The sequence below is a fragment of the Hordeum vulgare genome, chromosome 4H, assembly GCF_904849725.1.
Source record: "Hordeum vulgare subsp. vulgare chromosome 4H, MorexV3_pseudomolecules_assembly, whole genome shotgun sequence".
Classification (NCBI taxonomy): domain Eukaryota; kingdom Viridiplantae; phylum Streptophyta; class Magnoliopsida; order Poales; family Poaceae; genus Hordeum; species Hordeum vulgare.
Window position 1 is genome coordinate 330,590,993 of NC_058521.1, and position 72,089 is coordinate 330,663,081.

Genomic DNA, 72,089 nt, shown 5'->3' on the forward strand with positions numbered 1-72,089 from the left:
TGCCGTCTGCCAAAGCGGACGGCAAAGGGTGCAACCACGGACGGCAAAGGCTTTGCCGTCGGTCAACTGACGGCAAAAAAATCCGGTGAAGAGGTTCTTTGCCGTCTGCTTTCCCAAAGCGGACGGCAAAGAATCTTTGCCATGAGGGGGCAGACGGCAAAATAAATGGGACGGCACATATTGCAACGTCCCCGTTAAGTGTTAACGGCAGGCCTCATCCCTTTGCCGTCTGCCTTCCCCCCTTTGCCATGTGGGGGCAGACGGCAAAGAGGGGAGAAAGAGGGGGCAGATTCCCCCTTTGTCGTCTGCCTTCCCCCCTTTGCCATGTGGGGGTAGACGGCAAAGAGGGGAGAAAGAGGGGGCAGATTCCCCCCTTTGCCGTCTGCCTTCCCCCCTTTGCCATGTGGGGGCAGACGGCAAAGAGGGGAGAGAGAGGGGGCAGATTCCCCCCTTTGTCGTCTGCCTTCCCCCCTTTGCCATGTGGGGGCAAACGGCAAAGAGGGGAGAGAGAGGGGGCAGATTCCCCCTTTGCCGTCTGCCTTCCCCCCCTTTGCCATGTGGGGGCAGACGGCAAAGAGGGGAACCAGCCCCTTTTTTATTTATTTTTTGTTATATCCAGCATTTTTAACAATAATCAGGATATATATATATATATTTGACATAAATAAATTTCTTTCCGTACTCATAACCATATTAAAATAACCTCTTATATCCAGCTTTCAAGTTGCATCCGTACCAAACCATATATTACACCAGTTTCATCCACGTGCATACAAAGTTTCATATATTCATATACTACAATAGTTTCAATACAACCCATGGTACAAGAAATCATCTTCAAGCATTCCATCAATATTTTCCAAGCTTCCCGTGAAGTGAAGGTAATCTGCAAAATGACAAATAAGAAAGTTAGAAGAATAATACTAGATGAAGTTGTGTATATATAGGTTATTTCGGAGAGAAATTAGCTAAGTATAGACCATTTAGGAGCTAACTAAGCTAATTATGTCATTTAGGTGGAACCCTAGCTAACTATAGGTCGTTTCGGAGCTAACTTGGGTAAAATAGGTCATTCCGAAGCAAACTATGCTTATTAAGACATTTTTTATCTAGCTAGGCTAATTATAGGCCATTTAATACCTAAGTTAGGGTGAATAGGTCATGTTGCAGCTACGTAAGCCTTATTATGTCATTTAGGAGATAACTTAGCTAAATATAGGTCATGTTTTATTAAATAGACCATTTAGGAGCTAACTCAGCTAATTATGTCATTTCGTAGGATAATTAGCCAATTTAGCCTTTCTTGGATGAGTCTAAGCTACGTAGAAGAAGAGAAAGAGAAGAAGAAGTAAAATAAGGAGGAGGAGGAGGAGGAGAAGGAGAAGGAAGAGGAGAAGAAGAATAAAAGAAGAAGGAGAAGGAGAAGGAGGAAGAAGGAGGAAGAAGAAGGAGAAGGAGGAAGGAGGAAGAAGGAGAAGGAGGAGCTCCTTCTCCTTCTTCTCCTCCTTATTCTCCTTCTTCTTATCCTCCTCCCTCTCCTTCATCTTATCCTCTTCTTATACTTCCTTCCTTTCATTTTTCCTCTTTCTTCTCGTCTTGTCCCCTTCTTCGGGCTAAATTGGCTAAGAATGCCTTTTTGGAGCTAATTATGTCATTTTGAGGATAATTAGCTAAGTATAGGTCATTTATTATTAAATAGGTCATTTTGGAGCTAACTAAGCTAACTATGTCATTTAGATGGATAATTAGCCAATTTAGCCTTTCTAGGATGAGTCTAAGCTACGTAGAAGAAGAGAAAGAGAAGAAGAAGTAAAAGAAGGAGGAGGAGGAGGAGGACGAGAGAGAAGGAGAAGGAAGAGGAGAAGAAGAAGAAAAGATGAAGGAGAAGGAGAAGGAGGAAGAAGGAGGAAGAAGAAGGAGAAGGAGGATCTCCTTCTCCTTCTTCTCCTCCTTCTTATCCTCCTCCCTCTCCTTCTTCTTGTCCTCTTCTTCTTCTTCCTTCCTTTCATTTTTCCTCTTTCTTCTCGTCTTGCCCCCTTCTACGGGCTAAATTGGCTAAGAATGCCTTTTTGGAGCTACTTATGTCATTTCAAGGATAATTAGCTAAGTATAGGTCATTTTTTATTAAATAGGTCATTTTGGAGCTAACTAAGCTAATTATGTCATTTAGATGGATAATTAGCCAATTTAGCCTTTCTTGGATGAGTCTAAGCTACGTAAAAGAAGAGAAAGAGAAGAAGAAGTAAAAGAAGGAGGAGGAGGAAGAGGAGAAGGAGAAGGAAGAGGAGAAGAATAAGAAAAGAAGAAGGAGAAGGAGAAGGAGGAAGAAGGAGGAAGAAAAAGGAGAAGGAGGAGCTCCTTCTCCTTCTTCTCCTTCTTCTTATCCTCCTCCCTCTCCTTCTTCTTCTTCTCCTCTACTTCTTCTTCCTTCCTTTCATTTTTCCTCTTTCTTCTCGTCTTCTCCCCATCTTCGGGCTAAATTGGCTAAGAATGCCTTTTTGGAGCTAATTATGTCATTTCGAGGATAATTAGCTAAGTATAGGTAATTTTTTATTAAATAGGTCATTTTGGAGCTAACTAAGCTAATTATGTCATTTAGATGGATAATTAGCCAATTTAGCCTTTCTTGGATGAGTCTAAGCTACGTAGAAGAAGAGAAAGAGAAGAAGAAGTAAAAGAAGGACGAGGAGGAGGAGGAGGAGAAGGAGAAGGAAGAGGAGAAGAAGAAGAAAAGAAGAAGGAGAAGGAGAATGAGGAAGAAGGAGGAAGAAGAAGGAGAAGTAGGAGCTCCTTCTCCTTCTTCTCCTCCTTCTTCTCCTTCTTCTTATCCTCCTCCCTCTCCTTCTTCTTCTTCTGCTCTTCTTCTTCTTCCTTCCTTTCATTTTTCCTCTTTCTTATCGTCTTGTCCCCTTCTTCGGGCTAAATTGGCTAAGAATGCCTTTTTGGAGCTAATTATGTCATTTAGAGGATAATTAGCTAAGTATAGGTCATTTTTTTATTAAATAGGTCATTTTGGAGCTAACTAAGCTAATTATGTCATTTAGATGGATAATTAGACAATTTAGCCTTTTTGGATGAGTCTAAGCTACGTACAAGAAGATAAAGAGAAGAAGAAGTAAAATAAGGAGGAGGAGGAGGAGGAGAAGGAGAAGGAAGAGGAGAAGAAGAAGAAAAGAAGAAGGAGAAGGAGAAGGAGGAAGAAGGAGGAAGAAGAAGGAGAAGGAGGAGCTCCTTCTCCTTTTTCTCCTCCTTCTTCTCCTTCTTCTTATCCTCCTCCCTCTCCTTCTTCTTCTCCTCTTCTTCTTCTTCCTTCCTTTCATTTTTCTTCTTTCTTCTCCTCTTGTCCCCTTCTTCGGGCTAAATTGGCTAAGAATGCCTTTTTGGAGCTAATTATGTCATTTCGAGGATAATTAGCTAAGTATAGGTCATTTTTTACTAAATAGGTCATTTTGGGGCTAACTAAGCTAATTATGTCATTTAGATGGATAATTAGCAAATTTAGCCTTTCTTGGATGAGTCTAAGCTACGTAGAAGAAGAGAAAGAGAAGAAGAAGAAGTGAAAGAAGTAGGAGGAGGCGGAGGAAGAGGAGAAGGAGAAGGAAGAGGAGAAGAAGAAGAAAACAAGAAGGAGAAGGAGAAGAAGAAGAAAAGAAGAAGGAGAAGGAGGAGCTCCATCTCCTTCTTCTCCTCCTTCTTCTCCTTCTTCTTATCCTCCTCCCTCTCCTTCTTCTTCTTCTCCTCTACTTCTTCTTCCTTCCTTTCATTTTTCCTCTTTCTTCTCGTCTTCTCCCCATCTTCGGGCTAAATTGGCTAAGAATGCCTTTTTGGAGCTAATTATGTCATTTCGAGGATAATTAGCTAAGTATAGGTCATTTTTTATTAAATAGGTCATTTTGGAGCGAACTAAGCTAATTATGTCATTTAGATGGATAATTAGCCAATTTAGCCTTTCTTCGATGAGTCTAAGCTACGTAGAAGAAGAGAAAGAGAAGAAGAAGTAAAAGAAGGAGGAGGAGGAGGAGGAGGAGAAGGAGAAGGAAGAGGAGAAGAAGAAGAAAAGAAGAAGGAGAAGGAGAAGGAGGAAGAAGGAGGAAGAAGAAGGAGAAGGAGGAGCTCCTTCTCCTTCTTCTCCTCCTTCTTCTCCTTCTTCTTATCCTCCTCCCTATCCTTTTTCTTCTTCTCCTCTTCTTCTTCTTCCTTCCTTTCATTTTTCCTCTTTCTTCTCGTCTTGTCCCCTTCTTCAGGCTAAATTGGCTAAGAATGCCTTTTTAGACCTAATTATGTAATTTCGAGGATAATTAGCTAAGTATAGGTCATTTTTTATTAAATAGGTCATTTTGGAGCTAACTAAGCTAATTATGTCATTTAGATGGATAATTAGCCAATTTAGCCTTTCTTGGATGAGTCTAAGCTACGTAGAAGAAGAGAAAGAGAAGAAGAAGTAAAAGAAGGAGGAGGAGGAGTAGGAGGAGAAGGAAGAGGAGAAAAAGAAGAAAATAAGAAGGATAAAGAGAAGGAGGAAGAAGGAGGAAGAAGAAGGAGAAGGAGGAGCTCCTTCTCCTTCTTCTCCTTCTTCTCCTCCTTCTTCTCCTTATTCTTATCCTCCTCCCTCTCCTTCTTCTTCTCCTCTTCTTCTTCTTCCTTCCTTTTATTTTTCCTCTTTCTTCTCGTCTTGTCCCCTTCTTCGGGCTAAATTGGCTAAGAATGCCTTTTGGAGCTAATTATGTCATTTCGAGGATAATTAGCTAAGTATAGGTCATTTTTTATTAAATAGGTCATTTTGGACCTAACTAAGCTAATTATGTCATTTAGATGGATAATTAGCCAATTTAGCCTTTCTTGGATGAGTCTAAGCTACATAGAAGAAGAGAAAGAGAAGAATAAGTAAAAGAAGGAGGAGGAGGAGGAGGAGGAGAAGGAAGAGGAGAAGAAGAAGAAAAGAAGAAGGAGAAGGAGAAGGAGGAGCTCCTTCTCCTTCTTCTCCTTCTTCTTATCCTCCTCCTTCTCCTTCTTCTTCTTCTCCTCTTCTTCTTCTTCCTTTCGTTCATTTTTCCTCTTTCTTCTCCTCGTGTCCCCTTCTTCGGGCTAAATTGGCTAAGAATGCCTTTTTGGAGCTAATTATGTCATTTCGAGGATAATTAGCTAAGTATAGGTCATTTTTTATTAAATAGGTCATTTTGGAGCTAACTAAGCTAATTATGTCATTTAGATGGATAATTAGCCAATTTAGCCTTTCTTGGATGAGTCTAAGCTACGTAGAAGAAGAGAAAGAGAAGAAGAAGTAAAAGAAGGAGGAGGAAGAGGAGAAGGAGAAGGAAGAGGAGAAGAAGAAGAAAAGAAGAAGGAGAAGGAGAAGGAGGAAGAAGGAGGAAGAAGAAGGAGAAGGAAGGAGCTCCATCTCCTTCTTCTCCTCCTTCTCCTTCTTCTTATCCTCCTCCCTCTCCTTCTTCTTCTTCTCCTCTTCTTCTTCTTCCTTCCTTTCATTTTTCCTCTTTCTTCTCGTCTTGTCCCCTTCTTTCGGCTAAATTGGCTAAGAATGCCTTTTTGGAGCTAATTATGTCATTTCGGGGATAATTAGCTAAGTATAGGTCATTTTTTACTAAATAGGTCATTTTGGAGCTAACTAAGCTAATTATGTCATTTAGATGGATAATTAGCCAATTTAGCCTTTCTTGGATGAGTCTAAGCTACGTAGAAGAATAGAAAGAGAAGAAGAAGTAAAAGAAGGAGGAGGAGGAGGAGGTGGAGAAGGAGAAGGAAGAGGAGAAGAAGAAGAAAATAAGAAGGAGAAGGAGAAGGAGGAAGAAGGAGGAAGAAGAAGGAGAAGGAGGAGCTCCTTCTCCTTCTTCTCCTCCTTCTTCTCCTTCTACTTATCCTCCTCCCTCTCCTTCTTCTTCTTCTCCTCTTCTTCTTCCTTCCTTCCTTTCATTTTTCCTCTTTCTTCTCCTCTTGTCCCCTTCTTCGGGCTAAATTGGCTAAGAATGCCTTTTTGGAGCTAATTATGTCATTTCGAGGATAATTAGCTAAGTATAGGTCATTTTTTATTAAATATGTCATTTTGGAGCTAACTAAGCTAATTCTGTCATTTAGATGGATAATTAGCCAATTTAGCCTTTCTTGGATGAGTCTAAGCTACGTGGAAGAAGAGAAAGAGAAGAAGAAGTAAAAGAAGGAGGAGGAGGAGGAGCAGGAGGAGAAGGAGAAGGAGAGGAGAAGAAGAAGAAAAGAAGAAGGAGAAGGAGAAGGAGGAAGAAGGAGGAAGGAGAAGGAGAAGAAGGAGCTCCTTCTCCTTCTTCTTATCCTCCTCCCTCTCCTTCTTCTTCTTCTCCTCTTCTTCTTCTTCCTTCCTTTCATTTTCCTCTTTCTTCTCCTCTTGTCCCCTTCTTCGGGATAAATTGGCTAAGAATGCCTTTTTGGAGCTAATTATGTCATTTCGAGGATAATTAGCTAAGTATAGGTCATTTTTTATTAAATAGGTCATTTTGGAGCTAACTAAGCTAATTATGTCATCTAGTTATCTTTTATTAAAACACTAGAAATAACATACCTAAGTTTCACCTAGAGAAGGCTGCCCTGGAGAAGGCTGCCCTGGAGAAGGCTCGACTGTAGAAGGGTCGTGCGATGCGTTTCGGGAGATATTCTGCACCAAACATCGTTTGCAATGTGTAGTTTGCATGAGGACACTCTTAAGATCACTCCACTGAAATGAAACTCACCGTCCCCGCCACGTTAATGACTGGCATCGGCGGAGGGACTTGGTCGTTCTTCTCGCACATAGACTGTACATTTGGTTTCGACAAGTCGAACTTTTTATTTATTAATGAAACGGACATTCAAATGCAAGATTTGAAATAACATGAAGAAGAAACTTACCACGAAGAGCTCGTATATGGCCCTGGTAGATGCATCATTCCGTGCCCTCTCCGCCTCCACCAATGCAGTCGTCCTCTCCTCCAGCTCCCTAATTTCCTTATCCTTCTCCGCCATAGCCGCCTGCATTGCCTCTCTCTCTTTCTGAATAGTAGCCTACAACACAACTCATTGTTAGCAATGTAATCATATTGGTTCCAACACACAACATAATGCGGAAAGATAGTTGAGTCCATTAAACTAACCTCGATGGCGAGCTCGACTGACCGTGGACGACGTGTTATCTCCGGACAAGAGCTCGTTTGGCGTGCCTTTATCTGCCGGAGAGTGCTAGGACAACGTATAAGGCCGTCTCCAATGGCGATCGAGCCATGGGGCCTCCCGTTGCCAGCTATCATCACCAGCTCTGGATCAATAGGCCCCTCGCTCGGGTTAAAGTCCTCCCCTTTCCTCACCTTCCCGTGATCTCTGTACTTCACGAGCTTGTCGTGGGAGGAGATGTTCGTGAAGTTTTCTGGATGCTCGAGGTCAGACTCAGAGAATGCCTTGACCTTCTTGTACGAGGCAGTATGGTCCATCGCATACAGGTTGTACATGTGTGGCGCCTCCGTCTTATTGTGACGCGCCTAAAAGAGAGAGAGAGGAAAATTGTATTGGTAAAGGGCTCAAGATAGCATTAAGAATGAATTGCATGAGGCATGAAGCAAACCACATACCCAGTTCTCGCCAAATTGGATTAAGTTGACGCTCCCTTGATGGTGTGGCACGCCAACCATTTTGCCACGCCTCTCCTTGGCGTTGTTGTGGCTGGCCTCCCACGTTTCGGAGCACCACTGATCCACCAAGGCCTCCCAACAATCCATCTTATCCACACACCATCTCGGGGGCACCTAAGTTAATAAAGAGAAATTTGAGCGCGTAAGAACCAAATCAAGGAAACTAACTACAAAGCCTTAATAATATGTAATTACCTTCATGTAATGCTCCTTCTCCATCTTAGCATCACGACACTTCGCCTTGTCAAGCCTAATATGCCGCGTGGCATAGTAGTCTCGAACAGCCTGCACCCGAGCCTCGTGCCGAAAGTTTTGAAGTAGGCGACGACATTCGGTTTCGATAACCTTTGCCGCGTCCTCCTCGTATCCCTCCTCACACCTGTAGTAGGTCTGCAAACGAGACAAAACCGATTAGTACAATAAATAGCTATGGTTGATTTATAATTGTGTGAAAGAGAAATTACCCAGAACTTTCGGATCACCATGTCCGCCCTCGTGTCACACAAAACACCGTCGATCTCCACCTTCGGCGGGGCCGGGGCACCCAAGTAATGCTCCCAGGTCATTCCTACCTCTCGCTCCCGACCGGGCAACATAACAAACCCTGGGAAGTTTTGATGGCAAAGAACACCAAGGACGCTGTTGGGCTTGCGGACACCCTTGGCAACAATCCAACCCCTACAGTATGACAAATTAAAGCCAAAACATTAGATATTTGAGAAAACGCGAAGGCAAAAGGTTAAATAAGAGTAAATTAACTTACTTGTCCCCATTTGGCCTAATCGACCACCTCTGCTCGGGGGGCGCTGGCATGAGCGGGAGCCCCCAACTACCACGCTGGTAGACGGTAGCCCCCTCACCCAGCTCCTCGTCGCTACCAGCATGGCCACTTGGCTCAGGCCAGGTATCCCATTGGATCTCTTGGGACGTACCCTCATCCCTGCTTTGCTCCGGAGTCGCCTGGAAGGAAGCCTCTGGGACACGAGTCTCGTGGGTCGAAGGCTCGTCGACCTGAGGCTCGTCGACCCGAGGCTCGTGAACCGGAGACCATGTAGCCTCCACCTCAGACGAATCCACCCTAGAAGTCCTGTGCTCAGGTGAATCAGCTTGGGGTGGTGGCGGAGACCGTGTAGCCCTACCTCTCCCGCGGCCACGTGTACCTTTAGTACAACATAAATACCAACATGAGTAATAAAATGTATATAAATACCAATATGCATACAACATGAGTACAACATAAATACCAACATGAATACAACGTGTACCTTTAGTGCCTCTCGGCTTCGCGGGGGGTCGACCTCCTCTCACGGGGGGTGCTCCTTGCAAAGTAGAGAGCAAGACTCTCCGAAGAGGCGAGGCAGGAATGGAAGTACCCATCCCATCACCCGCCGACGAAGAAGCAGCCGCGGAGTGCTTTCGACCCTTTCCCACCATCTTTCAACACCTCTCATGACAAAGAGTAAATGAAATTAGTACAACATAAATACCAACAGGAGTAATAAAATGTATATAATTTAAGTGTATCATCGTCATAAATACCAACATGACTAATAAAAATTGAATACCTAACATGAACTCAAAATTTATATATAGTATAATAGTTGAATACCTGACATGAACTAATAACAATCGTCCTTGTCTATATATGCTTCGGGGTCAATAAATGCATCATGATCATCACTATCATCAATAAATGCATCATCATCATCACTATCACGAAGAACATGTGGAAGGCCACCATTATGTAATCGGTCAAGAAGTGACAGGTCATCCGCAACAGTAACCTCTTCTTCTTCCAGCTCTTCCTGTTCGGGCTCAGGGGTTAAGACAGATTCATTGTCGCTGTCTACTTCAATGTTCTGGGGTGAAGTAGAGCGGTTCTTGAAACGTTTCTTGGACATACGTGTTTCTTGGAAGAATTCTCCTTCATATGTGTCTGGGTTAATGTGAGGTTCGTAATCCTCTTCATTGAGGGTAGGTGGTCTAAAATGTGGTGGCACTTCATAAACGACATCCCAACCTTTGAGATTTGGATCAGTTTGGCAGGCCCACGATAGATAGAAAACTTGTGTCGCGTGTTGAGCCGTAATATAGACATCGGGAACATCTAAGTGGGTGTTTTGGTTGATTTCGACTAGTCCTATATGTTCATGAGTCCTTCTAGTCTCCCTCGTCTCAAACCAATAACATTTGAAGACTACGACGGTCGGTGGGTTTTCACCATAGAATAGAAGTTCATAAATTGCTTCAACTCTTCCATAATACTCGGTGTCTCCTTCGTCGATAGCAGAGACAGAACAATTTGTAGTCTTTAGGTCGGGCATAGATAGCTCTTTGCCAAAGGTACGAAAGTGATACCCGTTGATGTTGTATTTGTCAAATGAACGGACCTTATAGTCAAAACCATTAGCGACTTGTCTCAACTCGGCGTCCATAGACTCTGCATCAGCCTACAAGTTTAATACGAAAGAATGGATGCATTAGCCGCAAATTAGACCAATAAATCAAATGGGCCCTTAATGGTAATTAATTACCCTTTGTTTGAACCAAGAGATGAAACCGGGATAGTCGCCTCCATGCTTTGCGAGAAGCTCATACTCTTCGACGGAATCCTTTTCGATGACCGCTCCATCCGAGAATTCGGCAACGTATCGACTATATCAAATATCCGGGAATAAGAGTAGTTCAAAGCAATTAGAAGTTGCGGAACAATAAATTACCGAGAACTTACTCGATGTACGGCCGCAATTCTGTTAGGTTGGTGAAGATATACAATGAAATGGTCTGCCATTCTTCGACATCCAACGATTTCCCTTTCGAAGCACCGGATGGTGCGAGCTTACCTTTGAATAGGCTGAGGTTGGATCGAACTTTTTCTCGATCGCCATCATTGTACCGACGCTTCGGGTTAAGCAAATGATGATTTTTGGCTTCGTAGTGTGCTGTCACGAAGTTTGCCGCCTCCTCAGTAATGAATGCCTCGGCCATCGATGCTTCAATTCTACGTTTATTTTTACACTTAGCTCGAAGCGTCTTCTGCATCCTCTCAGTTGAGTAGCACCATCAATTTTGAACGGGCCCCCCCATTCTTGCCTCGGTCGGGAGATGCAAAATCAAATGTTGCATTGGATTAAAGAAGCCCGGTGGAAAGATCTTTTCTAATTTGCAAATCAACTCCGGCGCCAACTCTTCCATTTCATCTAGCACGCCAGGCGATAGTTCTTTCGCACAAAGAGAACGGAAGAAATAGCTCAGCTCTACCAGTACTAGCCATTCATCCTCAGGGATAAAGCCACGCAACATCACCGGCATTACCCGCTCAATCCATATGTGCCAATCATGACTCTTGAGCCCAAATATTTTCAATTTCTCAAGACTCGCTCCCCTCTTTAGATTCGCAGCATACCCATCAGGGAACATCAACCACATTTTCACCCACAATAGCATTTCCCTCATAGCTGGCCTTTCAAGATTGAACCATGCCTTTGGCTTCGCTATGCTTTGCTTTCCTTTCCGTTGTCGCAAGTTTTGCAACGGTCTATCACATAGAGCCTCTAGGTCGATTCTAGCCTTAGGATTATCTTTTGACTTCCCCTCTATGCCGAACAATGTACCAAAAATGGCCTCCGCAATATTCTTTTCAGTGTGCATCACGTCAATGTTGTGTGGGCAAAGGAGGTCTTTGAAGTAAGGGAGATCCCATAAGCATGACTTGTGAGTCCAAGCGTGTTCCGTATTATACCCTTTGAAGTATCCTAGACGCAAAGGATCATGCTCGAGAGCGTTTAACTGATCGAGGGTTTGTTGGCCTCTCAACGCAGCTGGTGCAGTGTTTTTGACAACTCTACCTTTGATGAAATTCTTCTTGTCTTTTCTGAACTTATGGTCAGGATCCAGGAATTGTCTATGCATGTCGAAGCAAGAATACTTGCGACCAGCCTGCAACCAACGGAACTGAAGAGCTGCCTTGCATGTGGTGCACGGGAACCTTCCATGCACACACCAGCCAGCGAATAGCGCAAACGCCGGATAATCATGCGTCGAGTACATGTACCACACATGCATTTTGAAATTTGTTTTGGTAGCCGCATCGTAGGTCTTGATCCCATTATCCCAGGCTTCTTGCAACTCATCCTTAAGCGTCTGCATGTACACATTCATATTCTTCCCCGGATAGTTGGGCCCTGGAATTATCAACGTCAGGAAAATGTTCTTTCTTTTCATAATATCTCCGGGTGGCAAATTTAGTGGAATGACAAATACATGCCAACAACTGTATTGTGCTGCCGTCATACCATACACATTGAACCCATCCATGCTGATGGCAACTCTAGGTTGCCTTGGATCTTCCAATTTATCCTTATGTAATGCATCGAAGTGCCTCCACGCAAAACCATCTGAAGTGTGTACCAGCATCTTGTTCCAATCCGCATCTAGTTCGGTTCTTTTGCCCAATTTGTGCCATGTCATTTGTCTGGCCGTCTCTTCGACCATGAAAAGACGTTGAAGTCTTGGTACGATTGGCAGATATCGAAGAACACTAATGGGGATTTTGGTCTGATTCTTCTCACCCATGCCGTTGTCTACCACAATATACCTGGAAGAGCAAATGGGGCAATAGTTCAAGGCCGCATACTCAAGCCTAAATAAGGCACATCCATTCTCACAGGCATGTATCTTCTCATAGGGCATCTTAAGTACACGGAGGATTTTCTCTGACTGGTACAGGTTTGCAGGCAGTACATGGCCTTTGGGTAGAAAGCGTCCAAATATCATCATCATCGCGTCGTAGCATTCTCTGCCTAGGTTGAATTGAGCCTTCAGAGCCATTACTTGCGCGATGGCATCCAGCTGACAAAGCTCAGTCTGCTCGTGGAGAGGACGTTTTGAAGACTCCAACATTTCATAGAAGGCCTTTGCAGATTCCTCCATTTCATCGTTCGAATCACGAGCATCATCAAAGTCTTGCACCATGTCTTCAATCCCAGTACCATGCTCGTCGGTGCGACGACGAATCACCTTAGCTCTGGCACGTTGGTCAGACTCACCATGAAAAGTCCACACCGTATAATTAGGCGTAAAACCCCACTTCTGCAGGTGTTTACCCATTTCAAACTCTGTCTACTTTTTCCAGTTGTCACAGTTGGGACAGGGGCACCATGTTTTATGCTGGCCATTTGCAAATGCGGCTCTCACAAACCCCCTGGTTTTTGTTAACCATTCATGGGTCATGTCTTTCTGACTAGGGTGACCAGTGTACATCCAAGCACGATCACTCATGTTGCCTAGCTACCTATGGGGGCACAAGAAATAAATATATAATTCATCATCTATATTCATACGCTAATCAAGTTTGTCAGTTTTATTACGTCCATGCAACCTACACGCTAATAGGTAAAGATAGGTCCTAATCCCACCCGAGTATGTGTAGACTGGGTTCGTTTTCCCATGCTCTGCTCCAGATGCGACGCAGAATTTTGGCAGCACCTCCCCGCTGTTCTCCTGATACACGTCTCGGTAATAAGCAGAGAGGATGTGTACCCGGAGAACAACAGGGGAGGCACTGACGAAATTCCGCATCGGATCCGGAGCACAGCATACGGGAAAACAAACCCAATCTACACATACTCGGGCTGTCCATGGATAATGTTGGACAATTCGAAAGGATGGCGGTTATAAATATGCAAAAAATGCATATTTATAGATGTCGCCCTTTCGAACGGGAGACGCATACTGGTCACGCATACTCATGATTGAAGAAACCTATAGCTAGCAAGTTTCATCGGCATGAAGACCGGGACAGAGCAAATTAAGGGGGTAGGAGGAGAAGTCATTTGTGCTCACCAACAAACGCAAGGGCGGAGCTCGTCCAACGCACGTGGAGGTCGTCGAACAACTGCACATTGAAATTCACACGATCAACACAAATACGATGTTTTTATAGTTAACATAATCGGAAAATATGTGACCTAACTCATAATTTACAAAATTATGACCCCGTGGGCCTCTAGAAGGTTGAAAAGCACCTTCTCGTTCAACAGAAGGCAGAAGAGGTGTCGGGGGTCGGGGCTTAGTGGCGTCGGGAGTCAGTGCCGTCGAGGGTCGGTGATGTCGGGTGTCGGTGGTCGGGAGTCGGGTTAAATGCGTCGATGGTCGGGGGTCAGTGTCATCGGGGGTCGAGGGTCACTAGCGTCGGGGGTTGGGGTCTTTTCGATCAATAAGAGGCCAAAGAGGTGTCGGGGGCCCAGGGTTGGGGGTTAGTGGCGTCGGGGGTCGGGGGTAGGGGTCGGGGGTCGAGGGTCAGTGGCGTCGGGGGTCGGGGGTCGGGGTCGGGAGTCGGGGGTCAGTGGTGTCGGGCGTCGGGAGTTGGGGTCGGGGGTCAGTGGTGTCAGGCGTCGGGGGTCAGGGGTCGGGAGTCGGGCGTCAGTGGCGTCGGGGGTCGGGGGTCGAGGGTCGGGGGTTGGTGGCGTCGGGCGTCGAGGGTTGGTGGCGTCGGACGTCGGGGGTCGAGAGTCGGGTGTCGGGGGTCAGTGGTGTCGGGTGTCGAGGGTCGGGAGTCGGGTGTCAGTGGCGTCGGAGGTAGGGGGTTGAGGGTCGGGGGTTGGTGGCGTCGGGCGCCGGTGGTCGGGGGCCGTGGGTCGGGGGTCAGGGTCCTCTTCTTTCTTCTTCTCCTCTCTCCTCTTTTTCTTCTTCTTCTTCTTGATCATCTTATTATTATTATTCGTCTTTTTTCTCCTCCTCCTCCTCCTCTTCTTCTTCTTCTTCTTCTTCTTCTTTCTTTTATCTTTCTCCTCCTCTCCTCTTTCTTCTTCTTCTTCTTCTTCTTCTTCTTCTTCTTCTTTTTTCTTCGAGTTTATTATTCTCTTATTTTCTTCTAAGTTTTTTTTCTATCTATTTTTTCCTTTTCTATCTACTTTTTCTACCTAATAAACTAACTATATAATTTAACATAAAAAACAGAAAAAAAAACTAAACCTAGCACTAAACTACATATTCTTCTTCTACTTTTTCTACTTTCTCTATCTAATAAACTAACTATCTAATTTAACATAAAAAACAGAAAAAAAACTAAACCTAGCACTAAACTAACTATCTAAGTTTCTTTCTATTTAGAGCAAATTATTCGGATAAAACCTAAGAACACTAACCTAATATTATCTACACTACATACATAATTTAATCTATCAATTAAACAACAAAAAAGAAGAAGAAACAAGGACAAAAACAAAAAAAATAGAAAAACACTAACCGAAGATGCGGGCGTTGGTGTCGCCGGCACACGGGAGGTTTGGCTGGGGCGGCGACCGGGAGGGAGGTGGGAGGGGGGCGGCGGCCGGGGTGGTGGTGGGAGGGGGCCGGGAGGGAGGTGGGAGGAGGGAGGCGGCCGGGAGGGAGGTGGGAGGGGGGAGGCGGCTGGGAGGGTGGTGGTAGGGGGCGGCGGCGGACGGGAGGGAGGTGGGATGGGGCGGCGGTCGGGAGGGAGGTGGGATGGGGGTCAGCTGGGAGGGAAGGTGGGAGGCGGCGGCGGCGGACGGGAGGGAGGTGGTGGGGGGGCGGCGGCTGGGAGGGAGGTTAGAGGGGGGCGGCGGTCGGAAGGGAGGTGGGAGAGCGCGGCGGCCGGGAGGGCAGCGGCGCGGGTGGCTGGGGAAGGGAGCTACGGCGGCGGCGGGTCGCTGGGGAGGGCGGCGGCGTGAGAGAGAGAGAAGGTTAGGGGAGGCTGTCGGTGGGAGCCGTTAGGGAGGGTCGTGGGGTGGGGGTGAGCCGTTAGGGGCACGTCCCCTTTGCCGTCTGCAAGGGGAGGGTGGCGGACGACAAAGGGGCGGGGTGGGTGGGGGTGGGGTTTCGGCCGTGTGTGGGGATGCTTTGCTGTCCGGCCGTCCTTTGCCGTCCACATAGGGCTTCTTTGCCGTCCGCCAGCAGACGGCAAAGAGGTGGCCGACGACAAATAAAACCTTTCACATCAGCCACCTCTTTGCTGTCAGCACTGTGCCAACTGACGGCAAGTACCTTTGCCATGCGTCAGCGGACGGCAAAGGCAAGGCAGACGGAAAAATTCTCAATTCCAGTAGTGTTAGCATGTAGGAAAAATCATGTATGATAAAATAGATGGTCTAAATTTAGGTGAGCACTAAGCACCCCATGGTCTACCTTTCAAATTCACTAAATTGTAACATAACTGGAACATCTAGTGAGAGTTTTTGTATGCCTAGATTGAAAGGATATAAAAACACAGATGGTGTAAGAAGTTCCATATATGGGTGTGGGACTTGGCACATATAGATACCTCTGTAATTGTTTTTTGATTTAAGATGTCAGAAAACAATACAAATCACAAATAATGCAGGCATAGTACTTCTTGAAAGAAACAAAATAACACACTTTTATAATATTAAACGACCATGCTCACTACCTAAATATGCAACATAAAGAACTCCACTCATCCTATCAAAAATTGCTACATTTATGGTCAAACACATAACTACATTTATACATAAAGCACTGCTCATCCAAACATGAATGATGTGGACTACTAACAAGAATTGGATAAAGCAAACCATTGTAGATACATAACAATTGATCCGATAGACTTTACATTCCCGAGCTGCAGAATTTTACACAAGTTTGTATTGAATCTTGTATATATACGGAGAAAAGAGAGAACACGATCGTTCATGGGAAATATTAAGATGATGCATCAACAACCAGCAACCACAAGGCGATGGGCGTCCGCGTCATAGTCCCAAGCTGGGGCATCAGCCGTGTGCTGCCCCTGCCGAGCGCAAAATCGGAGAGCACAATCCGTTGTAGGCAAGCGTCGGGGGGAGGGGGGGTTGCGGTGGCAGTGCCATTAATCGGAAGCAGAGACATCACCGGTGGCGGTGGCATGATGCTTCTTCTTGGCCCTCTTGGCATTCGGGGTGGGGCTCACCTCAAGCTGGCAATCAATGCACGAAGATCATGGCGGGGCAGAATCGACGGTGGCAGGGGCATCCTCGTTGGAGACAGAGACAAAGGCACAATAAGATCATGAAGGGCCTATAAGATCTCTGGCTCAATAAGATCGAGAGCAACCCATTGGTGAATCATATCCTCTTTGACTATCTCGTGTTCGGTGTTCAAGACAAAGGTGTAAGCAATGCATAACTTCAGATTCGGTGGTATACTTCTGTAGCCTAACAACGAGGGATCTTCCGAGACCTGTATCTCTAGCCATCCTGCACATTGTTTCAATTGCAGCATGATGTGCCAACTAATCTCGTTCAAGTCCATCCACATGCCCTCGTCATAACCCTATAGGCTATGAAAAACAAGGAGTACCTTCTTGCCATTGAGTAGCTCATGAAGGCGGTCCTTTATGCACTCTATTTCGTCATTAGAATCATGGTCCCCGCTATGCATGTGTGCCTTCTTCCACTTCTCAAGCCCATTGAAACCCCAAGAACTCTTCTTCCCGCCTTTCTCATCGGTGGACTCCTCCACCACTGCGATAGGCTCCTTGTTCTCGCCTCCGCCACTCCCGTGGAACATGGTTGTCACATGCCTCCTCTTCGACTTCCTGGTGAGCTTCGCCTCTGACGGCGAGATCTCGACCATGAGGACTGAAAGCGTGGTTGTTCTGCGCCCTAGGCCAGCGACGGCCGCGATGGGACGTCCCGCTCCTTCTTGCATCGACGGGGTGAAGGCCTTGTGCTTGGGCTTGTATGCGGAGGATGTTGGTTGTGGGTCCTGGATGTCGATCTCCGACCACTCTTTTGCGGACGACCTAGTCGTCGGCACACCACCTGCAATGTCCGTGTCCTCGCAGTCGATGAAGACCCCGAGCGCGACCAGGCATTCTACTGCGTCAGCGAGATGCACTTGTCGCGTAGCAGCTCGTGCGCTCAAAAGAAGGACCAGACCAAAGATTAGTACAAATCATAGCCATGAATCACGGCTACATCGTCGAGCTGAGGGAAAGATGACGGAGGGGCGAAGGGGGGGCTCATGGGCACCTGGAGGAAGAGGAGCTTGTCGCAGAGGATGGGCATGTGGTTGACGGGCCGTGCGCCAGCGCGGCGAGGACGACGAGAACGAAGGGAGATTCAGACAACGCAACTCCACATCTACACATCGAGTGCGTGCACGACCTGTGCTATCAGAAGAATCGATGGGCGACTGGTGTAGATGGGTGTAGTTACAAGGGTGCGTCGGGGCGTGAAGGGGAGGCGGAGCTGAGCGGCAGGACGAGGGTGTGGCGGGTGAGCGCGTGAGTGGTTGAGCGACACATGACTTGCGGGGTTATCGTTTCGTTACTAGGGGTATCGTTTCGTTAGCGATCAATTTCGTTAACGAAGTTTATAGGCCAATATGTGTTAGATTGTTAAGTAAACGGTTTAGATTGTAAGTTGGATCTGCCTTTTCGGGATAATAGATAAAGCTTAAGGGGAGTGTCTAAAAAAATCAGATCGGATGAAGGAACACAAGGTCAAAACTGAAAATCAGCCATCCTGGGAACGGAATAGGGGACGACAACTACCTACTCAAGGCGCCCAACTAAATTAATCACCATCAATTAAAAAGACGGAGGGGAGGGGAGAAGGTGGGAGAAATCAGAAGCGATCAGAGGAGAGAGAGAGGAGTGAGGCCAGCGAGCGAGGAGAGAGGGAGAGAGCAGAGTTGCCTACTTTGCTTCGTGCACCCAATCTCCCTCTCCCTCTCCCTCTCCCTCTCCCCGGAGATTCTTCTCTCTCTCACCGATGGACCAGCTGGTGAATTTCATCATTCGCCCTCCCAGGTGAGCTCCCCTGTTCCGTTCCTTCAGCCGCCCCACGGTCTCTATTCGGTAGGTGTAGGCTTGGATCTGAGCCGCGCGGGCTTGAGGTGCGTCGTTTCGGTTCGCTGGTCTTGCGCGGCCAATTGTGCCCGCCTACCATACGATTTGCTGTTGTTGAATTGGGGTAGGATGATTGCTTCACGTGGTCCCGTAATTCCGGTAGATTCGTCGTTTGCTTTTGGATTACACTAGTGATATAGATGGCACTAGCAGTTCGGTTCGTCAGATTGATGGTGGTTAGTTTAGGTTACAGAATGGACTTGAGTGGCCGCCTACGTGCCTGCAAATGTTGTGGTGTTGTGCTCACGAAATTGTCACTGTGGCATTGAACTCTATCCTGTGCTTTTTTAAGTAGTGCTTCCATTCCACCTCAGCAAGCTACTCTATTCTCCTAAATACAAAAAATCCTAGATTTTCTATTACCAAGAGTTAGACAAGTCGATGTAGCTACAATAAATATTCACTAGACGGACATGAGTAGCTATATGCTTCTTTAAGTAACTCCCTAACTTGACGGTCTGTAGTCTGTTAACCTATTTGATACACTCTTGCGTAGCAGAGCTGACTACAGTCCAAACGATGATCTACTGGAGCAGGAGTTTATGCTCAAGGGAAGATGGTTTCAGAGGAAGGACCTGGAGGTAATATATGTTTAATATTTCCGTGCTATGGTGATAACAGATTAACAGCAACATCAGAAACCCATTTCCTTTCTTCTATCATATTACTTTTGTATGCGTGATACACACTAGAAAAAAAAACTCCCATCTTCATTGCCAGGAAAACTCAATATCAATCTGTTGGCCTTGTTGTCTGCTAGAAAATCATGAATGGAAATTTGGATTCTATTATCAATGGCATTAGGACAGACCCAGTGCATAGAAGCTCCCACACAAGGTGGGGTCTGCTAGAAAATCATGAATGGAAATTTGGATTCTATTATCATTTATCAATGGCATTAAAGATATAAATAGCATGGTCGTTCTTTAAGACATTGTTTAATTTGAAATCATTTAACAAGTGAGGCAGGTTCAGTTTTGAACAATGCAAGTAGGATGCAAGGGATAAACAGGAAATCTGCTAGGCTGATGCCAGAACTGGGCCACTAGATGTGCCTCATTAGGTAGCCAGTGCGTAACAAGTTTGTGGGTGATCTGGGCCACAAGTTTGTATGTACACATAATTGCATGTAGTTTTCATTTGAATTTTTTTGGTATATGTAATAAAGACCATGAAGGGGAGCCTTGGCGCAGCGGTAAAGCTGTTGCCTTGACCCTGCACACAGAAATTTTATGGAAAGGCTGTGTACACTGTACAGAAGACCTTAAGTGGTTGGGCCCTTCCGTGGACCCTGTGCAAGCGGGAGCTACATGCACCGTATTGCCCTTTCGTGCTATTTGAATTTTTTAGTTCCTTTGATAAAGAAATTCATTGTAACCCGTAATTTGGCTACCATTTATCTCTAATGGCCAATGTGCTTAGATTCTGTGATGTATAAGAAATGTACATGATATTATAGTATCTATTATAAGTGTGAATTATATCTTACGACATCTTTCCCATCTTTATGCATTTGTTTTGCTGTCCTATTTGTTGCATTTTTTTTTTCTGGTGTACTGTGATAATAGTCACACTGAAATTGGCTTGCTAGCTTTTTTGTCATGTATCAGGTGACATATATTACACTACACATAATGAACATGGGCTTTAGGCTTGTCTGGGTAAATTTGGCTTTCTTATCTGGCTTGCCATGTTATATGTTTGATATGCAGTCTCCCCTTTTCAGGTAGTAAATAGCCAGGGCAAGAAGTTGCAGTGTAGCCACTACATACCTGCTGTGATTCCTGAAGGAACAGCACTTCCTTGTGTTATATACTGTCATGGAAACAGGTAGAGTGTATGTACACATTATCCTTTTGCTTAATAGGCTTGTTTTTCAGTTTTGGTAAAATGCCTTTACACCTAGTACTAATGAAACACAATTCTAGTCCTTTATAAAAATTTCCTAATATAGTCTATTCAATTTTTTGCCGGGATTAATTGATCTGCGTTGTTTATTTTCCAGTGGATGCAGAGCTGATGCTAGTGAAGCAGCCATTATTCTTCTACCATCAAATATTACGGTCTTTACACTGGACTTTTCAGGGTCTGGTCTCTCTGAAGGAGAGCATGTCACCTTGGGCTGGAATGAAGTACGTTTGCCTTATGCAAATAGAAGATTAAAAGATGACACATGGTTCTGAAACCTTCTGTTTGCTTTTATATGTTGTACATGCAGAATTAATTCAAATGCTATTAGGTAAATTGAGAAACAAATAACACATTATAATTTGGTATGCATTTTATTTCTTTGTACAGAAAATAGATACTTTTAAAATCTATCATATCAGTGAAATAGATGGTTAGTGAAATCTAAAACGTCATGCAGAGTGATTAATGGCAGTATACCATTTATAGGAATACATTTTTTTCTTCCTCACATTTGACTGATTGTAAATGTTCCTTTATGCCAATTGAACCACCTTCATTCCTTCATCTCATCTTCTGCTCTGGGCCATTAACGCCTTAGTGTTTCACGAGGCACTTAATTAAATCATTTTCATTGCTTTCGAAGACACAATGCTGATATCACTTTTTTTTATACAGAAAGAAGATCTGAAAGCTGTTGTTAATTATTTGCGGACAGATGGGAACATATCTTGCATTGGCCTGTGGGGCCGCTCAATGGGTGCGGTCACAAGGTGTGTTTTGTATGCTGAACTGAACTCTCATTTTCCCCTGCAGCGGTCAGAAATTAGTTAATCATGATACCCTGTTGTTTAGCTTAGTTTGCTTGTATGCTCTATGATATTCGTCTGTAATATTCGGCTTCATGTGCTTGCAGGCTTTAAAATACCCATGTGTAATATTGTCGCTTGTATTTGTGTTCTTGTGTGTTTGTGCAGGTAGGAGCATGTTCACATACTTAAACACTAAATTTTGCCTTACTCAGAATGTTTGGACTCTTTTCTTTCAGTCTAATGTATGGAGCGGAGGATCCATCAATTGCTGGAATGGTTCTTGATAGTCCATTCTCTAACCTGGTTGACTTGATGATGGAACTAGTTGATACCTACAAATACCCCTTGCCAAAGTTCACGGTAAGCATACTTTGATGACGGGGATTCGTCGGTTATCAGTTGTTACTAGCAATGTGTATGTGCAGCTGTTGGCCCAGGGCATAGTGGAGTTGATGAGCTTGCGCTTCAGCATGGTGTTTTTGCAAATTTGTTTCCTACGTAACTCACCTTATAGCACCATTTCTATGATTGAACATGGCTTACTCAAAGAACCGGCTTTGATGCCATGTCAATTTTGTAATTATAATTCCAATGTGTTGCTGTTGACTTCTGTTAATTTTATTTGTTCTAGATATGCTCCCATGCACAACTTTGATGCATAGTTGCAGATGGTATATCCTATCCTATATATTATGGAGCTTCTGTTTGTTTTGTTTAGGTAAAACTTGCAATACAGCACATGAGGAAGATTGTCAAGAAAAAAGCCAGCTTTGACATCATGGATCTTGATACCATTCAGGTTTATTATCGCCCTTATCTTAAGTTATTGAGGATACTGATATTGTTTGTTCTTATACACATGATGATGTCATTTGCTATTAGTTGACAAGCCTATTTTTTGTTTTGCTCTTGTAAATAATAGTACAGCTCAGACAGCTAGATTGGTTTTCACATAGTTCGGTCTTATCGATGAGCACAAAGCTGAATAGGAAACTGGGGGAACTGTGCGAACCATTTTCCTTTAGGAAGTAGATGACATCATAGTTACTGGATTTGGTGGGACTGGCTTTGAATCCCGACCTAGATTGATCGCCCTGTATTAAGGTTCGAGATAGTTGGGTTCAAACAGAATTTGTTGCCCGAGTCGCGATCCCAAGCGAACCAGAAAAATGAAATCACAGGGTGAGCGCAATGGGGAGCTGGATGGGAGGGAGAAGATAGGTGGAGAAAAGATAGACCATTGTGCTTGGGCTCTCTATTGTTGGTCCTCCATCGCTGTTGCAGCTCTTGGCCACCATACGAGATTTTTCTTTGCCTGTTGGTGAAAGGAGTAGAGTTGTTAGAGTACTACATATGTAGCTATGTAACCTTTCGTATTTACCTCATTGTATAAGGGGTTTCCTGCATATTCTACACATGTACATGTATAAATACTGGCCTTGGCCTCCTGGAAATACAAGTTGCATATTTCCTAACATGGTATTAGAGCCTTAGTTTTTTTTTCGCACACGCAACTCGTGCTCTCGATCCAATCTTCCCTCTACGCAGCCGCCGTCGTTCTTCTTTGAACGGTGCTGCTCTCCGGTGTTCACCCGCCGCAGGTCAACCTATCCAACCGCCGGTCTCCCGGGTGCCATCGGGATCCTCTGGTTGAGACATCCGAGCACTCCTGCCCGGGTCGTCGACTGCTGATTCGTCCGTGCCTCCCGACGTCAAGTCGCTAGATCGCGATCCCCGCTCCAGCCGCTCGCCAGGTCTCCTCCAGTCTCCAGACACTGTCAACGATCCAGTTGCAAGGACTCCCCATCGCCAGCTCCAACGATTCCAGGTCGAGCCGGCCGCACCACATGTTCTCTTCAGACCGAGTCGTCCGCCTTGTATCGCGTCGCTTGTGCCGCAGTCTCCCAATCGCTGCTCTCCAACCGCTGCCCGCTAGCCGTTGATTCCTGCTGCTGCCGTCCACCGATTCGTGCCATCGGCCGCCGATTCCTGCCGCCATCAGCCGTCGATTCCTGCCGCCACCGGCCGTCGATTTCTGCCGCCATCGGCCGCCGATTCGATCTTCGGCTCGGGACCCTTTGGTCTGGTGGTAGCGTGTGAGGGTTGCTCTGTCTTGCGTGCTGGTCGGTTGTAAATAAATAAATAAATAAAAGATGATTTCATCGGGTCTGCATGTCCCTTGCTACCCGATGCCTCTTGATGGCTGTGTTGGTCGCTCTTCGGTGACTCCTCCTGCAACCTCCGCATATGGTGATTGTCGCTCTACACAGACTCCTCTCGTGCCTTTCACCGGTGAATGTTGCTCTTTTCTGACACCTCTTGTGATTTCACCGGTTATACTGGTGCATATGACTCCATCGATTACGCTTCGCCCACGCGTCTTTCCTTGCCGCTTGGTGCTTGTCTGCACATGGCCTCGTCTTCTCCATCGGCTTTTGCAGATGATGCTGGTCATGCTACACCGCCACATTTAGCGGCTTCCACAGGTGGTGGTGGTGGTTGCTTCTCTCCCAGTGCCGCTATGTCGCCTACTTCAGCTGTGTCCTTCACCGAGGAGGAGATTGCGCGACTTCGCGCCCTGCTGATTGCATCCGACTCTCCCTTGTCGGGTGCATCTACATCGACATCTTCAGTTGCGGCCCTGACTGAGCAGAAGATTGTGCGATTTTGATGCCTGCTAGCTCCATCTTCTGGTTCTTCATTGACAGGTTCTGTTGGTTCTGCTACGGACTCTTCTAGCATTGTGAGACCACCTTCCACACAAGCAGGTACATCTCCATGGATTCTTGATACCGGAGCATCGTTTCGTATGACTCATGATTCATCCACTCTGTCATCTACTGGACCTCTCGAGTCTCCTATTCATGTTCTTACTACCGATGGTACCTCTCTCCCGATTACTGGCCGAGGCACTCTTAGCACTTCATCTTTTCATGTTCCCGATGTTGCTCATGTTCCTTGGCTTACCATGCAGCTCATTTCTGATGGTCAGATTGTTGACTCTGGTTGCAGGGTCATTCTCGACTTTGACTCATGTTCCGTTCTGGACTGTCACACCGGTGCTCTTCTTGGTGCTGGCCCCAGGCGTCGTGACTCTCAAGGTCTCTGGGAGCTTGACTGGCTTCACCTTCCATCCGCTACTATCACCGCCAGTATCTCCACCTCTGCTGCCTTGTCTACCAGCTCTTTTCAGCAGTGACATCATCGTCTGGGTCACTTATGTGGCTCTTGTCTCTCATACTTAGTTCGCCGTGGTCTTCTTGGATCCGTCTCCGACGGTGTGTCTTTAGATTGTCAGGGTTGTCGGCTTGGTAAACATGTCCAGTTACCTTATGCTCATAGTGAGACTGTGTCTCAGTGTCCTTTTGACCTTGTTCACTCTGATGTTTGGGGTCCAGCTCCCTTTGTCTCGAAGGGAGGCCATCGCTACTATATTATCTTTATAGATGATTTCTCACGACATACGTGGATATATTTCATGTCTTCTCGTAGGGAGGTATTATCTATCTATAAGCGTTTTGCTGCCATGGTTCACACCCAGTTCTCTACGCCCATTCGTGTGTTTCGTGCTGACTGTGTTGGAGAGTATATATCCAAGATGAGCAGTGTACTCTTGCTTAGTTCTCTTGTCCTGGTGCTCATGCTTAGAATGGCGTGGCTGAGCGCAAGCATCGTCACCTTCTTGAGACGGCTCGTGCGATGATGATCGCCGCCTCTCTTCCGCCTCACTTTTGGGTTGACGTTGTCTCCACTTCCACATATCTCATTAACCTTCAGCCGTCCACTGCTTTGCAGGGTGGCGTTCCTTTCGAGCGTCTCTTTGATCGTTTTTCCGATTCTCGGCGCTTCGTTTGTTTGGTTGTGTTTGCTATGTTCTTCTTGCCCCTTGTGAACGCACCAAACTATCTGCTCAGTCAGTTGAGTGTGTCTTCGTAGGTTATAGTGATGAGCATAAGGGCTATCGTTGTTGGCATCCTGTCGGTCATCGTATGCGTATTTCTCGGGATGTGACTTTTGATGAGTCTCGTCCTTTCTACCCGCGTCCATCTTCCTCGACCTTTGCAGCGGAGGATATATCTTTCCTCACTTTTCCTGACACACCGATCACTCCCGTTGAGCCCTTGCCCGTTCATCCTACTGCTCCTGCTTCTCCACCTGTTGCAGATTCGACGCCATCATCTCCCATGGTTTCCTCCCCTCACTTGTCACACAATTTTGCACCTTCATCCCCGGTGTCTTCTTTGTCACCTTTGCCTACTCCGGAGATCCCTCCTCGTATTCTTCCTTCTTTTCCTTAGTATTATACTCGTCGTTCATGTAATGTGGATGCGTCTACTGATGTCTCGTCCTCCTCGTCTCAGCCAACCCATGGCTTGCGTCCTCGTCTGCTTCCGCCTCTTGATCGCCTTGGTTTTTCAACCGTTGGTGCTGCTATTCTTGAGCCGACTTCTTATCGTGAGGCTATTGTTCATCCTGAATGGCAGTTTGTGATGGCAGAGGAGATTGCTGCTCTTGAACGCACAGGTACATGGGATCTTGTTTCTCTTCCTCTAGGTGTCCGTCCCATCACTTGTAAGTGGGTCTACAAGGTTAAGACTCGCTCCGATGGTTCTCTTGAGCGTTACAAAGCTCGCCTTGTGGCTCGTGGCTTTCAACAGGAGCATGGTCGTGATTACGACGTGACTTTTGCTCCTGTGGCCCATATGACCACTGTTCGTACACTTCTTGCCATTGCCTCTGCACGTCACTGGTCTGTATCTCAGCTTGATGTTAAGGATGCCTTTCTTAATGGTGAGCTGCGTGAGGAGGTATACATGCAGCCACCACCTGGATATTCTGTTCCTGATGGCATGGTATGTCGTCTTCGTCCCTCTTTCTATGGCCTTAAGCAAGTCCCCCGTGCCTGGTTTTGGCGTTTTGCCTCTGTGGTGACTGCCGCTGGTTTTTCAGCGAGTGCTCATGATCCAACATTGTTTGTCCACCTTTCACCTCGTGGTCGGACTCTTCTTCTCTATGTCGATGACATGGCCATCATTGGCGATGATCCTGAGTATATTGCCTTTGTAAAGGCCCGTCTTAGTGAGCAGTATCTTATGTCTGATCTTAGACCTCTTCGCTACTTTCTTGGGATTGAAGTCTCTTCTACATCTGATGCCTTTTTTGTATCTCGGGAAAACTATATACAAGATCTTCTTGCTCGTGCCGCTCTTACTGATGAGCGCATTGTTGAGACTCCCATGGAGCTCAATGTTCACTTCCGTGATACTGATGGTGACCTGTTGCCTGATCGACGCGTTATCATCATCTTGTTGGGAGTCTTGTATATCTAGCTGTCACTCGTCCGTATATCTCTTATCCGGTTCATATTCTGAGTCAGTTTGCCTCTCCTCCCACTTCGGTTCACTATAGTCACCTAGTTCGTGTTCTCCGATATCTTCGGGGCACGATTTCTCAGCGTCTATTCTTTCCTCACTCCAGTTCTTTACAGCTTTAGGCCTATTCGGATGCTACGTGGGCTAGTGATCCCTCAGATCGCCGTTCACTTTCTATTTACTGTGTTTTTCTTGGTGGTTCTCTCATTGCCTGAAAGACGTAGAAACATACTGCAGTTTCCCGTTCGAGTGCAAAGGCTGAGTTGCGAGCTATGGCTCTTTTGACGGCTGAGGTGACTTGGTTACGGTGGTTACTTCAGGATTTTGATGTTTCTGTCACTACACATAATAGTTGAATGCCCGTGCGTTGCCACGGGATAACAAAATACATTTATAAAACAATTGCTCTAATGCTCTAATTGAGAAATGTTTGTCGAACATATGTCATGATTCTCTCTCATGCCCCTTCTCCTCGGCAATAGTTGTCTCCATAATCATCCACTCAACAACAACAACAACAACAACCAAGCCTTTCAGTTCCAAACAAGTTAGGGTAGGCTAGAGTTGAAACCCATAAGATCTCGAAGCCAAGTCATGGCTCTGGAACGTGGATAGCTAACTTCCACGCACCCGTGTCCATGGCTAAGTCCTTGTCGATATTCCAAACCTTCAGGTCTCTCTTAATGGACTCCTCCCATGTCAAGTTTGGTCTACCACGACCCCTCTTAACATTCTCAGCACGCTTTATCCGTCCGCTATGCACCGACGCTTCCGGTGGCCTCCGTTGAATATGTCCAAACCATCTGAGACGATGCTGGACCAGCTTCTCTTCAATCGGTGCCACCCCAAGTCTCTCTTGTATATCGTCATTTCGTACCCGATCCTTCCTTGTGTGGCCACATATCCATCTCAACATGCGCATCTCTGCTACACCTAACTGTTGGATATGTCGTCTCTTGGTTGGCCAACACTCTGCGCCATACAACATCGCAGGTCGGATAGCTGTCCTATAAAACCTGCCTTTTAGCTTTTGTGGCACTCTCTTGTCACAGAGTACGCCAGAAGCTTGGCGCCACTTCATCCACCCAGCCTTGATTCGGTGGCCCACGTCTTCATCGATATCGCCATCCTTCTGCAACATGGACCCCAAATATCGAAACGTGTCTCTCTCCGATACCACCTGCCCACCAAGGCTAACCTCTCCATCCTCGTGCCTAGTAGCACTAAAACTGCACCTCATGTATTCAGTTTTAGTTCTACTAAGCCTAAAACCTTTCGATTCTAGAGTCCGCCTCCATAACTCTTAACTTTCTATTAACCCCCGTTCGGCTATCATCGACTAGCACCACATCATCCGCAAAGAGCATACACCATGGGATATCTCCTTGTATACCCCTTGTGACCTCATCCATCACCAAATCAAAAAGATAAGGGCTCAAAGCTGACCCTTGGTGTAGCCCTATTCTAATCGGAAAGTCATCGGTGTCGCCATCACTTGTTCGAACACTTGTCACAACATTATCATACATATCCTTGATGAGGGTAATGTACTTTGTTGGGACTTTGTGTTTCTCCAAGGCCCACCACATGACATTCCGAGGTATCTTATCATAGGCCTTCTCCAAATCAATGAACACCATATGAAGGTCCTTTTGCTCCCTGTATCTCTCCATCAGCTGTCGTACCAAGAAGATGGCTTCCATGGTAGACCTCCCAGGCATGAAACCAAATTGGTTTTTGGTCACGCTTGTCAACCTTCTTAAGCGGTGTTCAATGACTCTCTCCCATAGCTTCATAGTATGGCTCATCAGCTTGATTCCGCGGTAATTAGTACAACTTTGAACATCCCCCTTGTTCTTAAAGATTGGTACTAAAATACTCCGCCTCCATTCTTCGGGCATCTTGTTTGACCGAAAAATGAGGTTGAAAAGCTTAGTTAGCCATACTATCGCTATGTCTCCAAGGCCTCTCCACACCTCGATGGGGATACCATCAGGACCCATCGCCTTGCCTACTTTCATCCTTTTTAACGCCTCCTTAACCTCACACTCCTGGATACGTCGCACAAAGCACATGCTGGTATCATCAAAGGAGTCGTCTAGCTCAATGGTAGAGCTGTCAACCTCTCCATTGTAAAGGTTGTCAAAGTACTCCCGCCATCTACGCTTGATCGCCTCATCCTTCACAAGAAGCTGATCATCTCCGTCCTTGATGCATTTGAGTTCGCCGACATCCCTCGTCTTCCTCTCCCTAATCTTGGCCATCTTATAGATGTCCCTTTCGCCTTCCTTAGTGTTTAAACGTTGGTAGAGGTCCTCATACGCCCGACCTCTCGCTTCACTCACCACCCGCTTTGCAGCCTTCTTCGCCACCTTATACTTCTCCATGTTAGCTGCACTCCTGTCCAGATATAGGCATCTGAAACAGTCCTTCTTCTCCCTAATAACCTTCTGGACCTCATCGTTCCACCACTAGGTGTCCTTAGCTTCCCTTCTACTTCCCTTGGTCACCCCAAACTCCTCTATAGTGATCTTCCGCAAGAAGGTCGCCATACTCGTCCACATCAAGTTTGCATCGCCTCCTTCCTCCCAAGGGCCCTCCTTAATGACCCTCTCCCTGAAAGCCTGGGATGCCTCCCCCTTGAGCTTCCACCACTTCGTTCTAGCGATTTTGGCGCGCTTATCCCGTTGGACACGAATCCTAAAGCGGAAGTCAGCAACCACAAGCTTATGTTGAGGGACAACACTCTCTCCAGGTATCGCTTTACAATCAATGCAAGCGCATCTGTCTTCTCTTCTAGAGAGGACAAAATCAATCTAGCTAGAGTGTAGACCACTACTGAACGTCACTAGATGGGATTCTCTCTTCCTAAAGAGGGTGTTAGCTACAACCATGTCGTAGGCTAGAGCGAAGCTCAGGACATCTTCTCCTTCTTGGTTCCTGATGCCATAGCCAAAGCCCCCATGCACCCTTTCGAAACCTGTGTTAGATGTACCCACATGGCCATTGAGGTCTCCTCCTATGAAGAGCTTCTCACCAATAGGTACCCTCCTAACCAAGTCCTCCAGGCCTTCCCAGAACTCCCTCTTGGTGCTCTCATTGTGGCCTACTTGCGGGGCATACGCGCTGATAACATTGAGGACTAAGTCCCCAACTACCAGCTTGACAAGGACCATCCGGTCCCCTTGCCTCTTAACGTCCACAACTCCATCCCTAATGCTCTTGTTGACCAAGATGCCTACTCCATTCTTGTTTGAAGTTGTCCTCGTGTACCACAACTTGAAGCCGGTATCTTCCACCTCCTTCGCCTTTTGTCCCTTCCATTTGGTCTCTTGGACACATAGGACATCAACACGCCTCCTCACCGCCGTATCAACTAGCTCCCGTAACTTACCCGTCAGGGACCCTACGTTCCAGCTACCTAAGCGTATCCTCCTAGGCTCGGCTAACTTCCTTACCCTCCGCACCCATCGAGTCAAATGCGAAGACCCTTGCTCATTTTTCACTACACCGGGGCGTCGGTGCAGCGCGCCACTAAGGATGCGGCGACCCGACCCTTGCTCACTTATCACCGTATCCAGATCAAGATACGGCGCGCAACCAAGGGGGTGACGGCCCGGCCCTTGCCCGTTTGACACCACACCCGGGTTCCGATGTGGCGCGTCGCTAAGAGGGTTACGCCCCAACGAGTTTCCTTTGGGTTTCATCTCCATAAGAGTGGCTGGGTTTTTCACGTTGGCTCGCCACGCCTATCACAACCCTCCTCCTTTACCCGGGCTTGGGACCGGCTATGCTGAGACAACATAGGCGGAGTTCCATAATCATCCACTCCTTGAAAGAAAATATTCATCATCACCCCTTCTTACATCCATCTTCATTCTCGGCACCGTCTAAGCCTTCTTTTTAAAATGTATATCTCTACAGACTTTTTTATTGTCTTAAAATATTCTTTTAGTTCCCTGTTTTAGCACTGGTCTGTTGAACATTCTTTTAAGTATTTTATTAGTAGTCTTCTTGTGCTACTTAGAGAAAGAGGTGCAAGTTTTTTCTTCATGTGATAGAAAAGGCATACCACGAAGAGGTTGACTCCTGTGTACAACACAGCCATTCATAATGTTGTTCACCCCATAAGTGGAAAATACACATGGGAAAACCAAACACACACCGGCTTCGATAAAAATACATGGACATAAATTTTGAAGCCACCTCCCACGCATCCCATCTAGAGCATCAAACACTCATAAAGCATGGTTCCTCCTACCACAGAAATGAAATCTGATAAGCCCATCCAACCTATCTAAAATCAGGCCCAGGGAAAACCTTCTTCGGCCCACCCTTGAAAAATACAAAGAATAACTGAAACATAAGTTGCATGTGGAATAGGGTGCGCTAATTGACCTATTTTTTTTAAAAAAAGACATACGCAGAGTCCCTTCATTTTCCATGTAGAACTGAACACAAAACCGCACGGCCTCGGCCTCTAGCAGCATGTGTCAAACTCCATCATCAAATGTGTGTTATCCAAACAACCTGATGGGAAAGACAAAGACATAGACTTGAAAATGAAAAAAAGGGAATGAAGAACAATGACTCGACAAAGTGAATGAGAAAAATCATTAGGACTGAATACTCATGCATTGCCACAAAATAAATATAAAAATATATAACAACATTGATCAAACAATTTTTCTAAATTTGGAAATGTGTGTTGTAAAAGCATGTCATTTCTAATCATATAGTGGCAAAATACCGCTCTCTCGCACTTTTTCCTCACATCTCCTTAACCACCTTCTCTTTACAGAATGTGAAGGCGGCAGGTTTCTCTGCAAAAAAAATGTTGGTTTGTTACTCACGTTTGTTCCACCCATGACCTCAATGCAACCCTCCTACAACAGCTCTGTCTGCCGCGTTCTTGAGCTATCAACTTAATCTGGCATGTCTTTGTCTTTCCAATAAACTTGCATTGGTGATGAAGCTACAGGTGTAAGTACGTGCCCCCATGGCTCTAATATTTTGCGGCAATTTAAAAACAGTACATGGAGATCATGACGATACACCATATTTGTAGGATGATGGTAAACCAATATTTTAAGAAAATGATTTATCAATCGTGAAAGTAATATTTGTACACCAATGGAGTTTGAAGTTTGGTTTGTAATTAATAGGCCTGTCTCAATCAAAATAATCATCTACATTTGTATCATGAGTACACAGTTCAACTGGGCCATAAGAAGCAAGCACCATTTGCTCATGTTAAAAGAAACATCTCTTTAAAAAACGTAAGCTCACTTCGGCTAAGACATGCACAGAAAAAAAATGGTTCAAGATCAAATAATGTAAAGAACCGAGGGTAATAAATTTTTAGCAGACCTAGAAAGAAGGAATCCCAAGAGAGCCTAGTAAAACTACCTATTATTCATTCCATGTTTTAGCATATAAGGAATTTAATTTCCTCCAGCATGTAGTACAAAGACTAACTACTCTCTAGAACCATATACATCAAATAAATGTAGTGGAAAGGCCCAGCAACAATGACATACCTGCAACAGATCTACAACCTCAAGAAAAGATACTCTCTTGCGTTGATTCATCTCTAGTTGAGTGTCCGTGCGTTGCTACGGATCCAAAATAAACCAATAAATGTTCATAAACTATTTTAGAAATAACTCGCTCCAATTTTGGCATATACTATCACTAAAAGAATGTTGGGTATTCACCCAAATTTATTACTTTAATCTGTTTTACTATACAACTATTCCTTGAAAAAAAAACTGGCCACTTTTCAATCTTTTTTGTTTGCCTCATGGATATCCACAACTATTAATCGTACACAATCAATGAGTTTTGGAAAGAATCAGTCGATGTTAAATTTTGTAAATTATTACATGGACACATCACAGAATATAATGTATCTTATTTGATCGTTGAAACAAATTAGCCTCCCAACAAAGCAAGTCGTGATTGTGTTTCATGAAAAGAAACTCAACAAGGGACAAAAATTACATATTGTAGGCTTGTAGCTTCGGAAGCAACAGTTTTCCAAACAATGAAAAAATATTGGAAGTACATCCAATAGACATATCTACTCAAAAGTATTGATGCCCAAATAATGCTTGCTCAACACTAGTACTACTGAACATGGTCTAAAAGTGGACAGGTTAGTCTTAAACATCATAACTTTGTGGTGGTGCTTTCTCCCATACACATGATCGATTTAAAGCACCAAGGGACTCCAGGTTTTCTCTTGAAAAAATAGGAGTAATAATCAAGGAGCGTTAGACATGGTGTACCTGTCCGCGTCCTTGTTGCTCCTCTCTCTTAAGCAATTTTAGCTAAACATATGGTGTGCATATTGTTGCAGTATTAGATTCTAACCAGAGAGGAGTGAGGCGATCAATGTTGTAATGTAGGGAAGCTAGTCAATTATAAAGGTAATTCAAGGATGGTGTTTAAAAGCATCAGGTTTGGAGATAAAAGCTAACAAAACAGTAGAAAAAAAGTGAAAAAAAGGTTTTGTGGTTCATATATTTTTCCATACTGGGATTCAAATTTCTTTTCTTTAATGTGCAACCTCCATGACCACATGCCACCCTCTTCATCAAACGGTTACCTCTTCATCAAACGGTTATGGAGTTTGCCGCCTCCATAATTCAGGGAAAGCTCTATCTCTACATGTTTGAAACATCTCTACTAAAAGCATGACACAGGGGGGCTTTGAATTACCTGATGTTGTCCAAACAAAGGAGGATGCCACAACTTGAAGCTTACTACCCACATTATGGTATCTAAAAGGCACTCCTAATTTCCCTTTATTTTTTGTCGAAGCACGTACATGTGAGTGTGTAATGCCAGAAATGCGTTTATCGTGAACAAGAGGTAGTTTGTCTTTTCTCTGCCCTACTAACAGCCCTAGCCTGCAAGACAATGATGAAAAAAATTCAGAAAAAACTGAGAAGACATCATTTAATCCGTTTAAAAAACACAGCAAAATACAAGTGGTTGTCACAAAACAAGCAAAGTATGTGCATCACTTATTCTGTGTTGTCCTTGCATCGGGCGAAACATATATTTTGTTTTTCACCAAATAGCTCTATTCCTTTTGCTCCCTCCCTCTCGGCCACCACGTGCACACTTTCTTCTACTGTTTTCATGTCTTCACCTGCACAAAGACATGGAAATTCTTCTAAATCTATGTTGTTTATTTCGGCAAAGAAATTTCGTGTGGTGACAGCAGATTAATCTACATATCGTAGAGGAAGTTCTTTTCTATAGGAGACATAACTTCAGCGCCCATTCCTCTCCATTTAGAAGGAAACACCAATTCAATATATCTGCAACAAGAAAACGTGCCACATAAAAAAAAGTTAGATTAGATAGAATTGGTAATCACTAATAATATACTGGCCTGGCAGGACCTCCTCTTCTGCAATGTCCTCTCTGTCTTACTCACCAGCGCCCCCTGAAATGAAGCAGCTAGACAGTGTCACCGATTAATTAACACATTGTCATCTCAGGAAGTTTGAATCTGAATGAATGATATATACTACAGTAGTAGCATAATTCAGACTACAACAGTTAATAGGGAGATGAATGTTGGACAGTGATTTGTATCCACCCACCCTCATGATTCTGTGGGGACTATTTCTGCAGGTTAGACATTGCTTGTCGCATCAGCGGGGTCTCGCTATTTGTAGGGGACATGCGGTACAAGCCATCGAGTGAGTTCATCCTCTTGATGCTCTTCCCCGAGCTGAATTTATTCATGATGTATGCCCGCTTTGTCCTGCCACCAACATATAACCAAAATAAGAGAAATTCAGCAGTAAAGATAAATTGATGCTGATGATCAATTGGTCATCAACTCCAGGTGAAAACGTAATCAGTTGAAATGCTTACAGCAGCAATAGGAACACCCAACGTCTTGTAGGCTCCGTGCCAAGACGAAGAGTATAAATAATTCACACATACAACGAGTTTCCACAATAAAAAGTAGCCCTCAGTGATTTTTATCAATGGGTGTTTCGGCAGTTTAAGAATCAGCACAATCCATACATGACAATGAGATTACGACAATAAGCGGTGCTATAAGTATTCATCTAGGTAAATGTGCAAAAAAAAGTCTTCATCTAGGTAAAAAGCAAACATCTAACCACCAGACCTGTATGCCACCGCCACTTGCCAGATTTCCACCGGCGAGCTCCTTTGTCTACTTGCTCAATCCGACGGTCCTACCACCTCCCGTCGTCCGTTGCGCACCAGCCGGTCTCCCGTCTGTCCGTTGCCAGTCGTCAGTTTGTGTGATGTGTGCTCCTCAAAGAGAGACAGATTACCACAACGCAACATATATATATATATAGAGAGAGAGATTACCAACGCAACATGAAGAGACATATTGGAAGTAGACCATGGGTGTGCTCTCTTTCTCAGGCCACCACTACTACGTCGTTCCTGGCCACTTATGCTCTCACGAGACATGGGAAGTGGCCGGCGCTGGGCGAGGGCAACGGAGGGTGCTGGGGTGGACCGTGTATTGGTGGTTCACGCAAGCGGTAGCCTCCTGAAGAGTGTCCTCCAAATCGCACACCTCCAGCGACTCCGATCTGACGGGGCTCGCAAAATCCACTGGCCACATCAATCGATCTCATTCGCAGAGCGTAGGGAGGAGGAGCAAAGGCTGTGACCGCCCGCAGGAGGGAGGAATCAGGGATGGGGGCGGGTGTGTGGCTACAGATGATGAAGGGGAACCAGCGGCGGAGGAGAGGGAGGCCGTTTGTGAGATGAAGTGAAAAAGGAGGGGTCAGGGGTGAGAGACGGGAACGACCGAACGAGGACGAGGGGGTCGGGGGAGATTGGAACGTGGGACGAGGTGTTCTTGGGGTCGTGGTTGTTAACCTTTTTTCTCGCTAGTTTTTCTGACATGGGGTGAAACGGGATGCGGACGATTGAAAGACGTGGGGGACCAGGATGTTTTTATTCAAGCATTAGTATTTTTTTCATCTACTAGTGCAGTTTTCTGGAAAACGAATCAGAGCTAGCGACGAGTCGATTGATTCATGAATCGGTTTCCGAATTCACAAACCAGGGATGTGTACCCCCCATACCCATCGAACTCGATCCGTAGAAAGTACCGAATCGCGAATCGACCCAACCCCGAATCTGGTAACTATGGATGACGGTTCCTACTACATTTGCCAACTGCATAGTGCAAGCTTATTGGATGTGATTCTGTACAGTTCGGTCTTATCGACGAGCACAAAGCTGAATAGGAAACTGGGGGAACTATGCAAACCATACTGGGAGATATCCTTTAAAAACTTAAATGTGATTCTGTTTTGACAACATATAGATACATGTTTATTATCTGACCGTAAACCCTTCAGGTAGCAAAGCGATGTTTTGTTCCTGCTTTATTTGGACATGCAACCGAGGATGATTTTATACTCCCGCATCATTCAGACAAAATTTGTGAAGCATATGTAGTAAGTTTCTACCTCCCCATTCAGCATGAAACATAAATTAGTTATTATTGTCTGTCAAGATAGTAACATTTGGTATGGTTTATCCTAATGTGTCTGCAGGGAGACAAAAACATTATAAAATTTGACGGGGACCACAATTCACCCCGACCACAATTTTACTTTGACTCGATCACAATATTTTTTCATAATGTGTTGAACCCACCTGATGTCCCTGACGATCATTATTTCCTGACACCACATGGCAGTCTTGGTCAGGTATTACAGATTGGTATTCCTCAAGTCTTGAATTGTGTTAATTTTACTTGCATATGTTCTGTATATGTTACTTATCTCTATTGCATAATAGCCCAAGGGGCATATATATATATATATATATATATATATATATATATATATGAAAAATACATCTTACCATCTGGGGTACTTACCCCAGATGTCTCATATACTATTATGTGGGTATTATGTATACTACTTTATCATTATAAGTATGTTGATATACTATATATAAGATGCTTCAAAGTGAGTTACATGAAAAATTGCAAGTTAGCCCATGGTTTTTTTACATTTTTAAAATACGTATATATTTGTACGTAAAAACAAGCATACTTAAAATACTATGCATACTACCTGAAAAGTAATATATATACTATCTAAGGTTAGGTTCTTCCTCTGGCTTGCGCAGCAGGACAGATGCTGGACTGTAGACCGACTCGCCCGTCGCGGGCTGCAGCACCATCCACGATGCCTTCTATGCGACCAGGCCTTTGAGACTATCCACCACATCATCATCGAATGCCCATTCACCCAACAGATTTGGCACGAGGTCCTCGCGTGGTTTCGATTGCCAGTAGTATGCCCCAACCAGGAGAACTCGCTGCTGGGCTGGTGGAACCGCGCGCGACACAACACCCCCCACCCATAGAGAAAAGGGCTGGCATCCATCACCCCGCTCCTACCCTGGATGGTATGGAAGCACCGCAACGATTGCGTTTTTGACAGGGCACAACCCTCCATTGACCCTCCATTGCTGCACTAATGTCAAAAATCAAGGAGGAGGCTACCTTATGGGCAAGGGCTGGAGCCAAAGGGCTTCGGGTTATCCTACCGCAGACATGGGATGTACACTAAGTAGCATTAGAATGCCTGTATCCTGCTTCCTAGGAGGACTGTAACAAACTCTATCTTTCCAATATAATGAAACGCAAAGGACCGCAAAGGTCCTTTGCGCTTCCTCGAAAAAAATATTCTTATATACTACTCCCTCTGTCTCAAAATAAGGGATGCAAATTTTATACTAAGTTAGTACAAATTTTATACTAAAGCAGCGACACTTATATTGGGACGGAGGGAGTACATACTACGCGTACATACTTTTCGATTTGATAGGTAGTACATATAACATACAAAATTCAAGTGGTGGTAACTATCATCGGTGGTAAATAAAAATTGTCCTATGCCTATTTCTAAACCGTTTATTGGAATGAGGAAAATGCGATGGCGTTGGATATCTGCTGTAAATCCGCTCATTTTATATGTTGATAGTTTTTTCAAATTCCCTACGGTTAAAGAGGGATTTAAAAAATGGCAGAATTTGTGAAACCGAACAGCCGGGTTAGTATTTCGGGGTTAATTTGAAAATGGCTAGTCGGATCGACGCAAATGATATGGCGTTGGAAAGCTTATGAAAAATTGAATCTTTTCATGTAAAAAGTTTCTTCTAACTATTAACGGTCTAAAATTAATTTAGGAAACGGTAGAAGTTGTACCGAGTTTATATTTTCTTGTTAATTTCTGACTGGTTTATCGGAATGGAGCAAATGATATGGTGTTAGAAAGCTTAAACAAATACAAATTTTTTCTATGTAGATTGTTTTTCCAATTCTATACGGTTTTAAGTCAAGTTTAAAAATTGGTAAAAATGTTTTTTGGCCATAATGTTTAGAAACTTTATCGGAATGGGGCAAATAATATACCGTTGAAAAGCTACGGAAAAGGCGAAACTTCTCGTGTAGATAGTTCTCTCTGATTTCTAGCCGTTTTCAAGCAATCTCGAAAACAGTGAGATAATGTGTTCTGCTTATAGCGCGAAATAGAGTCTTTGAAAATGCACTGCATGAAGAACTTAAACTTCTCGGCTTGTGTACTTGTACTTTACTCTATTTTTCACGTGTTGTCTTTTGCTCGTAACTCTTCATCCACTCATCGGAATTGAGCAAATGATATACGGATGGAAAAAACTGTTGTAAACACGCAATTTTTCCGTGTTGATGCTTTTTTTTTCATACTCGCGACGGTTTAAAAGATTTTCATATGACATTAATGCAGTGTAGTAGTTGACCTTTCCCGAGTGCTAGATTGAACTTACGCTAATATTGTCCAAATAGGGCTTGCGATATACCGTTGGAAAGATATGGACACCCTAGTAACAGCCTAGGTTGAATTTTTGTCAAAATGTACATGGTTTAAGAGCAGTTTTAAAAACTGTTTTTTATACAAAAAATTGTGAAACGTATTTTCGAGCCTATTTCTAAACCGTTTATCGGAATTAAGCAAATGAGATGGCGTTGGATAGCTGCTGCAAATCTGTTCATTTCATATGTTGAAAGTTTTTCCAAATTCCCGACGGTTAAAGATGAATTTAAAAAATGGACAACCAGGTTCATATTTTGGGGTTAATTTGAAAACAACTAGTATGATTTATGCAAATGATATGACGTTTGAAAGCTTATGAAAATTCACATATTTTTATATAAAAAGTTTGTTCCAACTTTGAACGGTTTAAAAGTAATTTAGAAAACGGCAGAAGTTCCACCAATTTTGTATTTTCACGTTATTTTCTTGATGGTATGTCAGAATGCAGCAAATGATATGACGTCGGAAAGATGTGAAACTTTTATATATAGATTGTTTCTTTCAATTATGTACTGTTTTAAGTCAATTTTAAAAATGGCTAAAAACGTTTTTTGGCCGTAATTTTTCCAAACTTTATCGGAATGGGGCAAATACCGTTGAAAAGCTATGGAAATCACAAAACTTTATCATGTAGATAGTTTTCTCTGATTCCTAGCCGTTTTCAAGCAATCTCGAAAACAGCAAGGTCATGCGTTCTGCCTTTATCGTGAAACAGAGTCTTCGAAAATGCACCACGTGAAGAACTTGAACTTCTCGGTTGTCTACTTGAGCTTCACTCTTTTTTTCTCGTGTTGTTTTCTGCTCCTAACCCTCCATCCACTTATCGGAATTGAGCATGTGATATACCGATGGAAAGTTGTTGTAAACACGCAAATTTTTCATGTTAATCCTTTTCTCATACTCGCGACGGTTTAAAAGATATTCATCTGACATTCATTCGGTGTAGTAGTTCAACTTCACGATGTTTTCATGTTGAACTTCTGTCATGTATTCTCGTTTGTAACTTCTCACCCATTTATCGGTGTTACACAAATGATATTCCTTTTTGAAGAAACCTCTCACAATATTTTTTAAATTTTCTCCGACTAAGGACTTAAACTTATAGCAAAAAAATAAATAACTGAACTTTTAATTTGAACTTCTCAGCCTTTTTTATTTTTCTTCATTTTATTCTTTAGTAAAGAGAAAAAATCTGTGTTTTTTGTTAGGAAAGCAACTTGTATTCCCATGAGGCCATATGCAAGTATATAAACATGTACATGTGGTGGACTATATGCAGGAAACCCCTTATATATTGGGATAAATACAAAAGGGTACATGACTTATATTATAACTCTAACACCCCCCCTCAAACTCATGGTGGATGAACAACACTGAGTTTGGAGAGATAAAAGCCATGTTGTGCTCTAGTTTGGGCCTTCGTCAGGAAATCCGTCAACTGTAACTCGGAAGCCACATACTGAAAAGCAATGACCTGATCCTGCACACCAGCGCGCACATAGAAAGCATCAACACCAATATGCTTGGTGAGCTCATGCTTCACAGGATCGCGCGCAATGCTAATAGCACATGTACTGTCAGATAATAGCAGAGTCGGTGTAGTGACAGAAACACCAAAATCCTGAAGTAACCACCGTAACCAAGTCACCTCTGCCGTCAAAAGAGCCATCGCTCGCAACTCAGCCTCTACAATCTCCCGGTCGAGACTGCTCGCATCTGGCAGGCCAACGCGTCGCTCCAATCTCGAGTCGAGGCGGCTCCCAATCGAGGCATCGAGGTGGCTCCCAATCGAGGCGGCTCCCGCGGCTCCATCCCCTCTCCCAGATCACATCTGGCAGGTCGAGGCAGCTCCATCCCCTCTCGCCAGATCGCATCTGGCAGGTCGAGGAGGCTCCATCGAGGTCGCGTCGCTCCCGATCGACCTCCAGCTACGTCTCTACAATCTCCCGATCGAGGCTGATGCGGACGCGGTTCGTTGATTGAGTTCCAAAAAAAAAAGTCTGTTGCATCCGGCTACGTTGCTGTTCCTCGTTGTCTGGTGATCTTTGATGGCACTAACTACACCGAGTTCATTGGCTTCATGCGCATTCACATGCGTGGCATCCGTCTATGGGGTTTTCTTTCTGGCGAGGTCTGCTGTCCGCCATGTCCGGTTCTTCCCATGGCTCCCACTCCGCCGACCCCACCGGCTCTTCCTGCGGATGCTCCTCAGGCCGCAAAGGATGCGGCTAAGCTTGCTGATGAGGCCACTGTGAGTGCTTATGATGAGAAGGTCTTTGCTTATGAGGAGGCTCTTCAGGTATATCGTGGTGCTCTGACTGTTTACACCTAGTGGCTTGATGATGATGCTCGTGCTGCAGCTGTTCTCACTGCTATTGTTTTGCCTCAGTTTGCTTCTGAGTTTCCGGGCCTTCCTACTGCCTTTGAGATGTGGACTCGCCTTCGTCAGCGTTATGCGCCCTCTGGTGATGCCTTATACCTCTCCGTGGTTCGTCAGGAGCATGCTCTTCAGCAGGTTGACTCTACTGTTGATGACTTCTATGCACAAAGTTCTACTATCTGGCGCCAGCTCGATTCTCTCCGCACTGCTGGTTGTCGTACTTGCCCCTGTTGCCAGGCTGTCCAGGCCAACTTGGAGTTTCATCGCGTCTACGAGTTCCTGTCTCGGCTCCGTAAGGAGTTTGAGCCCCGGCGTGCTCAGTTGTTTGCTCGTGGCTGTATTTCTCTCATGGAGGCGCTTTCTGAGATTCGTGCTGAGGAGACTCGCTTACGTGGTGCTGGTTTGCTGGAGGTTCCCTCGGTGCTCGCTGCTCGGGCTACTTCTACGCCATCTGCTGCACCGACTCCTTCTCGCTCGAGTGCTCCGCCGCTCTTGCCCACTCCTTCTGGAGGCTCAGGTCGCCCCTGTCCACATTGTGGCTACTGCAACAATGATGGTCATATTAAGTCCCACTGCTACACGAAGAAGAAACACTTGCGCAAGGCGCGATCATCATCTACAGAGACCTCGTCATCTACCTCGACAGCTTCAGCCATCGCTTTGACCGAGCAGGATATTCTGAGACTTAAGCGTCTGCTCGCTGCTTCAGGTTCTTCCTCGACGGGTACTGCTGGTTCTGTGACTGAGGCTTCCCGCACTGAGCAACCACCTTCTACATAGTCAGGTACATCCCCATGGGTTCTGGACTCTGGAGCTTCCTTTCATATGTCTTCTAATTCTTCCACTCCGTCCTCTCTTCGATCGCTTGATTCTCCTGTTCATGTCCTCACCGCTGATGGTACTCCCCTTTCTGTCGTTAGTAGAGGCAATCTTAGCACTCCTTCATATTCTGTTCTTGATGTTGCTCATGTTCCTCGACTTACCATGAATCTGTTTTCCGCTGGTCAACTTGCTGATTCTGGTTGTTGCGTCATCCTTGACCTTGATTCTTGTTCTGTCCAGGGCCGTCGCATGCACACTCTGGTTGGGGCTGGTCCTCGTCGCCGTGATTCTGAGGGTCTTTGGGAGTTGGACTGGCTTCATGTTCCTTCCGCTGCCCACTCTATCGCCAGTTCTTCCGCTTTGGTCGCCTCGGCTACTGGTTCCTTCCTGCAGTGGCATCATCGACTTGGTCATCTGTGTGGTTCTTGTTTGTCGTCGTTAGTTCGTCGAGGTCTTCTGGGGTCTGTCTCAGGAGATGCCTCTTTAGAGTGTCAGGGTTGTCGTCTTGGCAAGCAGATTCAGTTACCATATCCATATAGCGAGTCAGTGTCTAAGCGTCCTTTTGATTTAGTTCATTCCGATGTATGGAGTCCGACTCCCTTCGCTTCGAAAGGGGGTCATAAATAGTATATTATTTTCATAGATGACTTCTCTCCTTACACATGGCTTTATTTCATGACTTCTCGTAGTGAGGTATTGTCCATTTATAAGCGTTTTGCTGCCATGGTTCATACTCAATTCTCTTCTCCCGTTCGTGTGTTTCGTGCTGATTCAGCTGGCGAGTATATCTCTAAGATGTTGCGTGGTGTTCTTGCTGAGCAAGGGACTCTCTCAATTCTCTTGTCCTGGTGCTCACGCTCAGAATGGCGTGGCTGAGCGCAAGCATCGTCATCTTCTTGAGACGGCTCGTGCATTGATGATTGTTGCCTCTCTCCCGCCTCATTTTTGGGCTGAGGCCGTCTCCACCTCCACCTATCTCATCAATCTCCAGCCTTCCGCTGCTCTACAGGGTGGTGTTCCTTTCGAACGTCTTTTTGATCGTTCTCCCGATTATTCGATGCTTCGCTTGTTTGGTTGTGTTTGCTATGTTCTTCTTGCCCCCCGCGAACGCACCAAACCGACCGCTCAGTCTGTTGAGTGTGTCTTCTTAGGCTATAGTGATGAGCATAAGGGCTATCGTTGTTGGGATCCTATTGGTCGTCGGATGCGTATCTCTCAGGATGTGACTTTCGATGAGTCTCGTCCCTTCTACCCACGCTCATCTTCCTCGACCTTTTCAGTGGAGGATATCTCTTTCCTCACTTTTCCTGACACACCTCTCACACCCGTCGAGCCTTTGCCTATTCGTTCCGCTCCCTCTGCTTCTCCACCTCCAGTTGATTTGTCGCCACCATCTTCCACGGTCTCCTCGCCTAGCATGTCACCGGATACTACACCTTCATCTCCGGTGACTTCTTCGTCGCCACTCCCTGATTCTACCTTGGCGATTCCTCCTTCCATTGTTCCATCGTTTCCTCAGTGTTACACTTGTAGTTCACGTTCTGTGGATGCCTCTGTGGATGTGTCGTCATCCTCGTCTCAGCCTACTTATGGCTTGCGTTCTCGTCCTCGTCCGCCTGTTGATCGCTTTGGATTTTCCATCGCTGGTGCTGCTGTTCTTGAGCCGACTACTTATCATCAGGCTGTTGTTCATCCTGAATGACAGTTTGCGATGGCAGAGGAGATTGCTGCTCTTGAATGCACTGGTACATGGGATCTTGTTTCCCTTCCTCTCGGAGTCCGCCCCATCACTTGTAAGTGGGTCTACAAGGTTAAGACTCGCTCCGATGGTTCTCTTGAGCGTCACAAAGCTCGTCTTGTGGCCCGTGGTTTTCAGCAGGAGCATGGTCGTGATTATGACGAGACTTTTGCTCCTGTGGCTCATATGACCACTGTTCGTACACTTCTTGCCGTGGCCTCTACACGCCACTGGTCTATCTCTCAGCTTGATGTTAAGAATGCTTTTCTTAATGGTGAGCTGCGTGAGCAGGTGTACATGCAGCCACCACCTGGGTATTTTGTTCCTGATGGCAATGGTATGTCGTCTTCGTCGCTCTCTCTATGGCCTTAAGCAAGCCCCCTGCGCCTGGTTTGAGCGTTTTGCCTCTGTGGTGACTGCCGCTGGTTTTTCAGCCAGTGTTCATGATCCAACATTGTTTATTCACCTTTCTCCTCGTGGTCGGACTCTTCTTCTTCTCTATGTTGATGACATGGTCATCACTGGGGATGACCCCGAGTATATTGCCTTTGTCAAGGCCCGTTTTAGTGAGCAGTTCCTTATGTCTGATCTCGGACCTCTTCGCTACTTTCTTGGGATTGAAGTCTCTTCTACCTCTGATGGCTTTTTTATATCCCAGGAAAAGTATATCCAGGATCTTCTTGCTCGTGCTGCTCTTACTGATGAGCGCATTGTTGAGACTCCTATGGAGCTCAATGTTCACCTCTGTGCTACTGATGGTGATCCTCTGCCTGACCCGACGCGTTATCGTCATCTTGTTGACAGTCTTGTTTATCTAGCTGTCACTCGTCCGGATATCTCTTATCCGGTTCATATTCTGAGTCAGTTCGTCTCTGCTCCCACATCGGTTCACTATAGTCATCTCCTCCGTGTTCTTTGATATCTTCGGGGCATGATCTCTCACTGCCTATTCTTTCCTCGCTCCAGTTCTTTACAACTTCAGGCCTATTCGGATGCTACGTGGGCTAGTGATCCTTCAGATCGCCGTTCACTTTCTGCTTAGAGATGCGCCTGGAGGTGAACTCGATCTGGCGAGATTGGAGCGACGCGGCTGGAACTCCTCCACGAGCGGGACGAGGTGAGCGGGACGAGGGCCGGCACCAGAGGTGGGGAAGACTAGATCGGGAAGAGCACGAGTTGCGCGTGCAAAAAGAACCTAGGCTCTAATACCATGAGGCCATAGACCAGTATATATACATGTACAGGTGGTGGACTATATGCAAGAAACCCCTTATATATTGGGATAAATACAAAAGGTTACATGACTTATATTATAACTCTAACATTTTTTTACATACTTTGAACTTCTTAGTCTTATTTTTAGGAAGGAAATATGTTTTTATATAAGCATCAAACATTTTTTTAAATTGAATTTCGTAGTTTTATTTGTCCTAGAAGCGGAACTATTTTTTTTATTTTAATTTGACCTTTCGTTGTGGATATTTTGATGGTGTGTTCCTTTTTTATTCGAACTTGTTGCAATGAAAATTTTTAGGTTTCACTTTATTACCTTTTCCTCATTTGAACTTGTCGTGTTGGCTCACACCCACACCCAAAACACATTTTTGGCATGTGAATTTTACATACAAACATTTCTTTTGTAAGATATTTTGAACTTCTAATTTTTGTTTGTATGAACTTCGGATTTTTTCTAGAAATAAAGGAAAAAACATACCCATAACACGTGCACACCGAAAGTACGCACACATGACCACCAGACCACACACACACACGACCGTCTTATAAAAGAAATGGGTGGCGATACATTGTGGGCTTCCCAAATTCACTAAATTCCATTTATTTGAAAATGTTCTACGCTTGATACTACCATTTTCATTGTGTTCGATGGTACACATACGTACAAGAGTAATTTGATTGGGAGACATATATGTACAACCATTAACAAATAGTTTGAATAATTTCACCTCCTGCTTTTTTTACACTGGGGGCAACCACAAATCTATCACGCATACCAATTTTCGGATTCTTTTATATATGTACACCTGTAGATTAGATTGAAAAAAATATTTCCTGTAGACGAGCATGGCATTTCACGAGGCAATCCTATAATCAGTCATTCATCCCTGAATGGATAGATGGTCTCAACTCATCTTATCTGAAGTTATGAACCTAAACCAAAACACAAGTAACTACTACCACCCTCTGTTTTCTTGTTTCTCATACTAATACAAACAAACAGAAAGAAAACAATGAGAAGGAAAACGAACAAGATTCGGTATTCATCAAGGATGGCAACACCATATTTACTCAAAGCTGGTCAGTGATCCATTGCCGGCAGCCATGGCAACAACACTTGGAGAATATACAGGCATGAAGGTCACAACTTAGGCCTAGGGTAGGTCGTCGCTCAGGCCACGGACAGGCCGCCGAGTTTGCTGTGGGAGATCCACGGCCAGCATGTGGATGGACTGCTCGCGCAAGAGGCGTTGGACTGCTTACTTGAGACGGATCGCCGTCCGGAGCTTCGGACTGCGTGTCTGTCGGAGCGTCCTCAAGCACCTCAAGAATCTCACGAGGCTCGGGCCTCGTCGTTCTTGATCCTCTCGATCTCTTCCTTCTGAAACAGAGAACTTCCAAGGGCCGCATACTTGAACGGTCTGAGGAGGCGTTGATGAACGCCATGGTGTGGCCGTGAAGTTGCATCAGTAGGAGGCTGCGTAGTGATGGGGGAGCCTCTGCTCAGCAACAACATTGGGGAGACAAAGGAGTGTGGCAGCGACCTGTTGACAAACGGGAATGGATGGGGCGTCGTCTGTGAGGTCCCCTGATCGGGATGGTAGCGGCCGATCCACATCGCCGTTGAGATCCGATGTGGCGGCACGTGACGAGTGTGGCGGCTGCCAGTGGCGGAGCTTGGCCTAGAAGTTTGGGCGGGTTGGCTGTTGAAAATAACTACAAGGATCGTATTACATGGCCAAAAATATGTATACATTACAGAAAATTGCATGGGGTGGGCGGGCCATGGCCACTTCGGCCTTGCCGTAGCTCCGCCACTGGCGGTTGCGTGGGCAGGGGTGGCTTGCTTCGACGTTTAGGATGGTTGGATCTTGGTGGTGAGGGATGGCGGCGGCGGTGCGTTGGGAAGTTGGGGACGGCGACGCGCTGGGAAGTTGGGTGCGACGATGCGCTGGGCAGAAGCCGACGACCGTGATTCGCTGGACAGGTGGGGGCTGGTTGCTGCCGTGGTGGATGGAGGTGCTGGATCCACGACTGTGACATAATTATGTGGTCCGCCGTGGCGGCTGGCGACGGTGGGTTGCGGCGGTGGCTGGTGATGCGCGCAGGGGGTTAGGCTGGACGGTGCTGCGACACAAGGGGCAAGGGAGGTCCATGGCGGTGCTGCAACACAAGGGGCAAGGGAGGTCCATGGCGGCCGGCGGTTGGTCTGAGGGAGGACGCTAGGTCTGGGGCCCGCGTGCGGCTGTCGGCGTGGAGGGACGGCGAGGAGGTTGAGCGGAGGCGGTGGTCAGTGGAGGTCGTGGGGTTCGGGGGCTGTAGGTAGGAGACGGGATGGGTGGGCTTTTTCTTTTTTTATTACTAGCACAAATGCCCGTGCGTTGCAACGGGAGAAAAATAAAAAAAGGCACGTACATAAGGTCTTAGATTATAAAATATGTACATAGAAAGAACCTACTGCAAGTATATCATGTCCAAAGATTATAACATTTCCCAAATATTGATGCTTAAGTTAACATGTTACAATACAAATAGTTGGTACGAAATAAAGACAAATATTGATTAGCATTGTATCCTAAATAGTAATTTTTTTAAATATTTAATATGTAAAATAACAACATATTCAAACTCTACACATTTTTCTAATCAAGTTTCATATATAACATGTTTAAATTGGATTTACGGTTTAAAAGATATTGTTATTTGAAAATACATATTTATTCTGAATGGACTTCGAGGTTATTAACGCATATGTGAGGGGTGTATGTAAAAAATTTAAAAAACGATTCGTTCTGAATATAATTTGGACTGCGGGTTATTTAGCACGAAAGTAAGGGGGTTTTGTGTAAAATGTGAAAAAAAAACCGGTTCAGCATCACTTAAAAACGTACCGCGGGTTAATTAGATGAAACTACAGGGGTGTTTTTGCAAAAATGCCACGACGGATGCCCGAAGCAGTGCGTGCTTTATTATTAGGGGAGACTAGCACCGGTCCGCCACATCCAGAAACATCTCCTCGCGCGCCTATAAAGGAGAACTGTGATCAGAATAACTATTGTTATCCTGGGATCAGAATATATATATGACAAATTTTTCCTACTACCGGATGTAGTTACTCCCACTTTTGTTTTGTACGTTCTGGGTACTATCTATTGTATCGGAGTATATGTACACGTAGTATGTAGTATATAAGAATGTTTAGGTAGTATATATTCAAGTTTTTTGGTAGTACGTGTCATATTTTTAGCATACTCCTTTTTTCGTACAAATATGTATGTATTTCACAAATACAATGAAAACTATGGCTCACTTGCAATTTTTTCATATAACTCACGTTAGAGTATCTTAGGTATACTATATGAACATACTAAAAATAATAAAGTAATGTATATACTATCACATGTTAGTATATGAGACATGGGAATAATTACACCCGGTAGTAGGTAGTGGGAAGTATTATATATATATATATATATACACACATATATTACACAAGATTTGGGGTACAAATAAAGAGACATAACCTCCAATACTAATATTCCTTACCCCAACCCCCCCTCTCCAATGCAAAGTCGTGTGCAATAGCATTGCATTTGAAAAAGCGTAGCACTAAGAAAAAAAATTGGATATTCCAAAATTCGCGTCTTGAGAGTGTCATCGTAGCATAGGAGTTCTCAAAACCTGTAGAGTCAGGCAAAAGGGGATAACGAGAAGATTGTGCGTCAGAGAAGACACCACATCAGTAGAAGATACAAGAGACATTCATGAGAAGATGGATTGTCAAAAGAAGATGACACATCAAAAGAATGAAGCATTGCGCACAAAATCATAGCCCAAGAAAACTGGCGGCGAAAGAAGCTCGGTGGCAAGAGAATGAACGTAGGTCAATAATGCCAAAAAAGAGGCTACGGAAATCCTATAGAAAATAACAAGGACAACATAGGCCGCTAAAGTTGTATAGAAAGGATCAGAACCAGAAAAATAAGGCTGACATATAAAGATTTAGTTGACTCGCATGAGATGAGAACATGGAAAAGAACAATGGACTTGGTGGATGCAGCAGAAAATATAGAAAACTAGAAGCTAGTAAGCACACTCGAGATGAAGATGGAGCAGCTACCATGTATGCAGAAGAGGCTGCAGAGGAGACCGTGCAGGTGAGATGCCGGCGAGGAGCAGCAGAAAAGAGCAACTAGCGGACGAGCACCCAACACCAATGGAAGGTGTATGTGCGAGACAAAATCGGCAAAGAACACCGTTGAGGATCAGCAGACGTTGTAATGTATATTTTTACTATCAACCGGTGGAGCAGCAGGCCAGCAGGAAAAGATGAGACGAGTATTACACAGCAGCATGTATCAGCAACAAGTAGAGAAGGTACAACAGCACGTAGCAAGCAGCAACCAAGAGCATGGCTAAGAAGAGCAGCGACATAGCAGCAGGCCGGCCGACCCGAGAAGGCTGGCAGGTGGCTGCGGTGGGGCCATGAGACATGCAGGGTGGAGCAGCACGTAGGCTGCTACAGCTGCACGGGCGGGCCTGTACCTGGAGCAGAGCGTAGCGGTCAGTCTGTTGGAGAACATACAGAGCGATGGCGGTCAACCAAGAGAAGAGGGAATCTATCTGAGAGGAGCAGATCGATGGAATCTGATTGGGGGACCAAAAAAATAATTGATCGGGAGAGGAGGACGAGTTGCGGCATCCGGAGACCTAAACCTAGGCTCTACTACCATGTTATAGACACAACTTATCTCTATTGCAGACATAGCCTAATAAGGACTCCTATACCAATACTAATACTCCTTAACACTGTACAGGGTCACTGGGATACAGAACATGATATTGAATATAGAATTGCTCAATCACCAACAGGTATGATTTCCAAACCTTGACCCACACTTGTAATTGGCGCATCATTCATGGCAAGTAATATCTGTGAGATTTTCTCTGGGGCAGCCCCTTCAACCACGACAGAAGATGCCATTGCACAGTTGCGTTCTAGAAGGCTCATGAGCAGAATGGAGGTGGGTGTTTCAATTGGTTGACGTTCTGAACAATCCTGCAATTCTGCTGTGTCATTGTACTATATTGGTGCTCTAGTTTATTGGTTCTCGCTCTAGCTCTTAATATCCTCTGATGGAAGCATAATAGCAAGAATAAAGTTGTCTTAGTAGCAATTCAATTGTCATGAAATATTTTACAGTGTTTGAACCAACAGGGAGCAGCAAACTCAGCTTTGTTTTCTTTTCATCATTTGTAGGTCCCATCTGGAACCACCCCAGAAGGCAGGGCCGACAGAACTGAGGTGTTATTTTATGCTATTTCCACCTCTTAGGATTAGATTTTATGTCTTCCGTAACACCAAATTCTTTTACCTTACCATCCACTAATTGGCTGATTTTCCCTGACTTCCAAAAAGCTTGGCACAGAATGACTTAAAAGTTTACATTGTTACAACAGATATAGGTTATATTATAGAAATATTTGGTCTATTTGATTGATCATGTTTAGACTACCTTGCAATATGTGAGGATTGTTCCAAATACATCACCTGCAAAATCCCAAATTGTTTGTTATTTTCTCCCTCAGTCTCTGATCTATGTGTCATTTTTGTGTTGACTGGCTCTTTGATACAGTTCCAGCAATTCTTGCACTTGAGCTTAGGACCTTTTGTGGTATGAAATTTGAATCTAATAAGGGGTGTTAGACACACTTGATATGTAATTTAAATTATTATACTCCCTCCATCCATATATAAAGGGCCTAATGCATTTTTCGAGATTGCGTTTGACTATTGATAAGATTAATAGTATATGAAATGTATAATGTGAAAATTATATTATTGAAAGCTCCTTTCACGTAGGAATTTGAAGATATGCTTTGTGTAACTTGCATGTCATATATTATTACTCTAACATATGGTCAAAGTTGGCTTCGAAAAACGCATTAGGCCCTATATATATATGGATAGAGGGATTATATGATTTTAGGTATCTTGTTTAGAATCGTTAGTGTATTTATAATTGGTTTAAGAGCCTGTTTGGCACATAAGAGAATGGGTATAGCAAATACTTCTGGTTAAGTGAAAATCATGAGGATTAGCAATACACTAATCCATGGTGGTACTTGAATATTTTCATGATGTGTTGTACAATTGGTTTTTTGCACTTTAATCATTGGTACGATGTGTGTTCATGAACAATTGGTGGCTGTAAAATGAACTCAAGAGTCTCATGTTGCAAGTACATTAGCCTGACAAGATAGGCCTCTTACGATGGTATAAACACTGTTGAATTTTGGAGGGAATGCTTTAGTTTGTATGTGTGAAATGTCGGATCTTTTACCAACCTTGCAGAAGATTATACTCCCACCGTCCGGAAATACTTGTCATAGGAATGGATGTATCTAGATGTATTTTAATTCTAGATATATCCATTTTTATTCATTTGTGTGACAAGTAATTCTGGACGGAGGGAGTATTCATCAAGCATCACCACTCAGATTCACTTCCAATTGTTGTTTGAACAGGTATTGGATGGTGATGTTGGCCCCTCCTCATCTAGTGCATCTACTGTGACTCCTCCCAATGGCCATAATGGAAGGATGCTCACTCCAACCTCTGATGATGGCGAGTATGTGGAGTACTCATTTGATAGCGTATCAGATATGCCTTACACTGAGGAAGATGAAGATAGAGTAAGTTATACAGTAACAATCTTTGGGGTTGTCGCTATGCTTTCATATTTGAGCTGTTTGTAGTTTCTTAATACCTTTATAGAGTTCAACACACAAAAGCATTCCAAAACGTGTAATAGGTGTGAAAAAAACGGAGGATCTAGAACTAGGTTCCCAGGTCTCAGCTTGAGTGCAGAGTCGTCGACTTGGCAGAAGCTGGTGTTGGGGATATGAAGGTTATGCCTGATATGGATGATTTGTTAAAAGCCTATTTTTTCTGTATCTGAAGCTAAACTGTTGATATTCACTCCCTAATCATTATTTAAGCTATGAAAATACACGTCTCAACAAGGATTTTTGGTGCAAATTGATTTTTGAAATGAGGTATGAGCAATATGTGATCATGCATAAAGTTGAGCTCCCGTGTTGTGTTTCTGTGTTAATGGATCTTCTAAGAAGGAATTATCATGGTGTAGGCTGCACGTTACTAACCGTACCGGTGGTTAATCTCTATTCTGTTGTGTCTAAACGCAGATGTTGATGCAAGCAATTCTTGAGTCACTGAGGGATTTAGATAAGTCAAATACAAAGAAGACTCAATCACCTGTATCTGATGCTGCTTCCAAAGAAAATAGCGTAGCACAAGATGGCAAACCTACACCTGATGTAGTGGCATTGGAGACAGATGCATCCTCCATCTCTGTGGGCGGTGCTGATGCTCCTGGTAAGAAGGATGTAGCAGCCTGTAACAGTGTAGCAAAGACGGGTGATGTGCAAAGCGCAGATGACTGCACTGTAAGTGATGCTGTTTGTGCTGATGTTTCTGGCACATCAGAATCAAACGACTCAACTCAGGTCATGAATGGAGAATCCCAGAAAATCACTCAGGACATGAATGGGAAATTTGGCTCCCAGAAACCCACCCAGAACCCCAATGGTGAGGATGGCACAAGAGCAACCCTTGTAGTCCAGAAGAGCCGGACTGGCAGCCTGATTGATGGTTTGGCACAAAAATGGGGTTCTTTCTTTAAGAACAATGACTGAGGTAATATAGTGAAGTGCCGTTGACGATACACGTTTTGTGTGTTATTAATAGTGCATAGGTTGCCATTGGCATCCCCAGCTTGATTGGTTAGCCTGTAAAATGGAAAAAAAGAAAGGCAATACAGTGTGTTGGCCGTGTATATATAGAACTAGAAAAAGGTACTCCCTCCATCCATATATAAAGGGTCTAATGCATTTTTTGAGATTGCGTTTGACTATTGATAAGATTAATAGTATATGAAATGAATATGTGAAAATTATATTATTGAAAGCTCCTTTCACGTAGGAATTTGAAGATATGCTTTGTGTAACTTGCATGTCATATATTATTACTCTAACATATGGTCAAAGTTGGCTTCAAAAAACGCATTAGGCCCTATATATATGGATAGAGGGAGTAAGATTCCATTCATTTGTACTACTCCCTTCATTTTTATATACAAGGCCACTATTAAAATTATAATTTGCATATATATAAGGCCACTAACACTAATCAATGCAATGTTAATGATGTTCGTTTTGTAGTACTAGCAAAGGAGGGCATTAATTATCCCTTGCATGCATGTAAGAGTGAGATCGCTGACTTGATGTGCTTGAGAGAAAAATACACATTAATTTACACGGCTAATAAGGAGATAAGATGTCTTGTAACATTGACTTAAAACCTTAATTTTTGCCTTGATACCTGTCATATGGGTTTGTGGTCAAAAATTGAGAAAGTATATCATGTCTCAAACACTTTAGCTTTTTGTGAATTTGTTGGTGTGTTTGTTGAAAAAACACCGTTGATGTAATGCAGGGAAATCACGTAATTTGTTATTTGTTGCATACGTGAAAGGTAAAAATTTGAGGCCGGCGCCGGCCGAACGCTTCGGCCGTCCGAGCGCGCGTCATAGGGTTAAGACTAATTTTATCGGATGGCTGGCCATGGCAACATTTTTTTTGCTACAATCGGTATTGATTTTTACTACAACCGTTCAGTAAAAAAGTTGCATTCATATTCGTTAGAGTTGCAACCCAAGTTTTTCGGAATTTTTTGCTATAATAACTGTCGATTTTTGCTACAATCGGCATCGATTGGGCATCGATTGGGCAAAAACGTTGGCACGGCGCGCCGATGTCTATCATCGCCCTTCATGAAAAAGGAATACATCCAACCCATAGCTTGGGCGTTGCCGACACCTGTATCAGCAAATCGAGTGAGCCAGTGATGACTCCTTTGTATTTAGACCAAATATAGACTCCCGACTTATAGCTTTCCTCCCTGCCCCCCTTTTTTCGGCAAAATAGAGGTTTCTCCCTTTGATTTCATTTAAAGAAACCAAACAATTTAACATATTTTCTTTTATTTTAGTGGATATAGGTAACTTATTCGCCCGCAAAAAAAGAGATATAGGTAACTTATAAAAATCGACCCTAAGGAGAAGAAACCCTATGAATTTTTGTTATAGGTCGAGGAAGCGCCTCAAAAGCCTGCTCCACACATAGCGGCGACACACACCGTCGGTCGCATGGGGAACAACTTAGCGAAAGGCCTTTATTGCGAGCACCAGGGTCCGGACCTTGGTTAGTAGCCTCATACCTTGAGGACTTTATCATAATAAACTTATTGGTTCAGTACTCCCTTCGTTTGGGTTATTATAGAAAATAATTAATTATGTGTCAAGGGAGGCCCCTTATCCCCATATCTCTTTCTTTTGTGCACCGAGGATCTCCCTGTTATCACATGTGGAATGGAGTGGCAACCTTAAAGGGATACAAGTTTTTTGAGATGCGTCGGCAATATCTAATCTCCTATTCACTGATGATTCATTGATCTTAATGTAAGTTACGACCGGCAATGCTAATTGCTTGAGACATATTCTATCAGATTATAGTAAGGCCTCTGACAAATCAGTAAGTGAGGACATTTCGAGCATTTTCTTTGGCCCAAACTCTGACGGATAAATATCTCATAGTGCCGATCATTGTTGGTGATAATATCCAGTTCTTGGTCGATAGTGTTAAAGAGACTGCTTGGTTGATTTTTTTGTCTACATGTGGAAAATAAGTGTTTCTGAAAGTGATTACACATGCGATACCATCATATGTGATGTCCGTTTTTAATATCCCAAAACAAATCTGTAAAAGGACCACGTACGATATGTCACAATATTGATGGGGTGATGGTGCATATCAAAAACGGATGATGGCTAGCTTTGTCAAAAATGTGCACTCCGAAGAACGAGGAGGAATGGGTTTTAGGGATATCCACTGTTTTAATCTAGCTCTATTAGCAAAGCAAGCATGACCGACTAATGGAGAACCCTCGTTCTCTTTGTGCTACTATTTTGCGTGCAAGGTATTTTATCTCACAAGAGCTGTTGAATGCGGAGTTGAAAAAAGGGAGCTCATTTACATGGAAAAGTATATGGGCTGGGTTTGTACATTAAAATGTGGTTGTATATGACATGTGGAAGATGGAACTAATATTGGTATGAAAGTCGAATGGATCCAAAATAGTGCATCACGTGAAGTTATAACTATAAGGGGTCAAAACATTCTTGATAGGGTGCACTAGTGCAGAAAAGTCTAGCTATAACGTGGTAAAAATGACCTTGCTGACGTGGACACACGACACCACCAATATGGCACTATAGTTAGAAAATAGTGGCAGTGTTGGATCCCACGTCAGCAGTATATGACATGTTGTTGGCGTTCAACTTTGTCCAACGCCAACAAATTTTTTTTGATAATAAAAAAATACTACTTCACAAAAGGTACTGATCAACTAAACATACTTATAAATTTAAGAGTTCGAAACTTAGTATTGATCAACTAAACATACCCATAATTAAACTTCAGAGTTTCAAACTTCATAAAAGATACTGAAATAATTAAACTAGCTATATAGCTACTCTTCATCTCAGCTGGCGAAGCTTCTTCCGATCGTTCTCTCCATCTTTTTTGGATTAAGCAACGTCTGTGTGTATGTTAATCTTCTCTATCCTGAGTTGTTTTTTCTCCAGCTTTAATATATCCCTCTCCTCTGTCAACTTATCCCTCAACTCCCTGAGTTTGTCTACGTTAGTGCGGACCTTAGCACACTCTACGAGCAACTGATCCCTTTCATTCTTCACGTCAGCATTGTCTTCTTCGAGTTTTTTCATTCTCCACTCTAACGACTCTAAGAGCCACGGATTCCACTGCCGCATGTCGCCCACCGATTCGTTGTTTCTTGATGAATTGTCCAGATGTGTTGTTTTAAATTATGTATAAGTACAAATCATTATGAAAATTTGTGCCACCACACAATTAAAGGGGAAACACCAAGGCAGATTGTCAAGATCGAATAGTTAATCGACATATCATGGTTCTTACAGCTAGTAGTACTAATGAACTAAATAGGTAGTAGTAGTACTAATGAATTAAATAGCTAGTAGTATTGGTGAACTAAACAACTATTAGTACATGTTCAACAGCTAGTACTATGTACATGTTCACCTACATGTTCTACTACAGCTAGCGGTACAACAATTTATATCTATCATGGCGAATTCATCTAATGAAGCAGCACAATCAATCATCCATTCTAATTTTCTAGCAATCCAGCATTCTAGTTTTTTCTATAATGACGAATCAGTCTCTAGCAATCTAGCAATCTAGCTTTTTATTTGCATAAAAAAGAAGTGGAAATATCAACATATATAATAGCCAAGGAGACATGAAGGTGCTCGGTGGCAAGGAGGGTCTGCAGGCGGCGTCGAGCGGGGTGTCGGGCGGGGCGGCGTCAAGCGGAGACGGGCAGCATCGGGCGGCAGCGACATCGGGCGGGGATCGAGAGGAGAGATTATGGGTGGAGTTGGAGATCGAGAGCGTGGGGATGAAAGGATAATGTTTTATTGTGCCAAGAGTCGACAGTGCTCGCGTGGGCCTAATGGGCCTGAATGCGCAACGCCAGGCCTAATGTGCAAGGCTAGCACTAAGCTAATAGCTATGGTGTACGAATTTAGCCCACACCAACACTACTTGAAAATATTAATGCTAGCGCTGGTGAGAAATGACACGCCACCAACGTAAGTTGTGGCTATCCATTTCTCTACTAGTGGTGGGAGGGCTTATTGACCCCAAGACAAATCACTCGGATGTAAATCTAGCGAACCAAACTTTCTAGCAAGTGGATGTTCAAGAAATTCTTGCTATCCCTTTATCATCTTCTAGCATATGCAAGATTTTGTTGCTTGAAACCTGACTCATATGAGCACCTTCTTGGTGGGTTTCAACATATTATGCATAATGGGAGGGCTAGTATGTCCAAAGGTTAAACATAGGCATTGATCAATTGGTATTAAACCTCATCCAATTAGGGATAAAATCTAAGGTCTCAAAGTGCCTACCAAGGTTATTTTTTTCCTTTGGAGAGTTATACATAATACTCTTCCTTGTCACATTACCCTGGCAACCCGCCATATCAAAGTGAGCAGGAAATGTAAGTTTGTGGGATTGGAGCGGAAGTGTGACAACCCGAGACCGACGCTTCAGAAGATTTCCCCTTTAGTCCGTGGTTGCCGTGTGTTTATTTTTATTTGTCGCATCATCATCACATCATGCGCATCATCTGCATTGCATTGGCATCCCGTTGCCGCTAGTTTTCAAAACTTGCATCTGTTGTTAGCTGTCGGTTCCCTCCGTGTTCGTCATTGACCGTGTTGAGCCCGACCACACTCGCACGCGCCCGCGGCATCGTCAAGAACTTGTTTTAAAACAGTGTTAATAACTTTCTCTGATTGAGTTGAAACTTGGCGTGCGGTCTTATTTAGTTATAAGTAGCCCGCCTGCCAAATTTCGCCGCAATCGGAGTCCGTCTGGTACCCGAACGGTCCACCGTAGTGGCACCATCTCCGGTTATCCGTCGGACATGTTTCGGTGTTTTAAATCGCGTGGTCGGGTGCCCGTTTTCCCTCTTATCGCCGGCTAGCCACTCTACACAACCACTTAGCCTGTCCCCACGTGCGAGACCATTCGATTCCGATCGTACGGTTGAAACCGGGGCGAAAACTGCTAAACCTAGCCCCCTTCCCTATTTAAAGAGCTCCCCCTTCCTATTCTAGCCTAACCCTAATCTCCACCTCGAAATCCGTGCCCCAAAAAACCTAGCCGCCACCTCCACCTCCCTATCTCCCTCCTCCAGCCGCCGGGCCCGCCCGAGCCCGGGTCAGGCCCGCCGAGCCCATGTGGGCCCGAGCTCCCCGCCGCGCCTCCCTGCTCCCGCTCGCCCGAGCTTGCCGCAGCCCCGCGCCCGCGCCTCCTGCCACGCCGCCCGCCGGAGAGCGTCGCCGCCCCTCGCTGGAGATGAGTACGGTGCCGCCCCTCCTCCTTCTCCCTTACCTTTTTCTCTCACGCTAACCTTTCGTGTCTCTCCCGCTGTGTAGACCGCCATGGATGCCTAGCCTCGTTGGAGCTCCGCTCCGAGGCGCCCTTGACCTTCCCCAACCCGCGAAACCACCGGATCCGGATCCCACCGATGAGAGCCCTCCATTCCCGACCTCTGGGGTCCCTGTCATCGCCTTCTCGCCGGAGTTCCCGCCGCCGCCGGCGGATGGGGAACCGCCTCTGTGCGTTGGGGCAAAGGAGGACGACGAACCCCGAGCGCCTCGCCTCTCCCCTGGACCGGCCAGCGCGAGGCCCAAGCCTCCCTCGGCCTAGTGTGCGAGGAGGCCCAGGCCGGCCTCCTCCAGCCGCCCGACCAGGCGCGCCCTAGGCCCAGCGCCCCGTGGCCCCGCAGCGTCGAGGCCCAGGCCACCTCCCCTCGCTCGGCCTGCCTCTCCACCGACTTGGGCCGAGCCTAGCTAGGTGAGCGCCCCGCTGCCTTATCCAATGCCCTGGGCGTCATTTAGTAAATTGCGCTTATCCGTTTCGGCCCAATAGATTTTTCCTATTAATTGTGAATTATTATATTCCACGAAATGTCGTATTTTAAAACGTGTGTAGCTTTTAGACCGTGCATTGGGTCGGAATGTTTTAAATATGTAACTTGATTAGTTTTTCACATAGATTCATATTTTGCAACTTGCATGCATGCTCGGAGTGGTTTGAACCACCTTATGCCTAGATTTGCATGCTGTCCTAATAGGGAATTGTTCCATAGCTATATTCGTGCGTGTACAGATTGCTCAAATCCTGTAGTTTAAATGCTCATGTTAGTAGGGACCTTTTGCCATGTATTTTAGAGTAGTTGTTTGCATTTTTGCATATAGGTTCCGTCGCTAGTTTGTTATGTCGTGATTAGGACTTATTCTCGCATATATGTGTGGTGTAGTTTTATTTTTGCAACCCCTCATATTATATATGTTTTCGGGGTAAAAAATCCATAGAATTTAACTGTGCATTTAGTTTTAGCTTTTGAGCAAGTTAGTGCGCGTGATATTTTGCCATGCTGCCCTTTTGTTTATTTTGTGGGATTTAATCCGTGCATGATATGAATGAGTTGTCAACTAGAGATATGCCCTTGAATATGTATGCTAGCCCCTGGTAATTTTGGTTGCAATAGAAATCCATGTTTAGGTGTTGTTTGTTTGTTGTCAACATGCTAGAAATAGTGCTGATTTGGAGATGCTGAAATATTTATAAGTCTGAAATCTGTTATATTTTGTTGCTGTCTTTCCATGAGTCTATCTGGTGATCTGTAGCTCTTTTGAGGTTGGTGCAATGGAGTTAGTTGTAGCCCTTAGGATTCTCTAGCATGCTGTGAATATTCATTCTATTTGGAGCCCTGTAGAATATAGTTTTCCTGCTGTCAATATGCCTTCAGATCGAAAACTGCACTGTCAAAACTGATATTTTCACTAAGTCTGAAACTGTGTGTGAGATGCCATTTTGTGACTTCTTTTCCTAGTGATCCATGCTTCCATGCTAGATGTTATTAGTAGTATGTTGTATTTCATCTTGCCTTCTACTGTCTCATGCCTTGTTTGAGCATTTTGGAATCATGTAGCTCGTTATTGTGGGGTGTAGAAAATGTCATGTTGCTGTTTTGGGCAGATTGTAGTGACTTCTTGTTTAGCTTGTATTTGTTGAACCGTTGCTCCATTTTGATTGTGTCCTATATGAAACTTGCTTAGAATCTTGTGTAGTTTCATATTTTGTTACTTCCTTCTTGGTTTGGGATGCTTGTGTCTGTCGTTGCACATATATTGCATTCATGCCATCATATCTTGCGGTGATCATAACTTTTGAACCGTAGCTCCGTTGAAGTTGTTCTCTATGTGTAAATTGATTGGAACGACGTGTAGAATCACGTGAACCTATTTATTTTGCTGTTTAAGAAATATTTAAAAGTGTTAGTTCAGATCTGGACAGAATTATAAATTAGCATATGAGGTCAGTCCAGAGATGCTATAAGTCGTTTCCGACCTCATTTAAAATGCCTAGATAGGTAGATTAATTACGCTTCACCTCTTTCCATGTTTAATCACATTTAATATTGCCGTGTAAATAATCGTAAGTGAACTAAATAATTAAAGGTGGAGTTTCGTCGATATGCAACTCGTTGCATATTGAACTTCACTTAATGTGTAGTGTTTGATTGTTGTGAATTGCCATATCATGCCTTGCATTAAAATGGTCATGCATCATAGGTGTAGCATCATAGTATGCATGTGCCATGGTGAATATCGTGTGTTGATTCCTGTTTCCGGTTTGCTTCGTCTCAATAGAGTTCCGCAAGCGTGTCGGAATGTGAGGATTCGTTCGACCACGTCGGTTCGTCTGCTTCTTGGAGTCATTCTTCTTCCAAGCGGGATCTCAAGCAAGATGACCATTTCCCCAGATACCATTACTATCATTGCGATGCTAGTTTTTATCGTTTCTATCGTTATGTCTCGCTGCCTACCACCTGTTAAATATCAGCCTCCCAACATTGCCATGAAAACCTTCAACCTGTTCACAACCTAGCAAACCACTTATTGGCTATGTTACTGCTTGCTTAACCATGTGTTAGCATTGCTAGTTGCAGGTGAAGTTGCTTCCATGTGATAACATGGGTTCCTTGTTATATCACCATATTAATTGCTATTTAATTTAATGCACCTATATACTTGGTAAAAGGTGGAAGGCTCGGCCTTTCTAGCCTGGTGTTTTGTTCCACGTTTGCCCCCCTTAGCTTCGGCTACCGGTGTTATGTTCCATAATTGAGCGCTCCTAACACGATCGGGGTTGTTATGGGGATCCCCTTGATAGTTCGCTTTAGATTAAGACTGGCCTGGCAAGGCCCAACTTTGGTTCTACATTTTCCCAACATAATAATTCTCTTAATACTGAAAAGCATAGGGAATTAGCGCTACCCGAGGAGTAATTCAACATACTACAGGGGGCCCAGTGCTGATGGTGTTGGTCCCAAATGGACTGCCTGCGGGGCCACCGCGAGGAAACTCGAGGTTTGGTTCTCGTAGCTAGTTCCATCCGGTCGTGTCCTGAGAACGAGATACGCGGCTCCTATCGGGATCATCAACACGCCGGGCGGCCTTGCTGGATTAGTTTTACCTTTGACGAAATATCTTGTGCATCGGGATTCCGGTGAAGCTTTGGGTAACCTCAGAGTTGAGGTTTTCCACTAAGGAGTCCGACGAGATCGCGAGTTTCGTGATCGAGGATTTCTATGCGGCTTGTGGTAATTTGTGATGGACTAGTTGGAGCACCCCTGCAGGGTTAAATCTTTCGGAAAGCCGTGCCCGCGGTTATGTGGCAACGTGGAAACTTTGTTTAACACTGGTTCTAGATAACTTGAAGTTAACTTAGTTAAAACTTTCCAACTGAGTGCGTAACCATGACTGTCTCTTTCGCGAGCTCGTTCTCCGACCGAGGACACGGTGGGGTTATGTTTGACGTAAGTAGGTGTTCAGGATCATTCATTTGATCACCAGTAGTTCACATCCGTTATGCATAGGTCACCCCCCTCTTATTCTTGTACTCGTAAGTTGCTCTTAGTCGCTTGCTACAGCCTCACCACTTAACCATACCTCACCCATTAAGCTTTGCTAGTCTTGATACCTTTGGAAATGAGATTGCTGAGTCCCCTGTGGCTCACAGATTACTACAACACCAGTTGCAGGTACAAGTAAGGTGATTAAGACGTGAGCGCGATGGTTGTTCATTTGGAGTTTCTTCTTCTTCTTCATCGATCTAGGATGGGTTCCAGGCCGGCAGCCTGGGATATCAAGGATGGACGTCGTTCTTTTCTCGTTTGTTTCCGTCCGTAGTCGGACCCTACTCTTCTTCGTGATATTTATGTATTGTACTGATGTGACTCTGATGTAGCTTGTGGCGAGTGTAAGCCAATTCGATATACTCTTCTCTTCAGTACATGTACTTGTAACGATATCCATTCTTGCGAAATGACGAGATGCGCTTCTATCCTTGTCGAGGCCCTCGCGCCAAAATAAGGATAGGATCGCATCTTGGGCGTTACAGGAAGACACTATACATCTACTTTTCAGGTGTAACCGAACGAAACACGTATAGCAACCCCTGGGTATTGAATGATAAATTGAGAAAGCTTGTCTTGTATATCGTTTGGGGCAGTCAACTTTGGAGGAGTTGCTGTACTCAAGCCCTGACCACTAACCAGTTTTGAGACAAAATTCATCGCGAGAGCTTGTTGTGGTGGCCTCTTGGTATTTATGGCGGGAAATAAGTCAAATTAGTCGTGATATTTAGGTGCATTCCCTAGAAATATCCACAATGACAATCAATGTGTTGTCCTCAAAGGTTTGTTGCAGTTCCTAATGCAAGAGTGAGAAAGGAGTGTAACACACAATATGCGTTCCTATCCTCGCGGAAACTTGAAAGTGTCAACAGGGATAGAAGCGCATATCGGGGATGCTTCGCAAGATGGAAATCATCACAATACATGTAATGAGGAGATGAGTATATGGAATTGGCTTACACTCACCACATGCTACAACATAAATATCTCAAATACATCAATACATAGAAAGCATCATACAGAAGAGAAGGATCTGATTATGAATGAGAACAAATGAAAAAGAGATGACGTGGACCCTGCTAATCCCAGGCTGCCGACCTAGAACCCATCCTATGATCATTGAGGAAGATGAATAACAAGAACTCCAAATAGAACAAGCATCACTCTCACGTCAAAATATCACTTTACCTATACCTGCATCTATTGTTGTATTAATCTGTAAGCCACAGGGACTCAACAATCTCATTACCAAGGGTATCAAGACTAGCAGAGCTTAATGGGTGAGGAATGGTTAAGTGGTGAGGTTGGAGCAACACTAATACTTTGATATCTGGCTAACTTACGAGTATAAGAATAAGAAGAGTGACCTACACATAAACGGACGAACATGAACTAGTAAGGATCAAGAAGTGATCCTGAACACCTACTTACGAGTCAAGCATAATCCCACCGTGTTCTCTTCCCAAACTCCCTTGAAAAGAGATGGTCACATTTACGCACACCGTTGATGTATTTTAGTTGGGTTTACTTCAAGTTTTCTATAACCAGGTATTATAAAGTTTCCAAGTTGCCACATAAGTGCGAGCACGACTTTCTGAAAGATTTAACCCTGCAGGGCTGCTCCAACTTATGTATCACAAACTAACCACAAGCTATAGTGGAAAACCTCAACCTCGAGATGGCCTGAAGTGTCCTTGGAAGCCCGGTGCACAATACATTCATTAAAGGTAAACCAAATCCAACAAGACTACTCGGTGTGTTGACAAACCCGATTGGAGCCGTGTATCTCATTCTCAGGACACGACCGGATGGGAAAGTCTACGAGCAAAACCATTACACGAGTTGCCCCATGGTGGTCCCGCAACCTGCCCGTTCTTGACCAGCACCATCAACACTGGGCCACCCTGTATTATGTTGAATGAAAATCCACATGTTCATGATGCCCTATGCATTAATAAATGTGTTAAGTATTATTATGTTGGCAAATTTTAAAACCAATGTTGGGCCTTACCGGAAGTATTATCATGTTGGCAAATTTTACAGGAATCAGCTTCTTTCCCGTCTGCCATCACAGATGGCAAAGAGTAAATCCCGGACGGCAAAGAGAATATCACAGACGACAAAGAATCTCACGGCCGGCAAAATTTCTGCGTCAGCCTACGACGACATCGTACCTTCTTTGCCGTATGTCTCCCCAAAGCGGACGACAAAGAGCTTTGCCGTCAGCTTTTCGTAGGAACAGTCGGCAAAGTGATCGAGACGGCAGCCGACAGGCGTTGCCTCCGTCAGGGGCTAACGGAGGCTTTGCCGTCTGCCTCCCCCTCTTCTTTGCCGTCTGCCTCCCCCCTCTTCTTTGTCGTCTGCCTCCCCCCTCTTCTTTGCCGTTCGCATCCTCCTCCTCCCCCCTCCACTCTTTGCCGTCTGCCTACCCCTCCCCCCTCCTCTGTGCCCTCTTCTTTGCTGTCTGCCCCCCTGGAAGCAGACGACAAAGATACTATATGGCCAGCTGCTACTGCCGAGGTTGCACAGCTGGGCGCCACGTGGCACCATTGCCGTCGGCCAGCTGACGGCAAAGGCCTTTGCCATCAGCTGACAGACGACAAAGAGCCTAGATTGTCACATTTTTGTTTATTTTTTGTATTTCACAGCACATATACATATAATTCATAGCACATATATGATAAATAGGTCACAACACATATATGATATACATATAAAGCTCATCAATGCCATTTGTTCATCAACGTACATCCCATATATCAAAAGAACCAACACATACAAAGTTTCATCCATATATACATACATATAGTTGCACATATATTGTTCATCCATATATACATATACATATAGTTCCACATTGTTCATCAACTCAAATAAAAACGGAAACTAAAGCACTCCAATGCCAGCTTCCATGCATGTAGTACATCCAATCTGCAAAATGGGAATAAGAAAGTCAGAAGAAGAAGAACAACAACATATATATGACAAATAAGCTAAACTGAAGAAGAAAGAGAAGAAGGAAGAAGAGAACAAGGAGAAGAAAAACAAGAAGGAGGAGGAGGAGGAGGAGGAGGGGAAGGGGAAGGAGAAGGAGAAGGAGGAGGAGAAGAAGAAAAAAGAAGAGAAGGAGAAGGAGAATAAGGAGGAGAACAAGGATGAGAGAATAAGAAGGAGAAGAAGGAGGGCTCCTTCTCCTTCTTCTCCTCCTTCTCCTTATTCTTCTCTTCTTCTCCTCCTCCTCCTTCTCCTTCTCCTTCTCCTTCTCCTTCTCTTCTTCTCTTCTTCTTCATCTTCTTCCCTCTTTTAATTTCTCCTCTTCTCCTCTTCTTGGAGCTAAATTATCTAACTATGTCTTTTTGGAGCTAAATGGGCTAATTATGTCATTATAGAGAAAAACAAGCTAAGTATATAATATTAATGAGCTAACCAAGGTTCTTATGCCACTTTGAGCTTATAATGTCTTGTAGGAGCTAAATTGGCTAATTATATCATTGTTGGGGAAATTAAGGCAAGGAGAATATGGAAGAGGAGAAGAAAGAGGAGGAGGAGGAGAAGAAGAATAAATAAAGAAGAAGGAGGAGAAGCAGGAGGAGGAGGAGGAGGAGGAGAAGGACTAGAAGATCCTTGGCCTTCTCCTCCTTCTCCTCCTCCTCCTCCTCCTCCCCCTTCTTGTCTTCTTCTTCTTCTTCTTCTTCTTCTTTCTTTTCATTTTTCCTATTTCTTCTCCTCTTCTCCTCTTCTTGGAGCTAAATTAGCTAACTATGTCTTTTTGGAGCTAAATGGGCTAATTATGTCATTATAGAGGAAAACAAGCTAATTATATAATATTAATGAGCTAACCAAGGTTCTTATGCCATTTTGCGGTTATTATGGCATTTTGGAGCTAAATGGGCTAATTATGTCATTGTTGGGGAAATTAAGGCAAGGAGAATATGAAATAGGAGAAGAAAGAGGAGGAGGAGAAAAAGAAGAAGAAATAAAGAAGAAGGAGGAGGAGGAGGAGAAGGACTAGCAGGTCCTTGGCCTTCTCCTCCTCCTCCTTCTTCTTCTTCTCTTCTTCTTTTTCTTCTTTCTTTTCATTTTTCCTATTTCTTCTCCTATTCTCCTATTCTTGGAGCTAAATTAGCTAAATATGTCTTTTTGGAGCTAAATGGGCTAATTATCTCATTTTAGAGGAAAACAAGCTAAGTATATAATATTAATGAGCTAACCAAGGTTCTTATGCCATTTTGAGGTTATTATGACATTTTGTTGCTAAATGGGCTAATTATGTCATTGTTGGGGAAATTAAGGCAAGGAGAATATGACATAGGAGAAGAAAGAGGAGTAGGAGGAGAAGAAGAAGAAATAAAGAAGAAGGAGGATAAGGAGGAGGAGGAGGAGAAGGACTAGAAGGTCCTTGGCCTTCTCCTCCTCCTCCTCCTCCTTCTCCTTCTTCTCTTCTACTTCTTCTTTCTTTTCATTTTTCCTATTTCTTCTCCTCTTCTCTTCTTGGAGCTAAATTAGCTAAATATGTCTTTTTGGAACTAAATGGGCTAATTATCTCATTTTAGAGGAAAACAAGCTAAGTATATAATATTAATGAGCTAACCAAGGTTCTTATGCCATTTTGAGCTTATTATGGCATTTTGGAGCTAAATGGGCTAATTATGTCATTGTTGGGGAAATTAAGGCAAGGAGAATATGAAAGAGGAGAATAAAGAGGAGGAGGAGGAGAAGAAGAAGAAATAAAGAAGAAGGAGGAGAAGGAGGAGGAGGAGGAGGAGAAGGACTAGAAGGTCCTTGCCCTTCTCCTCCTTCTCCTCCTCCTCCTCCTTCTCCTTCTTCTCCTCCTCCTTCTTCTCCTTCTCGTTCTCTTCTCTTTCTCTTCTTCTTTTTGTTCTTCCTTTTCATTTCTCCTCTTCTCCTCTTCTTGGAGCTAAATTAGCTAACTATGTCTTTTTGGAGCTAAATGGGCTAATTATGTCATTATAGAGGAAAACAAGCTAAGTATATAATATTAATGAGCTAACCAAGGTTCTTATGCCATTTTGAGGTTATTATGGCATTTTGGAGCTAAATGGGCTAATTATGTCATTGTTGGGGAAATTAAGGCAAGTAGAATATGAAATAGGAGAAGAAAGAGGAGGAGGAGGAGGAGAAGAAGAAATAAAGAAGGAGGAGAAGGAGGAGGAGGAGAAGGACTAGAAGGTCCTTGGCCTTCTCCTCCTCCTCCTCCTCCTCCTCCTTCTCCTTCTTCTTTCTTTTCATTTTTCCTATTTCTTCTCCTCTTCTCCTCTTCTTGGAGTTAAATTAGCTAGCTATGTCTTTTTGGAGCTAAATGGGCTAATTATCTCATTTTAGAGGAAAACAAGCTAAGTATATACTATTAATGAGCTAACCAAGGTTCTTATGCCATTTTGAGCTTATTATGGCATTTTGGAGCTAAATGGGCTAATTATGTCATTGTTGGGGAAATTAAGTCAAGGAGAATATGAAAGAGGAGAAGAAAGAGGAGGAGGAGGAGAAGAAGAAGAAATAAACAAGAAGGAGGAGAAGGAGGAGGAGGAGGAGAAGGACTAGAAGGTCCTTGGCCTTCTCCTCCTCCTCCTACTTCTTCTCTTCTTCTTCTTCTTGTTCTTTCTTTTCATTTTTCCTATTTCTTCTCCTCTTCTTGGAGCTAAATTAGCTAACTATGTCTTTTTGGAGCTAAATGGGCTAATTATGTCATTGTTGGGGAAATTAAGGCAAGGAGAATATGAAAGAGGAGAAGAGAAACTTACCGTAGTGGTCATCAAGGAGGAGAAACACCTGGAGAAGGGTCGTGCGATGCCGCTCGGGAGTTATTCTGCACAATAGATATTTTGCAATGTCTCAGTTAGCATGATGACGCTCAATTATTAATAATAGTTTATAATGAAACTCACCGTGCCAATCAAAGAGAAGACGGGCATCGGCAGAGGGACTTGACCGCTCTTCTCGCACAGACCCTGAAGAGTGGGTCTTATTAGTTAGTAATGAAACAGACATTACACACATGATTTGGCTAATGTGAAAAAAAACTTACCACAAAAAGCTCGTACAGGGCCCGTTGAACCGCCTCATTCCGGGACCTCTCCTCCTCAATCAATCGTGCCGTGGTGTGGTCCCTCTCATCAAGAGCAGCCTGACTTGCCAATCTCTCTTTCTCTAGAGCAGCCTCAAGAGCAGCTTGGCTTGCCAATCTCTCTTTCTCAAGAGCAGCCTGGTTTGCCAATCTCTCTTTCTGAAGAGCAGCCTGAAACACCATTCCTCGTTACCACAGTAATGATCTATGGTGACACACATAATGAAATGGATGGAAGTGTTCTTAGTTCGTACAACTAACCTCAATGGCAAGATCGACTGGCGGTGGACGACTCATTATCTCAGGACAGCTGCTCGACTGGCGCGCCTTGATCTCCGGGAGAGCGAGTGGACAACGTATTATCCCATCTCCAATGGCTATCGAGCCATGGGGCCTCCCGCCACCAGATATCATCACCAGCTCTGGATCCAAAGGTTCCTGGCTAGGGTTAAAGTCATCCCCTTTCATAGCCTTCCCCGCGTCCCTGTATGCCATGAGCTTCTGGTGGGATGATATGTTGGTGAAGTTATTGGGATCATCCAGGTCAGACTCAGAGAATGCCTTCGCCTTCTTGTACGAGGCAGTATGGGCCGTGCCATAAAGGTCGTACAAGTGTGGCATCTCCGTCTTATTGTGATGCGCCTAAAAGAGAGGAACAAAATATTAGCATGAAGAATGAATTGGATGAATCATGAAGCAAATCACATACCCAGTTTCGTCTGGACTGAAGTAAGTTGGCATTGCCTTTATGGTGTGGCAGACCAACCATTTGGCTACGCCGATCCTTCGCATTCTCGTGGACGGCTCGCCAGCTGCCTGTGCACCACTCATCAACCAACGCCTCCCAACAATCCATCTTATCCGCACACCATCTCGAGGGCACCTGTAAGTTATTAGAAAGAATTTTCAGCGCTACACCTATGAATGAAATCAAGAAAACTACGTAGAAGGACTTAAGAATAGGTAATTAACTTCATGTATTGCTCCTTCTTGAGAAACTTTCCGCGGCAATCCTTCTTCTGCTTCTTAATACCACGCGTGGCGTAGTAATCTCGAATAGCCTACGGCCGAGCATCGTGGCGCAAGTTCTGTAGTAACCGCCTACACTCAGCCTCGAGAACCCTGGCCTCCTCCTCCTCATATCCATCCTCACACCTATAGAAGGTCTGCAATCAAACGTGAAAATACCGATTAGTACAATAATTAGCCATATTGTTAATTTTAGATTCTGTAAAAGGATAATTTACCCAAAAGCTCTTGATCACCATCTCGGCCCTCGTGTGGCACAAGACACCATCTATAATCTCCTCCGGTGGGGCCTGCGCAGCCTGGTAGTGCTCCCAGGAAAATCCTAGTGTAGGAACCTGACCCTCACTAGGTAACGTGACAAACCCCGGGAAATTTGTCCGGCAAAGCACACCAAGGACGGAGTTCGGCCTCCGGACTCCAAGAGGGTGTACCCATCCCCTGCAGTAAGATAAGGTCAACGCATTAGATATTTGAACAAACTTGAAGGCAAAAGCTAAAAAAAGAGTAAATGTACTTACCTATCTCCTTTAGGTTTAATCACTGGCCTCTGCTCGCGGGTAGCCGGCGCGACTGAGAGACGTGTACTACCACGCTTGTACACGGTGGCCCCGTCCACCTGCACATCGCCCTCACTATCCGTAAGCTCATCCCCGCCCCCTGAGCCACCCGGACCCTCGGTTCAATCCGGCAACTCGGTATGATCCGGCCAGGTCTCCCATCCGGGCCTCTCCACGTCGGGTGAAGCCTCCGGAACCGTAGTCTCATGGGCCGAATGCACCTCGACCCGAGGCTGCTCCTGGACCGGAGTCTCATGGGACGAATGCCCGTCAACACCAGGCTCCTGGAACAGAGTCCCCCTAGCCTCCTCCGCAAACGGTCGACCATAGTAGTCCTATGCTCGGGTGAATGAGCTGGTGGTGGTGGCGAGGACGGCTCAACAGTCCTCCTGGATCTTCCGCGGCCACCACCTCTCCCTGTACCCTTCCCCTTCTTCCCTACCCGACCAGCACCTCTCCTAGTGGGCAATGCCGCCGACGAAGAAGAACCCACGGGTGGTGTCGACAGACTGTCTTCCAAGGCTCTACGGAGAGATAGGGGTGGAAGGGAAGTACCACCCCTCGTGCGGGGCGCCTGGGAAGAACCCATCGAGCGATCTGGACCAGCGCCCACCATCTTTCCACACCTAGTGACCTGCCATGATAAAGATTAAAAGAAATTAGTACAACATAAAAAATTGAATAACTGACATGAATAATAATATGTACATGAATAATAAAGATTAATATATATATAATTTAAGTTGTGAATCTTCCAAACTAATAATCATCATCAATAAATGCATCATCATCATCACTATCACGCATGTCTTCATGAATGATGTGCTCGTCGGGTTCAACGACGTGAAGTTGTGAAAGGCCTTCCTTTAATCGTTGAAGCATTGACAGGTCATCCGCATCAGTAACCTCTACGAGTTCCAGGTCTTCTGGTTCCGGCTCAGGGCTGGAGTCAGATTCATTGTTGCTGTCTACTTCCATGTTCTTGGGTGAAGCACGGCGGTTCTTGAAATGTTTCTTGGAAAGACGTGTTTCTTGGAAGAATTCTCCATCATATGTGTCTGGGTTAATGTGAGGTTCATCATCCTGTTCATTTGGGAGAAGTGGTCTGACATGTGGCGGCACTTCATAAACAACATACCAACCTTCCAGATTCTTATCCGTTTGGCATGCCCACGGTAGATAGAAAACTTGGGTCGCCTGTTGAGCCATAATATAGACATCGGGAACATCTAAATGGGTGTTTGGATTGATTTCGACTAGTCCTATATGTTCATGAGTCCTTCAAGTCTTCTTCGGCTGGAACCAATAACATTTGAAGACTACGATGTTCGGTGGGTTTTCACCATAGAATTGAAGTTCATAAATTGCTTCAACTCTTCCATAATACTCGATAACACCTTCGCTGATAGCAGAGACACCACAATTTGTAGATTTCCGGTCGGGCATAGATAGCTCTTTGCCAAAGGTACGAAAGAGATACCCGTTGATGTTGTATTTCTCAAATGAACGGACCTTATAGTCAAAACCATTAGCGACTTGTCTCAATTCGGCGTCCATAGACTCTGAATTAGCCTACAAGTTTAATATGAAACGATTGTTGCATTAGCCGCAAGTTAGACCAAGAAATGAAATGGTCCATTATTGATAATTACCGTTTGTTTGAACCAAGAGATGAAACCGGGATAGCCGCCTCCTGTCTTTGACAGAAGCTCATACTCTTCGACGGAATCATTTTCGATCACCGCTCCATCCGAGAATTTGGCGACGTAACAAATGTTTGAAATATTCGGGAATAAGAGAAGTTCAAATGAATTAGAAGTTACGGGAAAATGTGCCGAAACTCGCTCGATGTACGGCCGCACTTCTGTTAGGTTGTTGAAGATATACAACAAAATGGTCCGCCATTCTTCGACATCCAACGTTATTGGTTTTGAATCACCGGCTGGTGCGAGCTTCCCTTTGAATAGGCTGAGGTTGGACCCACCTTTTTTAGGGTCTGCATCATTGTGCCGAGGCTTCGGATTATGCAAATGATGATTTTTGGCTTCGTAGTGTGCTGTCACAAAGTTTGCCACCTCCTCAGTAATAAATGCCTCAGCCATCGATGCTTCAATTCTACGCTTATTTTTACATTTAGCTTGAAGGGTCTTCTGCATCCTCTCAGTTGCATAGCACCAACGATCTTGCACGGGCCCACCCAATCTTGCCTCGGTCGGTAGATGTAAAATCAAATGTTGCATTGGATTAAAGAAGCCCGGTGGAAAGATGTTCTCTAACTTGCACAACAACTCCGGTGCAAACTCCTCCATGTCTTCTACCACGCCAAGCGACAATTCTTTCACACAAAGAACACGGAAGAAATAGCTTAGCTCCGCCAGTACTAGCCATTCATCCTCAGGAATAAAGCCACGTAACATCACCGACATTACCCGCTCTAGCCATATGTGCCAATCATGACTTTTGAGACCAAAGATTTTTAATTTTTCAAGACTCGCTCCCCTCTTTAGATTCGCTGCATACCCATCGGGGAACATCAAGTGCATTTTGACCCACAAGATAATTTCCCTCATAGCTGGCCTTCCAAGATTGAACCAGGCCTTTGGCTTCGACCACTTCTGCTTTCCTTTGCCTTCTCGCATGTTTTGTAACGGTCTATGGCATAGTGTCTCTTGATTGACTCTAGCCTTAGTATTATCCTTTGTATTCCCATCTATGCCGAACAATGTACCAAAAATAGCGTCTCCGATATTCTTTTCAGTGTGCATCATGTCGATATTGTGTGGAAGAAGGAGGTCTTTGAAGTAAGGAAGATCCCGGAAGAATGGCTTGTGAGTCCAGGCGTGTTTTGAATTATACCCCTTGAAATACCATGGACGCTTTGGATCAGGCTCGAGGGAGTTTAACTGATCCAGGATATGTTGGCCTGTGAACGCAGGTGGTCCAAGTTTTTGACAACTTTACCTTTGGTAAAGTTCTTCTTGTCTTTTCTGAACTGATGGTCAGGATCCAGGAACTGTCTATGCAAGTCAAAGCAAGAATACTTCCGACCCTCCTGCAAC

At 44.5% G+C, this 72,089-nt stretch overlaps 1 protein-coding gene across 2 annotated transcripts; it reads left to right on the plus strand.

Moving 5' to 3' along the window:
- Positions 1 to 18,200: 18,200 nt before the first annotated feature.
- On the plus strand, positions 18,201 to 52,662 carry LOC123448573. 2 transcript variants are annotated; one of them, XM_045125522.1, is made up of 14 exons: positions 18,201 to 18,420; positions 19,019 to 19,100; positions 20,246 to 20,349; positions 20,525 to 20,651; positions 21,106 to 21,200; positions 21,476 to 21,599; positions 21,958 to 22,038; positions 35,992 to 36,090; positions 36,190 to 36,345; positions 49,496 to 49,550; positions 49,635 to 49,702; positions 49,939 to 49,983; positions 51,207 to 51,374; positions 51,888 to 52,662. In XM_045125522.1, exons 1-14 carry the CDS (start codon positions 18,383 to 18,385, stop codon positions 52,395 to 52,397), a joined length of 1,752 nt encoding a protein of 583 aa, XP_044981457.1. In that variant the 5' UTR covers positions 18,201 to 18,382; the 3' UTR covers positions 52,398 to 52,662. The 2 variants fall into 2 exon arrangements, with proteins under 2 accessions (XP_044981457.1, XP_044981458.1); XM_045125523.1 differs by lacking the exons at positions 18,201 to 18,420; positions 19,019 to 19,100; positions 20,246 to 20,349 and adding an exon at positions 21,344 to 21,404 and having other exon boundaries at positions 20,562 to 20,651.
- The last annotated feature ends 19,427 nt before the right edge of the window (positions 52,663 to 72,089 follow it).

What these genes read in the sequence shown, in the direction of transcription:
- LOC123448573 (XM_045125522.1), top strand. Translation starts at nt 18,383, where the DNA reads ATGGACCAGCTGGTGAATTTCATCATTCGCCCTCCCAG. An exon ending in ATATACTGTCATGGAAACAG is followed by an intron (nt 20,350 to 20,524) that starts GTAGAGTGTATG and finishes TTTATTTTCCAG; the next exon opens with TGGATGCAGAGCTGATGCTA. An exon ending in TCAATGGGTGCGGTCACAAG is followed by an intron (nt 21,201 to 21,475) that starts GTGTGTTTTGTA and finishes CTTTTCTTTCAG; the next exon opens with TCTAATGTATGGAGCGGAGG.